Source organism: Grampus griseus (assembly GCF_964374135.1).
Source record: "Grampus griseus genome assembly, chromosome: 2".
In the NCBI taxonomy this organism is placed as follows: Eukaryota; Metazoa; Chordata; class Mammalia; order Artiodactyla; family Delphinidae; genus Grampus; species Grampus griseus.
Genome location: NC_139018.1, coordinates 87869702 through 87941790, shown reverse-complemented (window position 1 = coordinate 87941790; position 72089 = coordinate 87869702). Strand labels below are relative to the sequence as shown.

General features: G+C 42.8%; 1 protein-coding gene across 1 annotated transcript; it reads right to left on the bottom strand.

Annotated features, from left to right (window-relative positions):
* Positions 1-21218: 21218 nt before the first annotated feature.
* SORD (sorbitol dehydrogenase) lies at positions 21219-57787 on the bottom strand. The gene is made up of 9 exons (XM_082649603.1): positions 57596-57787; positions 47309-47342; positions 43286-43450; positions 35918-36077; positions 31320-31438; positions 28436-28501; positions 27283-27458; positions 23604-23725; positions 21219-22685 (listed from the first exon to the last, which is right to left on the bottom strand). The coding sequence occupies exons 1-9, from the start codon at positions 57656-57658 to the stop codon at positions 22520-22522; spliced, it is 1071 nt and encodes a 356-aa protein (XP_082505729.1). The 5' UTR covers positions 57659-57787; the 3' UTR covers positions 21219-22519.
* Positions 57788-72089: the final 14302 nt, after the last annotated feature.

The following is a 72089-nucleotide window of genomic DNA, read 5'->3' as shown; positions in this document are numbered from 1 at the left end:
TAGCCTAATGTGTACCTACCTCTTTCTTACTATAGGGAGCCCAAGATGTCCAAACACCCCACTGGCCTCTTCCTTTATTGCCTCTTCCAAATGCAGGAGAGCTTTTCCTCTAGTCAGGACAATGACAAGATGCATGTTGGATGGACAGAATACTCTTCCTCAGCCAACCACCTCAGAATGTCTGTCTTACCCCTGGAAGATTCACTCCCTTTGGAACCCTATTCTGGGAAAGGCAGTATGGGTTTAGGGACCAGTAAACAGAGCAATGGTGTTCCTCAGGTTCTAGTTTTTTTGGGTGTACAGCAAGATGTGGGAATTTTGTATGTGGTAGCAGGGGAAGCCAAGTCCAGGGTGCTCAGGAGAGCTCTGACTAGAGCCTGTCTGTCCCTGTGCTGTACTGAAAGCTCAGCTCTTTTTCCCCAGAACAAGCAGCCCCAGTCTACAAAGGTCACAGCTGAGTCACTTTCTTCACCCTGCCCTAGATTACTAGTTCCTTCTTCTCTGAGCTTTTTCCTCATTCACTCCCTCTAAGGTCATATGTTGTGCTTCATTCTGCTTACTGATAACAGTTTATCCAGAAGTCCCTTAGAATCATCAGTCCTTGCGACTATCAATGTTGGTAGTCCTATCTCATCCCATATAATGGGTAACAAGGGAGATGATTAACTTTCGTGTTCCTGAAAGCACATGGCACAAATATGCAAGCACAAGAGACCTTCAAGATGGTGGAGGAGTAAGACGTGGAGATCACCTTCCTCCCCACAAATAGATCAGAAATACATCTACATGTGGAACAACTCCTACAGAACACTTACTGAATGCTGGCAGAAGATCTCAGACTTCCCAAAAGGCAAGAAACTCTCCACGTACCTAGCCGTGTAGCTGACAGGGTCTTGGTGCTCTGACCAGGTGTCAGGCCTGTGCCTCTGAGGTGGGAGAGCTGAGTTCAGGACACTTGTACACAGAGACCTCCCAGCTCCACGTAATATCAAACGGTAAAAGCTCTCCCAGAGATCTCCATCTCAACACTAAGACCCAGCTCTACTCAACGACCAGCAAGCTACAGCGCTAGACACCCTATGCCAAACAACTAGCAAGACAGGAACACAACCCCACCCATTAGCAGAAAGGCTGCCTAAAATCATAAGGTCACAGACACCCCAAAACACACCACAAGACACTGTCCTGCCCACGAGGAAGACAAGATCCAGCCTCATCCAACAGAACACAGAAACCAGTTCCCTCCACCAGGAAGCCTACACAACCCACTGAACCAACCTTAGCCACTGGGGGCAGGCACCAAAAACAACCCGAACTACGAACCTGCAGCCTGCAAAAAGGAGACCCCAAACACAGTAAGTTAAGCAAAATGAGAAGACAGAGAAACACACAGCAGATGAAGGAGCAAGGGTAAAGACCCACCAGGCCAAACAAATGAAGAGGAACTAGGCCGTCTACCTGAAAAAGAATTCAGAGTAATGATAGTATAGATGGTCCAAAATCTTGGAAATAGAATGGAGAAGTACAAGAAACATTTAATAAGTACCTAGAAGAAATAAAGAGCAAACAAACAATGATGAAAAACACAATAAATGAAATTAAAAATTCTCTAGAAGGACTCAATAGAGAATAACTGAGGCAGAAGAATGGATAAGTGACCTGGAAGATAAAATAGTGCCAATAACTACCACAGAGCAGAATAAAGAAAAAAGAATGAAAAGAACTGAGGACAGTCTCAGAGACCTCTGGGACAACATTAAACAGACCAATATTTGAATTATAGGGGTTCCAGAAGAAGAAGAGAAAAAGAAAGGGACTGAGAAAATATTTGAAGAGATTATAGTTGAAAACTTCCCTAATATGGGAAAGGAAATAGTCAGTCAAGTCCAGGAAGCGCAGAGAGTCCCATACAGGATAAATCCAAGGAGAAACATGCCAAGACACATATTAATCAAACTGTCAAAAATTAGATACAAAGAAAACATATTAAAAGCAGCAAGGGAAAAACAACAAATAACATGCAAGGGAATCCCCGTAAGGTTAACAGCTGATCTTTCAGCAGAAACTCTGCAAGCCAGAAGGGAGTGGCAGGACATATTTAAGGTGATGAAAGGGAAAAACCTACAACCAAGATTACTCTACCCAGCAAGGATCTCATTCAGAATCGACAGAGAAATTAAAACCTTTACAGACAAGCAAAAGCTAAGAGAATTCAGCACCACCAAACCAGCTTTACAACAAATGCCAAAGGAACTTCTCTAGGCAGGAAACACAAGAGAAGGAAAAGACCTACAATAACAAACCCAAAACAATTAAGAAAATGGGAATAGGAACATACATATCAATAACTACCTTAAATGTAAATGGATTAAATGCTCTAACAAAAAGAAATAGACTGGCTGAATGGATACAAAAACAAGACCCGTATATATGCTGTCTACAAGAGACCCATTCAGACCTAGGGACACATACAGACTGAAAGTGAGGGGATGGGAAAAGATATTCCATGCAAATGGAAATGAAAAGAAAGCTGGACTAGCAATTGTCATACCAGACACAATAGACTTTAAATAAAGACTATTACAAGAGACAAAGAAGGACAGTACCTAATGATCAAGGGATCAGTCCAAGAAGAAGATATAACAATTGTAAATATTTATGCATCCAACATAGGAGCACCTCAATATATAAGGCAAATAAATGCTAACAGTCATAAAAGGGGAAATCAACAGCAGCACAATAATAGTATGGGACTTTAACACCCCACTTTCACCAATGGACAGATCATCCAAAATGAAAATAAATAAGGAAACACAAGCTTTAAATGATGCATGAAACAAGATGGACTTAATTAATATTTCTAGGACATTCCATCCAAAAATAACAGAATACATTTTCTTCTCAAGTGCTCATGGAACATTGCCCAGAATAGGTCATATCTTGGGTCACAAATCAAGCCTTGGTAAATTTAAGGAAACTGAAATTATATCAAGTAACTTTTCTGACCACAACGCTATGAGACTAGATATCAATTACAGGAAAAAAATCTGTAAAAAATACAAACACATGGAGGCTAAACAATACACTACTAAATAACCAAGAGATCACTGAAGAAATCAAAGAGGAAATCAAAAAATACCTAGAAACAGATGACAATGAAAACACGACAACCCAAAGCCTATGGGATGCAGCAAAATCAGTTCTAAGAGGGAAGTTTATAGCAATACAATCTTACCTCAAGAAACAAGAAACATCTCAAATAAACAACCTAACCTTATGCCTAAAGCAATTAGAGAAAGAAGAACAAACAAACAAACAAAACCCAGAGTTAGCAGAAGGAAAGAAATCATAAATATCAGATTAGAAATAATGAAAATGAAATGAAGGAAACAATACCAAAGATCAATAAGACTAAAACCTGGTTCTTTAAGAAGATAAACAAAATTGATAAACCATTATCCAGACTCATCAAGAAAAAAAGAGAGAAGACTCAAATCAATAGAATTAGAAATGAAAACGGAGAAGTAACAACTGACACTGTAGAAATATGAAGGATCATGAGAGATTACTACAAGCAACTCTATGCCAATAAAATGGACAACCTGGAAGAAATGGACAGATTCTTAGAAAAGCACAACCTTCCGAGACTAAACCAGGAAGAAATAGAAAATATAAACAGACCAATCACAAGCACTGAAATTGAGACTGTGATTAAAAATCTTCCAACAAACAAAAGCCCAGGACCAGATGGCTTCACAGGCTAATTCTATCAAACATTTAGAGAAGAGCTAACACCTATCCTTTTCAAACTCTTCCAAAATATAGCAGAGGGAGAAACACTCCCAAACTCATTCTATGAGGCCACCATCACCCTGATACCAAAACCAGACAAAGATGTCACAAAGAAAGAAAATTACAGGACAATATCACCGATGAATACAGATGCAAAAATCCTCAACAAAATAGTAGCAAACGCTATCAAACTACCACTGGCATTTTTCACAGAACTAGAACAAAAAATTTCACAATTTGCATGGAAACACAAAAGACCCCGAATAGCTAAAGCAATCTTGAGAAAAAAAAAATGGAGCTGGAGGAATAAGGCTCCCTGACTTCAGACTATACTACAAAGCTACAGTAATCAAGACAGTATGGTACTGGCACAAAAACAGAAATATAGATCAATGGAACAGGATAGAAAGCCCAGAGATACACCCACACACATATGGTCACCTTATCTTTGATAAAGGAGGCAGGAATGTACGGTGGAGAAAAGACAGCCTCTTCAATAAGTGGTGCTGGGAAAACTGGACAGCTACATGTAAAAGAATGAAATTAGAACACTCCCTAACACCATACACAAAAATAAACTCAAAATGGATTAAAGACCTAAATGTAAGGCCAGACACTATAAAACTGTTAGAGGAAAACATGGGCAGAACACTCTATGACATAAATCACAGCAAGATCCTTTTTGACCCACTTCCTAGAGAAATGGAAATAAAAACAAAAATAAACAAATGGGACCTAATGAAACTTAAAAGCTTTTGCACAGCAAAGGAAACCATAAACAAGGTGAAAAGACAACCCTCAGAATGGGAGAAAATATTTCCAAATGAAGCAACTGACAAAGGATTAATCTCCAAAATTTACAAGCACCTCATGTAGCTCAATATCAAAAAAACAAACAACCCAATCTAAAAATGGTCAGAAGACCTAAATAGACATTTCTCCAGAGAAGATATACAGATTGCAACAAACACATGAAAGGATGCTCAACATCACGAATCATTAGAGAAATGCAAATCAAAACTACAATGAGGTATCACCTCACAGCAGTCAGATGGCCATCATCAAAAAATCTAGAAACAATAAATGCTGGAGAGAGTGTGGAGAAAAGGGAACCCTCTTGCACTGTTGGTGGGAATGTAAATTGATATAGCCACTATGGAGAACAGTATGGAGGTTCCTTAAAAAAACTAAAAATGAAAGTACCATATGACCCAGCAATCCCACTACTGGCCATATACCCTGAGAAAACCATAATTCAAAAAGATACATGTACCACAATGTTCATTGCAGCACTATTTACAATAGCCAGGACATGGAAGCAACCTAAGTGTCCATTGACAGATGAATGGATAAAGAAGATGTGGTACATATATACAATGGAATATTACTCAGCCATAAAAAGAAACAAAATTGAGTTATTTGTGGTGAGGTGGATGGACCTAGAGTCTGTCATACAGAGTGAAGTAAGTCAGAAAGAGAAAAACAAATACCGTATGCTAACACATATATATGGAATCTAAAAAAAAGAAAAAAAGTGGTTCTGATGAACCTAGGAGCAGGACAGGAATAAAGACGCAGATGTAGAGAATGGACTTGAGGACATGGGGAGTGGGATGGGTAAGCTGGGACGAAGTGAGAGAGTGGCATGGACATATATACACAACCAAATGTGAAATATATAATGAGTGGGAAGCAGCCGCATAGCACAGGGAGATCACCTAGAGGGGTGGGATAGGGAGGGTGGGAGGGAGACGCAAGAGGGAGGAGATATGGGGATATATGTATATGTATAGCTGATTCACTTTGTTATAAAGGAGAAACTAACACACCATTGTAAAGCAATTATTCTTCAATAAAAATGTTAAAAAAATGCAAGCACACTTGAAAATCTACATTGTTAAGCTATATAAGCAGAGCATTAAATATATATGTGACAAGAGATTAAAATAGCAATATGACGATTGTATTTTAATCATTCGCTCAGAAATTCCTTAAGAGTATTACAAACTGTCCATCTCTAGGGTCTGAGAATCCAAGATTTGCATCTTATTAACTATTCCAATAAGATTTGCATCTTATTAACTATTCCAATTCTATACCACATTGATTTGAATATATAAGAGAAGCCAGAGGCAAAAAGGAACATTCTATATACACCACCCTCACTTCCTCCTAATGACTTCCAGTATAAGTTTTTTTATGGGGTCCACTGCTCCACAGTAATCCAGACACAGTTCCCCATGAATCCTATGCCAGCCCTTTACAGGGGCTGTTTGTTCTCATGTCCTACTAGAAGCAACCACTGAGTTTACTAATAAGAACACTAATGCCTGAAGAAATGGTGACCTGTCCAAGTTATAGATGGTGAGGCCGAAGCCTCCAGCTTTCCCAGGGTTGGCCTGAAGCCAGAGAGCCAGTGGCTTATGGCCCCATCTCTGAAAGCTCTCCCACTCCCCAGCGTCCTCCCACATTGAACATGGACCGGGGCACACCCAATCTCAGATTTTCGTAGATAGTCTCAATATTTTGTTTTCTTGTCTAACCAAGTCACCTTTAAAATGTGTATACTCTTCAATCCAGCTATTGTCATTATAAAACATAACTTCATGAAAGAATAAGTCAGAAGTACAAAAATGCATGTACAAGGATAGTCATTGCAACTTTATCTTAAGCCCCAAACCCTGTAGACTACCCAAATATCCAAACTACTGTGATTTGCTTTATAAATAATGGTATATCCATACAGTGGGATATGGTGATATAAAATGATGATGTGTGACGTAGTTATGGGAGTGGCCAAGACGGTGGAGTAGGAAGACCCTGAGCTTACCTTCTCCCACAGGCACACCAAAATTACAAGTATTTACAGAGCAACTATTAATGAGAAAGACCTGAAGACTAGCAGAAAAGATCTACAACTAAAGATATAAAGAAGGAATCACAGCAAGATGGGTAGGAGGAGCAGAGATGCAGTATAGTCAAGTCCCATACCTCCCAATGGATGACCCACAAATGGGAGGATAATTACAATTGCAGAGGCTCTCCCCAAGAAGCAGGGGGAACCCCACATCAGGCTCCCCATCCTGGGGGTTCTGCATGGAAAAGACAAGTCCCTAGAACATTTGGCTTTGAAGGCCAGCAGGGCTTACTTTCAGGAAAGCTGGAGGAAATAGAGACTCCACTCTGAAAGGGCACACAAAAATCTCACATGCTCCAAGACCCAGGGCAAAAGCAGTAATTTGAAAGAAGCCTGGGTCAGACCCAACTGCTGATTTTGGAAAGAGCCTCCTAGAAAGGCAGGAGGCAACGGGGAACATATTGGCGGCAGCAATTTTGGGGAGCTCATTCTACCATGAGGACACTGGTGCTGGCAAGCGCCATTTTTGAATCCTCCCTCTAGCTTATTAGTGCCAGCCCCACACACCAGAGGGACTAGAACCTGGACCCACCCTCCAGTGCACTAGCACTAGACCTGGGACCACTGGGACCCTGCAGGAAGCCATTGGGATCAGGCCCCATCCACCAGTGAGCCAACACCAACTCTGGGGCCTGCAGGGCTATGCAGTCAGGGACCGTGGGACCCAACTCTGCCCACCAGTGGACCCACACTAGCCCCAGGATAAACCTCACCCACCAGCAGGCTGACACCAGCTCTGAGACACCTTGGGCTACTCAGCCAGCCATTCCAGTATCCAGTCCCACTCACCAGTGGGCCAATATCAGCACTGGGACATCCCAGACCCTGCAGCTAGCCATGTCAGGAATTGGCCCTGCCCACCAGCAGGTTGACACTAGATCTGGGATACCTGGCCCTGCAACCAGCCACCACCTCAGGACCCGGCTCCTCCAATCAGTGGGCCAGCACTAGCCCTGGGACTCCCTGGGGCTCCACAGCCAGTTGATTCATGACCCAGATCCATTCACTAACAGTTGGCAGCCTCCGCACAAGGCAGGGCACAGTAGCCAACTGGACTAAAGGCCAGCAACACCTATCAGACCACCCATATTAGTTAGCCTAAGGACCCACAGAGTACAGCTAGACAGTACAGCTCTGGTGACCAGAGGGGAGTGCACTGCTGGGACACCAAGGATGTCTCCTACAAAAGGCCACTTCTCCAAGATTGGGACACACAACCAACCTACCAAATACATAGAAATAAAAACAGTGAATTAGCCAAAATGAGGCAACAGAGGAATGTGTTCCAAATGAAGGAACAAGATAAAACCCCAGGATAAGAACTAAGTGAAGTGGAGATAAGCAACCTACCTGATAAAGAGTTCAAGGTCATAATTAAAAGATACTCCAAAGAAGTGAGGAGAAGAATGGATAAACACACTGAAAAGTTTAACAAAGAGTTAGAAAATATAAAGAAGAACCAGAGCTGAAGAATACAATAACTGAAATTTTAAAAATACAGTAGAAGAAATCAACAGTAGATTAGATGATATAGAGGGACAGATCAGCAAACTGGAAGACAAAGTAGTGGAAATCACTCAACCTGAACAGAAAAAGGAATCTTAAAGAGTAAGGACAGTTTTAAGAGACCTCTGGGACAACATAAAGCATACTAACATTCGCATTATAAGGGTCCAAGAAAGAGAAGAGTGAGAGAGGCAGAGAACATATTTGAAGATGTAATAGCTAAAAATTCCCCTAAACTAAAAAAGAAAACAGACAGCCAGGTCCAGGAATCACAGAGAGTCCCAAGTAGGATCAATGCAAAGAGGCCCAAGCCAAGACACATTATAACTAAAATGGCAACAATTAAATATAAAGAGAGAATCATAAAAGCAGCAAGGGAAAAACAATTAGTGACATACAAGGGAACTCTCATAGGATATCAGCTGACTTTTCAGCAGAAACTCTGTAGGCCAGAAGGGAGTGGCACCATATATTGAAAGTAATGAAAGGGAAAAACCTATAAGCAAGAATACTCTACACAGCAAAGCTATCATTCAGATTTGAAGGAGAGACCAAAAGTAAAGCTAAAAGAGTTCAGCACCATGGAACAAACTTTACAAGAAAAGTTAAAGGGACTTACCTAAGTGAAAAAGAAAAGGCCACAACTAGAAATATGAAAATTACAAAAGGAAAAAGCTCATTAGTAAAGGCAAATTTACAGTAAAGGTATTAGATCAATCACTTATAAAGTTAGTAGGATGGTTAAAAGACAAAAGTAGTAAAATTGTCTATATCCACAGAAGCAGTTAAGGGATACACAAAACAAAAAGATGTAAAATATGATGTCAAAAACAGTAAACATGAGGGGTGGAGATTAATAATGCAGGATTGTTAAAAATGTGTGTGAACTTCAACTTAACAGATCAGTAACTTAAAAAAAATAATCAGGGCTTCCCTGGTGGCGCAGTGGTTGAGAGTCCACCTGCCGATGCAGGGCACATGGGTTCGTGCCCCAGTCCGGGAAGATCCCACATGCCGTGGAGCAGCTGGGCTGCTGAGCTTGGCCGCTGAGCTTGCACGTCCGGAGTCTGTGCTCCACAATGGGAGAGGCCACGACAGTTAGAGGCCCGCGTACCGCAAAAAAAAAAAAAAAAAAAAAAAAAAAATCAGATAGACTGATAGATAGATGATAGATAGATAGATAGATAGAGATATATAGACTGTTAAATATAAATCCCTTGGTAACCATAAACCAAAAATCTACAATACATACACATACAAAAAAGAGAAAGGAATCCAAACATAATACTAAAGATAGTCATCAAATCAAAAGGGAAGAGAGCAAAAGAAGAAGAAAGGAACAAAAATGAATTACAAAAACAACCAGGAAACAATTAACAAAAGTGGCAACAAGTACATACCTATCAGTAATTACTTTAAATGTAAACGGACTAAACGATCCAATCAAAAGGCACAGAGTGGATGAATGGCTACAAAAGCATGACACATATATATATGCTTCATACAAAAGACTTAGTTCAGATCTAAAGACACACAGACTGAAAGTGAGGGGAAGGAAAAAGGTATTCCATGCAAATGGAAATGAAAAGAGCCAGGGTAGCAATACTTATATCAGAAAAAATAGACTTTAAAACAAAGACTGTACCAAACACAAAGAAGGATATTACATAATGATAAAGGATCAATCCATCAAGAAGATATAACAATTGTAAATACATATGCAACCAACATAGGAGTACCTAAATGCATAAAAGCAAATATTAAAAGATATAAAGGGAGAATTTGATAGTAACACCATCATAGGAGGGGACATTAACACCCCACTTACATAAATGGACAGATCATCCAGACAGAAAATCAACAAGGAAACCTTAAACAACACATTAGGCCAGATGAATGTAATAGATATACATAGAACATTCTATCCAAAAGCAGCACAACACACATCCTTTTCAAGTGCACATGGAACATTCTCCAGGAGGGATCACATGCTAGGTCACAAAACAAGTCTCAGTAAATTTTAGACTGAAATCTTATCAATCATCTTTTCTAACCAAAATGCTAAGAGACTACAACACAAAACAAATGAACAAACAAAAAACAACAACAAAAAACCCCACAAAACCTCTGGGGAAGGGTGGGAGGAGGGATAAACTAGGAGTTTGGGATTAACATATACACACTACTATATATAAAATAGATAACCAACAAGGACCTACTGTATAGCACAGGGAACTAACTATACTCAGTATTTTATAATACCCTATAAGGGAAAAGAATTTGAAATATATATATATATATAATTGAATCACTTTGCTGTACACATGAAACAAACACATTTTAAATCAACTATACTTCAATTAAAAAAACAACTGCAGAAATATAGACACATAGAGGCTAAACAAAACAACCAATGAGAAAAAAACAACCAACTGAAAAAATCAAAGAGGAAATAAAAAAACTACCTGTAGACAAATGAAAATGAAAAAACAGTAATCCAAAATCTATGGGATTCAGCAAAAATAGTTTTAAGAGGGAAGAAGACAAGAAAAATTTCAAATAAACAACCAAACATTACACCAAAAGGAAGTAGAAAAAGCAGAACAAATAAAACCCATAGTCAGTAGAAGGAAGGAAATCATAAAGCTCAGAGCAGAAATAAATGAAATAGAGAATTTTAAAAATACAAAAGACCAATAAAACTAAGAGCTGATTCTTTGAAAAGATAACCCAAATTGATAAACTTTTGGCCAGACTCATCAAGAAAAAAAGAGGGCTCAAATAAATCAGAAATGAAAGAGAAGTTACAGCTGACACCACGGATATACAAAGGATCACGAGAGACTACTTCAAACAATTATATGCCAATATAATTGAACTCCCTAGAAGAAATGGATACATTCCTAGAAATGTACAATTTTCCAAGACTGAATCAGGAAGAAATAGAAAACATGAGCAGACCAATTACCAGTAATGATATTGAATCAGTAATTTAAAAAAAAAAGAAAAGAAAACTCCCAACAAACAAAAGTCCAGGACCAGATGGCTTCATGGGTGAATTCTCCCAACATTTAGAAAATAGTTAACACCTATCCTCAAACTATTCTAAAAAATTGCAGAGGAAGGAATGGTTCTGAACTCAGGCCAGTATCACCTTGATACCAAAACCAGACAAAGATATCACAAAAAAGAAGATTATAGGCCAGTGTCACTGATGAACATAGATGCAAAAGTCCTCAACAAAATATTAGAAAACAAATTCAACAATACATTAAAAGGATCATACATCATGCCCAAGTGAGATTTATTCCAGGGATGCAAGGAGGATTCAACAACCACAAATCAATCAATGTGATACACCACATTAACATACTGAAGAATAAACATCATATAATCATCTCAACAGAGCAGAAAAAGCATTTGAAAAAAATTCAACATCATTTAATAAAACTCTCAAAAAAGTAGGTATAGAGGGAACATAACTCAACATAATAAAGGCCATATATGAGAAGCCCGCAGCTAATATCATACTCAACTGTGAAAAGTTGAAAAGTTTTCCTATAAATTAGGAAAAGATAAGGATGCCCATTTTTGCCACTTTTATTCAACATAGTATTGGAAGTCCTAGCCACAGCAATCAGACAAGAAAAAAATAAAAGGAATCCAAGTTGGAAAGGAAGAATTAAAACTGTCACTGTTTGCAGATGACATGATACTATACATAGAAAATCCTAAAGACACCACCAAAAAACTACTAGAACTCATCAATAAATTCGATAAAGTTGCAGGATACAAAATTAATATAAAGAAATCTGTTGTGTTTCTATATGCTAACAATGAACTATCATATACCCTGAGAAAACCAAAATTCAAAAAGAGTCATGTACCAAAATGTTCATTGCAGCTCTATTTACAATAGCCCAGAGATGGAAACAACCTAAATGCCCATCATTGGATGAATGGATAAAGAAGATGTGGCACATATATACAATGGAATATTACTCAGCCATAAAAAGAAACGAAATTGAGCTATTTGTAATGAGGTGGATAGACCTAGAGTCTGTCATACAGAGTGAAGTAAGTCAGAAAGAAAAAGACAAATACCGTATGTTAACACATATATATTGAATTTAAGAAAAAAAATGTCATGAAGAACCTAGGGGTAAGACAGGAATAAAGACACAGACCTACTGGAGAACGGACTTGAGGATATGGGGAGGGGGAAGGGTGAGCTGTGACAGGGCGAGAGAGAGGCATGGACATATATACACTAACAAACGTAAGGTAGATAGCTAGTGGGAAGCAGCCGCATGGCACAGGGATATCGGCTCGGTGCTTTGTGACCCCCTGGAGGGGTGGGATAGGGAGGGTGGGAGGGAGGGAGACGCAAGAGGGAAGAGATATGGGAACATTTGTATATGTATAACTGATTCACTTTGTTATAAAGAAGAAACTAACACACCATTGTAAAACAATTATACCCCAATAAAGATGTAAAAAAAAAAACACACACACAAAAAAAAATGAACTATCAGAAAGAGAAATTACGAAGACAGGGACTTCCCCGGTGGCGCAGTAGTTAAGAATCTGCCTGCCAATGCAGGGGACATGGGTTCGATCCCTGGTCCGTGAGGATCCAACATGCCACAGAGCAGCTAAGCCCATGCACCACAACTACTGAGCCTGCGCTCTAGAGCCCACGAGTCACAACTGCTGAGCCCATGTGCCACAACTACTGAAGCCTGCATGCCTAAAGCCTGTGTTCCGCAACAAGAGAAGCCACTGCAATGATAAACCTGTTCACTGCATCGAAGAGTAGCCCCTGCTTGCTGCAACTAGAGAAAGCCCTCATGCAGCAATGAAGACCCAACGTAGCCAAAAATTAAATAAATAAATACATTTATTTAAAAAAAGAATACAATCCCATTTATCATTGCATCAAAAATAATAAAATAACTAGGAATAAATCTAACCAAGGAAATAAAAGACCTGTACTCAGAAAACTGTAAGACAATGATGAAAGAAATTGAAGACAACACAGATGGAAAGATATACCATGCTCATGGATTGGAAGAAGTAATATTGTGAAAATGACCATACTACCCAAGGCAATCTACAGATTCAATGCAATCCCTATCAAAATACCAATGGCATTTTTCACAGAACTAGAACAAATTTAAAGTTTGTATGGAAACATGAGAGACCCTGAATAGCCAAAAGAATCTTGAGAAAGAAGAACAAATCTGGAGGTATTACACTCCCTGATTTCAAATTATACTGGAAAGCTATAGTCATCAAAACAGTATGGTGTCTTATGAAATATTTTCTGTTAATTTCTTTACTTGAGTCCTTATGCCTCAGTTTTTGTTGAATAATAAATTATCTGTCATTGTAAACAATTAAAAAATAAATAAAAAGTGATTTACTTCCTAGTGATAAAAAAAAGTTATATTGAAAACAAAATGTAAAAAAGTTCAACACTACTAACATTTAAAGAAACAGAAATTAAGTATTGGTCTGTTTAATTAGTGATATTTTTAAAGAATTATAATGCCTTCTGCTAAAAAAGAATAATGTTGTGAGTCTGATATACATTCTTACCTTGACACCAGTACTAACTGACAAAATGAATTTATCACAAGATTCCAAAAGCCATAAAAGTATTTATATCCTTTGATTAAATAATATAATTTCTATATATGTCAATTATATCTCAATTAAAAAAAATAATAAAAAAAATCTAAACAGTATGGTGGCACAAAAAAGGACACATAGATCAATGGAACAGTATAAAGAGCCCAGAAATGAACTTACTCTTATATGGGCAACTAATCTATGACAAAGGAGACAAGCATATAAAGTGGGGAAAAGGAAGCCTCTTCAATAAATGGTACTGGCAAAACTGGACAGCTGCATGCAAAATAATCATACTGGACTACTTTCTCACACTGTTCACAAAAATAAATTCAAAATGGATTAAAGACTTAAATGTAAAAATGAAACCATAAAACTTATAGAAGAAAATATAGGCAGTATGCTCTTTGACATCAATCTTAGTAATATTCTTTTTATGGATACAGCTCATCAGGCAAGGGAAGCAAAAGCAAAAATAAACAAATGGGGCTGCATCAAACTAAAAAGCTTTTGGACAGCAAAGGAAATCACCAACAAAATGAAAAAGCCACCTACTGAATGGGAGAAGATATTTGCAAACAATATATCTGATAAGGATCTAATATCCAAAATATATAAAGAACACATACAATTCATCATCAAAAAAAGAAACAACCTGATTTAAAATGGGCAGAGGATCTGAATAGACATTTTTCCCAAAGAAGACATATAGATGGCTAATAGACATATGAAAAAATACTCAACATCACTAATCATCAGAGAAATGCAAATGAAATCCACCATGAGATATTACCTCATATTTGTCAGAATGGGTATTAACAAAAAGGCAACAAATAACAAGTGCTGGGGAGGATGTGGAGAAAGGGGAACCTCTGTGAACTGTTGGTGGGAATGTAAATTGATACAGCAACTATGCAAAACAGTATGAAGATTCTCCCCAAAATTAAAAATAGAACTACCATGCAATCCAACAATTCCACTCCTGGGTACTTATTCCAAGAAAACAAACAAACAAAAACTAATTCGAAAAGATATATGCACCCTTATGTTCAATGCAGCATTGTTTTCAATATCCAAGATATGGAAGCAACCTAAGTGCCTATCCATAGTTAAATGGATAAAGAAGTTGTGGAATGTACATACAATGGAATATTACTTGGCCATAAAAAAGAATGAAATCTTGCCATTTGCAACAAAATGGATGGAACTAGAGGGTATTATGCTAAGTGAAATAAGTCAGACAGAGAAAGACAAATACTGTATGATTTCACTTATCTGTGGAATCTAAAAAAACAAATGAACAAACATAACAAAACAGAAACAGAGTCACAGATACAGAGAACAAACAGGTGGCTGCCAGAATGGAGGGTGGTGGGGGATGAAGAGAAATAGTTGAGGGAGATTAAGAGGTATACACTTTCAGTTGAAAAAATAAATGTGTCACGGTACGAAATGTACAGCAACTATCAATATAGTCAATAATTACTTAATATCTTTGTATGGTGATAGATCATACCTAGAAATCATGGTGATTATTTTGAAATGTATAGAAATATCGAAACACTATGCTGTGTAACGGGAACTAAAATAGTGTTGTAGATCAATTATACTTCAAAAACAAACTCATAGAAAAAGAGATGAGATTTGTGGTTACCAGAGGCAGGTGTTTGGGGGAGAGGGAGTTGGATAAGATAAAGGCAGTCAAAAGGTACAAACTTCCAGTTATCAGATAAATAAGTACCTTGGGATGTAAGGTACAACATGATAAATATAATTAACACTGCTGTATATTATATATGAAAGTTGTTAAGAAAGTAAATTTTGAGTTCTCATCACAAGGACAAAATAATTTCTTCTACTCCAATAAAGATGTTAAAAAAAAAGTAAAAAGGAATAGAAAAAATTTTTTTCCATTCCTTTTTTATCTATATGCGATGATGGATGTTCACTAAACTTATTCTGGTAACCATTTTATGAGGTATGTAAGTCAAATCATTATGCTGTACACCTTAAACTTATACGGTGCTGTATGTCAATTATATCTCAATAAAACTGGAAGAAAAAAAGAAAAAAGAAAAAAAAGAAAATTATGATGTGTACAATTACTGACATAGAAGGAATTTAATAATTTATTAAGTGAAAAAAATTGATTAAATGAAAACAAATGCAAAACAGTATGGAGGACAAATGACCCACTTTTGTCAACATAATAATGGATGGTATTTAGGGAATTCCCTGGTGGTCCAGTGGTTAGGACTCGGTCCTCTCATTGCTTGGGCCCCAGGTTTGATCCCTGGTAGGGGAAATTAGGTCCTGCAAGCCACATGGTGTGGCCAAAAAAAGAAAAAACAATGGCATTTAAACAAAAATGGAGGGGGAACTATAAGAGATTAAGAGAGACTTACAAGACATATCTACAAAACAGAAATAGACTCAAAGACATGGAAAGCAAACTTATGGTTACCAGTGGGGATGGCAGGGTGTGGGGAGGTGAGATGAATTGCAAGCTTGAGACTGACATAAACACACCACTGTATATGGAGTAGATGGACAGCAGGGACGTACTGTATGGCACAGGGAACTATATTCAATATCTCTTTTTTTTTAGTAGTCTTTTTGGGACTTCCCTGGTGTCACAGTGGTTAAGAATCTGCCTGCCAATGCAGGGGATACGGGTTCGAGCCCTGGTCCGGGAAGACCCAACAAGCCACGGAGTAGCTAAGCCTGTGCGCCACAACTACTGAACCTGTGCTCTAGAGCCTGTAAGCCACAACTACTGAGCCCTTGTGCCACAACTACTGAAGCCCATGCGCCTAGACCCCGTGCTCTGCAACAAGAGAAGCCACTGCAATGAGAAGCCCACGCACCCAACGAAGAGTAGCCCCCGTTTGCTGCAACTAGAGAAAGCCCGCACGCAGCAACGAAGACCCAAAGCAGCCCAAAATAAATTAAAATAAATAAAAAATTTTAAACCTTTAAAAATAATTTTTAAAATATTTATTTAGTTTATTTATTTGGTTGTGCTGGGTCTTTGTTACGGCAGGCAGGCTCCTTAGTTGTGGTTCATGGGCTCCTTAGTGTGGAATGCTAACTCTTAGTTGCGGCATGCATGTGGGATCTAGTTCCCTGACCAGGGATCAAACCCGGGCCCCCTGCATTGGAAGCACAGAGTCTTAACCACTGCACCTCCAGGGAAGTCCCTCAATATCTTGTAATAACCTATAATGGAAAACAATCTGAAAAAGAATTTATATAAAACTGAATCACTTTGCTGTACACCTGGAACTAACACAACAATTGCAAATTAACTATACCTCAGTAAAAATAATGGTTGGACTTCCCTGGTGGTGCAGTGGTTAAGAATCCACCTGCCAATGCAGGGGACACGGGTTCAATCCCCCGTCCAGGAAGATCCCACGTGCCGCTGAGCGACTAAGCCCGTGCACCACAACTACTGAGCCTGCTCTCTAGATCCCACAAGCCACAACTACTGAGCCTGCGTGCCACAACTACTGAAGCCCGCGTGCCTAGAGCCTGTGCTCCACAACAAGAGAAGCCACCACAATGAGAAGCCCGCACACCGCAACGAAGAGTAGCCCCCACTCGCCGCAACTAGAGAAAGCCCGCACACAGCAACGAAGACCCAGTGCAGCCAGAAAATAAAAATAAATTAAAAAAAAAAGAGACCAACTCACTAAAAAAAAAACAAAAGTTAAAAAAAAAGACATATCAACCACGTGCAATGTGTCTGGATCCTGACTCAGGCAAACCAAGTGGAAAAGGCCTTTTTTTTTTTTTTTTAAATAACTAGGGAAAGTTGCACTTCGATTTATTGGGTGTTAGATGATTTGAAGAAATTGTTAATTTCATTAATGAGAATTGTGATGGTTAAAAAAGTCCTTGTCTGTTATGGGTGAAAATGGGGAAAAAAAGTAAGTAAAATATATTGCCATTTCTGATTATAAATACACGTACATGTTTTATATGTATAGAAATGCAGGGGGTGGGGAGTTGGAAGGAAGTACTCCAACTTATTAGCATCCTTGGAGAACACATATGGCTGGTTTTCTTTTTTTTTTACTTATCTGACTTTATTTTCTTATCAATGTACAACCTTGTGTGATAAGGGAAAGTTCAGTCACCGTCATCTCCTAGTGACTAGGGCACTGCAAACAGCTGACCCAAGGAGCCTCTTGGGATTCCTGCCAGGGAGGAGGAGCTGAGACAGGGCTGTGTGAGAGGTGCCCTGGACTGGAGAACCCAAGGGTGCCTGTAGCTGGCAGTCCAGTGCATACAGAGCTGTGAGGTCAGGGCAGGACCCATGGGACTTCAGCATCACCCACCTGAAGCCTGGAGCTGGCCCCAAGGGAGCTACTCCACCACTGTGCCTCAGTGGTGCTAGACCCAGAATAGGCCCACCTTTGGCCCAGGCCCACCTTCTTCCCACAGCTCCCTCCTCACTATGGATGAACTGCTGGGCTCCCCCACCCGCAGCCAGGCTGTGCCTCTGCCTGCGGTCCTACATGTACCACAGAAAGGCCAACTGGTGATCACACACAGGCAAGTCACTGATGGGGCCAGACCTCCCCAGGCCCAGCTCTGGGTGTGCAAACCCCCTGATGATCATACCTAAGAGCCCAGAGGACAGAGGCTTCTCTCCAACCCGTCACCCCCAAGAAGCTCCCACGGATGGTGAGATCCACTAAGAAACCTCTTGGCAGGAACACCTTGCATACATCCTGTACCACTTTCAGGTGCCCAAGGAAGGAACTCAGTATCTGACTCAGCCAAGGCTTTAAGAGAGGAAAGCCAGGAGTGAGAAGTGGAGGCCGTCGGAGTATTGATATGCTGCTTCACTACAGCAGTGGCTGCACCAGAGTACCTCTGGTGTCTTCGAGGCACTTCCCTTGGGTGATGAGCTCCTGGCCAAACCACTTCACTGCTGCCCTCCCTGAGCCCTCAAGGACCTCAGTGTGTGGAGGCAGACAGCGAAGTTGGAGACCTGCCTACTACCCAGGGATGTGGGTCCTATATTTTGGCTTCTGTACTCCAAACTCAGACTTAGATCATGTGCAGAGGACAGTTCTGGGAAAAGGCAAATATCCAATAAATCCTATCTGTCTCCCCCACTCCTAACCTCTGGCCCAACCAAGTTCCCATGGGCCTCCTTTGCTCTCCCAATGGGAGCAAAATAGAAACCAAGAAGGAAGAGGTAGGACTGTGCTACACAGAAATGAGACTGGGGTGGCCTGAGGACCAGGGACTGGGGATCCAGAAGTGACTTCATATCAACATCCACTGTAGCCAAATGTGAATGGCAAGAGGAAGTGGCTGGAGCTGTGTCCCCTCTCTCCTTTGACATCTGTGGGGCAGCCTCCCCTCTGCCTGCAGGATTCTTCTTCCCAGCTCTCCACCCAAGCTGGGAGTGCTGGCTGGGTGGGGTCCTCAGTACTGACTGCTGCCACACGTGAGTGACAGAGCACACAAAGACCGGCAAAGCCACCCAAGCTTGTAGAGCTCGTGGGGAATTCATATTCTTGTTTCTGGAACTGATTCACTGAATCAACACTTACTGAACACTCAGTGGAGGTAGCGAGAGAACTGAATTACTGGGCTTCCTGCAGCCCCTTCCAAACAGTGGAGGGAACATTTCAACAAGGATGCAGAGGTGGGGGAGCCGCAGGGCCGGCTCAGTGCCACAGACTTGGGCCCTCTCGCCACCTGGAGGACTTGCTGTCAGCTCACCCACACCACTCCCTCTTCCACCAACCATGCTCTCTGCCCGTGCTTGGGAAGCTGTGAAACATCACAGTAGGTTGAGAGCGTGGAGGGATTTGGAAATGGAGTGTTCCCTGAACTGCTGTTTTCAATCAGCCCATTCACTCTTTGTAATTGCCCTCATGGAGGTATCATGAAGCCCATTTAACAGGCCAGGGAGTGGAAGCTCCAAGACATTGACTTAGAAGATCCAATCACCATTGTGAAATGTGTCACATGTTTTTTGTCCTTGATAGCCCTACCTTTCCAGGAGTCCCCACTGCAACTCCTCTTTTTCAGGCTCAGTGGCTTCCTCGCTCCACCAAATCACAATCAGAGGGAGAGTGGCTACTTGTGAATTTAACATAGTGAGTCCACCTCCTTCAGGGGCATTTCTATTGGAAGACTTCCAATCTAGAAAGGGAAGAGTCTTTCTCATTCCACATTCAAGGAACTTTGGGCATCACTGAGCTGGAAAGAGTTTGAAGAAAAGGGAGCTGGCAAGTTTGGCCCTACCTAAACAGGACTCAGAGAAGGAAGCAGTGTGGCTCCTGAGTGTGTATTTGTGTTGTGTGTGGACTCAAGATCCCACCCTCCTCCAAAGATAACATGAGAAAAGAAAAGCAGTGTGTGACCTTGAGCAAGTTACTTGATTTCTCTATTTCCTTAGTGGTAAAATAATTATATTTGGCTTGCTGTGAGGATTAGAGATCATTAAAGTAAAATTTCAACAGTCAGTGAAAATTGTACTTGATGCAGAAAATGCATCACTCTCAAAAATCCCAGATGCTTCCTTTTGTGAAATGGGTAACCTAAGTGATTCCTCCCTAAACAGGGCCACAAATGGTGGCAGCAGTCGAGTACTACAAGCAGAATTTGTTACCCAAACCAATTTGAGGAATCCCAGGCACTGGTTACAGCCTTCCCTGGTCACAAGAAAACCAGAACCTCTTCAAACTCACCCTCCACCCCCGGCAGAAATGAGGGATTAGACTGTAGCCCAAGTCATGTCACAGCTACTATATCCTCATTCTTGACTAGTAATCTCAAAGTCACAAATGGCATGATGTGATTTGGATCCAAATCTTACCCAGGAAAACCCCATGATTAAAATAGACAAGGTTGGAACTATCATTCAAACGACAGAAAGGTACAAAGACCCTTAACTGGCTCTGAGAAGGGAAAAGGTTTTTCGCTCATAATGACCAGAACTAAACAGATTGTCTAATAATCATCAGTGAGCTTTGAGCCTAGGAGGGCATGCTAACCCTGTGGGGTGGGTAAGACAGATATACTGACCAAAACCTCCTGGGCTAGTCAGAAGCGTGATTTAAGGTCTCCCATGGGGATTCCCCGTGGCTGTCCTTACGTAGGCGCCTCCTGGTTGCCTAGTGACAAAGGAGCCTGCAGTGGCTGCCTCTGAATGTGCAGAAGAGTGGGGGTGTGGCGCGTTAGGAAGGCAATTCTTCACCTTGCAAAATAAGTCACATAGAATTCTCAAGAGTTGAAGAGGCAATTCTTCAAGCAGCGCTGAAAAGTTCCTTGTCTACTTCTACATTTGAGGGATGCAAGCTAGCTGTATCTCACATGGGATTTCAGTTTTATTTGCTTGGTTTTTAAATTATCCTAGAGTCCCTTATTCTTTTATCATCATACCAAATAGCACTTATGTCTAGAAGCACTGTATCCTAAAGTAAAACTGTTCACAACCTTTCATCCCCAACCCTGAGCTGCAGATTTTTGTGAAAATCAGGTTCTGGGCCAGTTAAGTCTTGATAAAGTTGCAAATGGTCTCTTCATAACTGAGCCCTCATCCCCCATCTGGCCACAGTCATAGTAGAACCAGGAACCCAATGGGCAGATTTCTCTCCTTACACAACTTCCAGGCACTCCAGGAAGAAGGGGAGTCCTGGCACCTACCTGCCAAGCTCTGCTCTACTTGCCGAACTTTGATCAGCACCAACAGGTCATTTTGGCTACAAGTTCTCCCAAATTCTCCCTACCTGTGTGTTTCTTTTTTAAAGTAATAATTTATTTATTTATTTATTTTGGCTGCACTGGGTCTCTGTTGCTGCACACGGGCTTTTCTCTAGTTGCGGTGAGTGGGGGCTACTCTTTGTTGCAGTGCATGGGCTTCTTATTGCAGTGGCTTCTCTTGTTGTGGAGCACGGGCTCTAGGCACATGGGCTTCAGTAGTTGCAGCACATGGGCTCAGTAGTTGTAGTTTGTGGGCTCTAGAGCACAGGCTCAGTAGTTGCGGTGCACGGGCTTAGTTGCTCTGCAGCATGTGGGATCTTCCCAGACCAGGGATTGAACCCATGTCCCCTACACTGGCAGGCGGATTCTTAACCACTGTGCTGCCAGGGAAGTCCCTCCCTACTTGTGGGTTTTTTGTTTTGTTTTGTTTTGTTTTTATTTATTTTTTGGCTGCATTGGGTCTTCGCTGCTGTGCGCAGGCTTTCTCTAGTTGTGGAGAGTGGGGGCTACTCTTCATTGTGGTGCGCGGGCTTCTCATTGCGGTGGCTTCTCTTGTTGTGGAGCACGGGCTCTAGGTGCGTGGGCTTCAGTAGTTGTGGCATGCGGGCTCAATAGTTGTGGCTCGTGGGCTCTAGAGCGCAGGCTCAGTAGTTGCGGTGCACGGGCTTAGTTGCTCTGCAGCATGTGGGATCTTCCCGGACCAGGGCTTGAACCCCTGTCCCCTGCATTGGCAGGCAGATTCTTAACTAGTGCGCCACCAGGGAAGTCCCCCTACTTGTGTTTTTAAGGCACACCAACTCCTCTGTGTAAGCCTCTCTTTTTATAATGAATTATTTTAATTATTCTTACTACTCAAAAGAAACTTCCACCACTGCCCAGCCAACCACTCAACCCCAAGATGCTGAGAGTGGGGACAAGGACAGAGCCCAATTCATATCATGGATTCTGGTCCTTGGGGTCGCACTTGATCATGACTTTCAACCCCAATCCCTTTTTGGATGTTTCAAAGGCCTCCAGAGCTTTCTCCAGAGGAAACCGATGGGTTACCAAGGGCTTTACATTCACAGACTTGGATGCAAGCATTGAAATCGCCATCGGCCACCTGGAAAAAATCACAAGCATCACACTCAACCTTCAGGAGGAAAGAAGGAGGTCCCCAAAACTACCCAGCACAAGATAAGTTTGGCCACATTTGTTTGTAGCTCTGTGGTTCTGCAAGGTCACTTCTACAGGCCAACAATGGAGAAAGGATCTTATGACTTATAATTCAGGAGTACAGAGTCTGTTCCCAAATGTCCCCTGTCCGTCTGCAATGTCTGCCATGAAGCCTAGAATTCCTTTGGCATGAAGGCATAAGGCATATGGAAGCCACTGTGAAAAGGCAGATAAGCCTCCAGTGGGGAAACCCAGGATGATCCAATCATACCCTTTAGCAGCTTGGCTTGGCAGAGTTTATTGGAAAACTAGCACTCTGCTGAGGGAATGGTTACAGACTCTGAAGATGGGAGAAAGGGCCACTGGTGGGGAAGGTGGTCCTGGACAGAGTGCCCCAGCAGGGGAGAGGATGGACCCACAGAACATGAGGTGGGATTTATTAAGACCCTCTCACTTCCCAGGGTGGGACCTGGGGATCTGGAGTGAGAACCAAGGAACTTGAGTTCTTGCGGTTGTCCTGTTTCTCTCCTTCTTCCCTTTAAAGGGGGAAAATGGAGATCTGGCCACTTAAAGAAATGGAAAAGAGAGGGCCTAGACAATGAGTGGCAGACACCCAAGAAGAGCATGTTTCAAAATCCCGCTCCCTCCCTCTTTCCCTACAGCCCTCTCAGCTCTGCCCTCCCATTCTTTAACCACAAGTGAGTGCTCTATCTTTGGATCCTTATCATAACACACGGATGTCAGTGTGGCCAGGGAGTGCCCCTCATGAATAAACAGGCAGAGACTCTTGGTCCCAGAGGCCACCTAGGGCCTTCCCTGGACTTGCTGGCCACTCGCCACCCTGGCTCACCCACAACATACTCACGTGTTGCAGTATCGAAACACACCCTTGATGTCCACCTCCCTGGTAGCTGCGTGCACTAGGGGCACACTGGTCATCTCAGAGCCCAGCCCCACAAGCACCAGCGTCCCACCAGATTGAGTGGCCTGAAGAAGAGGTAAGAACAAGAAAACCAAGAAGATGAGAAAATGCAGACCCCACTCACAGTAGCACTGTTGCCATACAAACAGGTAAGTATCCAAAAATTTCAGAGTATGACTCTTTCTATACTGCTGGACTCTTCAGCATGTTAACCAAACTCAACAGAGCAGTAGAGTAGACAATGTCTCCTTTAAAGATCCTGAAACAATACACTTACCAGTGGAGGCACAGTGGGAGCATCTTCTGCTGTCCACAACATCCCAGGAAACAGCAAAGGTTCTCCAGAGAGCAATGAGAATCTCCCCTACAACCATCGCTGACCCTTCAGCAGCCACTGAGCATCTTTCAAATGTTTACTAATTCAGGGGGCATCTCTGGTGGCGCAGTGGTTAAGAATCTGCCTGCCAATGCAGGGGACACGGGTTCGAGCCCTGGTCCGGGAAGATCCCACATGCCGCGGAGCAACTAAGCCCATGTGCCACAACTACTGAGCCTGTGATCTAGAGCCTGTGAGCCACAACTACTGAGCCCAAGTGCCACAACAACTGAAGCCCACGTGCCTAGAGCCCGTACTCCACAACAAGAGAAGCCACCGCAATGAGAAGCCCGCACACCGCAACGAAGAGTAGCCCCGTCTCGCCGCAACCAGAGAGAAGAGCGCATGAGACAACAAAGACGCAACGCAGCAAAAATAAAATAAATACTAATTAAGAAAAAAAAAAAAGCTTTACTAATTCAGTACCAGACGTTGGTGTCAGCCACTTCCTCCTCCAGAGTGCTCCCCACAAGACAGAGTGCCAAACCTCTAACGGACCACCTTCTTGGTTAAAAAAAAACAACTACCAAGCACTATACCAATGGGGAGGGCTATAGGACTTGTTTAAAAACTGCCTTATATGTGCACGCTGGCAATTAGAAATTTTTGTTCCAGAGACATTCTCCCAATGGTATCAGTCATAATGGATTCATCAGTTTCCTCTTTGAGTGGGCAGAGAGCAAAATTTTCCCCAACAATCTCCACATAACTTCACATGAGTGCTAGGCCTGCTCCAGAGATTTTGGGGGGTCATTGTGCTCGATGATGTGAGGGACAGAAAAATGGGCAATTCATTCATGCTAAGTTTTCATTACAGTTAACAGCAGAAAGCACTTACTGGGACCATTCTAAGTGCTGAGCAATGGAGCAGTAAGACAGCAAACATCACAGCTTCTACCTCCGAGGGGAAGGATACACCCTGGAGAGAGGGCTGTAGTGTGGAGGTGACTCCCAGCATTTGTACTTTTGAGCTCTGGGACCCTAGACGGTGCTCTGTCAGCCATGGGTTCCTCATGTGTGAGAACAGGATGATGCCTCCCCCTCAGCAGGGCTCTTAGGGGTGACAGTCACAGTGGCTGGCACTAGGATGGGCTCAACGTTTTTATTGAAGCACAGTCACTTACAAATCACCTGTGACATATAAACACTGTCAGTAAGGGGGAGGGTATCTCACAACTGAAAAACATTGCTGTCCTCATTGGAAAAGTGTTGGGGGAGGTGTTCAGAATCGTGAGGGAGCCACAGAATACACTAAGAAATTTTCCAGGAAAACTGTTGCCCATTCAGCACTTCCTCTCCACCTGGTAAGGAGGAAGAGGAACCTCTTCCAAACTGGTCATCCCAGGCTGCCAGGAGGCCAGTAGCTTATTGACCACAGGCAAAGGAAATCTCAGACCACTGTTTTGTTGCTGTGACTTCCACACCAAGGAGATGACATCAATTCTACCCTAAGCATTTGCTATGTCTCCTCACGAACATTATCTAGACATCACATGGCAGAAAGGTGACTCTCAGGTATGTCCATAAGGTGCCTCTGCCTAACCTGCCCCTTGGCAGAGTGAACTGTAGCATTCTACAGCACCTGTCATGCATGATGCTCCACTCCCCACTCAGGACAGGCACCGGCTTCAGGCTGGTGAAGGCCCTTGTGTCACATTTACCTCCACGCCCACCTCAGGTAGCCTGGCAACTGGGCCCCCACCATCAATAGTTGGAGATATCAACTTGTTCTCAGATGCCCTCCAGCCAGGGCACAAGAAGAAGGAAGAACTTGTACTAGGAAGCCATGTCTTTTACTGCCTCTCTCTTGAGTGGGGGTCACTGACCTGCTGACAACTTGAAAACAGTAGACACACCTTACTGGTCAAGCCCTCAAGGTGTCTGGCACAAAGCCAGGCACGAGGCAGGAACCCAAGACCTGCCATGGGTTGAACATAGCTCCACTGATCACACACACATCCATCGCCCTCTGGGTTTTGGTTTCTCTTTGCCCCTTCCCACGTGGTGACCACTGACTGTCTCGGACAGTGGAGCAGAGAGCTGGCTGATTCCAGCTGGAACAAGGTTAGGGCAAAAGTGGCACCTGCTCCTGCCTCTCCCGCTGCTTCCTTGGCCCCCGGTGCCATATGCATCTTGGTAGGAGGAGGGGAAGGCAGCTCTGCCTGGGTGTGCCAGGCTTGAGGGCCGTGCCACACAGCTCGAGGATTCAGGTTTTCCCAGAATGTCTTGCACGGTGGACAGTGCCCTTGTGTGTGACTGGCTGTGACTCAGAAGGAAGGAAGATGTGCTGCTTTGGGAGACAGGGCAGGAGTGCCCAGCAGTGGCAGCTACCGATGCTCTCCCCAGCCCAGCCCCTCCCACCCTAGCACTGGTTCCTTGTCCCCTCTATCCCTTCCTCTCCAGAGGAGCCAGATGGAGTAAGGAAAGCCCAGGCACTGGAGCAGTGCGCTCAAGGCGAGTCACTGGGCCGCTCTCCTTGTAAAATGTGGAAAACGAGAACTCATTTTCAGGGCTATTATACAGATTAGGCATCATGTTTATAAAGCACACAGCAGAGGACACGGCCCACGGTAGAGCTTGGAATCTAGTTCTTATTCTTTTCTTCCTTCTTTTCCTCATACTTTGATTTCTCAATTTTACTCCTCCCTGCCCCTCCCCCTTCAACATCCCATAAATTACTGGTGGGTTGCTGAGGGGTAACTCAGGTATTGGCAGCTTATCTGTTCCTAATTCTGGGAAAGGACAGTAGTAGACAACCGTGATACTGAAATATCACCTCACCTTTGTGACTAGCTGAATTAACGACTGTTAGTTTGTATCAATGACTCAAAGACTACTGTTTTCCTCAATAAAGCAAGATAGGGATTTCCCACTCAACTAAGGCATGCTTCCTTGTTCCTTCTGTTGATTTTTTTTTTTACCAGGAGCACTATTTTCATGATCACAGATGTGATCATAACAGAAATCCCATCCTAAAGATATGGGTCACTTAACATCTTTCAAGGCCCATGTATATCTGTTACCTAGTTCGAAGTTCACAATAACCCAATGAAGGTGTTAGGGAAATGTCACTACCTCCACAAGAGAGATAAGAGAGCAGTTATCAAGGAATTATCTGGTGGGGGGAGGGGTGGTCAACACAGCAAATCAGTGGAGAAGCTTGATCCTAGGAATCCTACTTGGTTCACTACCCTGGGCTGATTCCCTGAAGCTGCCTACCAGCTTAGCTACCCTTATTCCACTCACGTATATGCCCGCCTGGATGGAGGTCTCCACCCCTGTGCACTCGATGGTAACTTCAGGCTTGCACCCCAGCAGGCCTTCCACTTTATTGGCAATTTCCTGCGGGCTCTCGTTGGAGATCTGGAGGAGGAAATCAGCTCCAACTTCCTTGGCTTTAGACAACCGAGAGGCTGACAGATCTAAAGTTGAACAAAAGTTTCTTTCAAACTGAGAAACTGGATGGTGGATTAGGGAGAAAAAATGAAGGTGCAGATTCCAATGGCAAGGAAGCTCTGGTGTAGTGATGGTGTCGCTGAGCCCAACACACACACTCTCTAAACACACCCTCACACATAATCTCTTAGATAACTTCTCAAACATCCACATCCTTCTACATTCCCATACACCCCCATACATACCACACAGCTCTACACAGCTACACACATACTCTCTCACCTTCTCACACAAAACACGCAATGACACCCTTCTGCATCCCCACTCCCCTCATATATCCCCAACACCCCATACACCACACAACTCTACATGCTCACTCATACACTCTCACATATAACCTCTCCTCATACGTACAAACACTCTCAGATACATTATACACACACACATTCTCTCTCACAGATACCTTCTCCACACACACGCACCCTTCTATACCCCACACGCTTCCATCATACCATGCTGCTCCACACACACATACCCACATGTCCTGTCAGAGAACCTCTCCTCACACACACATGAGTGTCTCACTCATACCACATACCTCACACATAAACATCCTCTTATAAACACATCACATACCCCACTAACACCACATCACACACACACACGCACACACACCCTCTGAGCTTGGTCAAACAACCCAAGGGCTGAAACTCTTCTTAGGACCAGGTGGGCAGTATAAGCATCTGAGGTCCACACATAAAGAGCCAGGTCCTCTTCTCTGCAGCAGCCACCCTCTCCCAGGAGCTTCAAAAGAGTCTCCTCCTCAGCCCTGACTTGGTCATCTCCTGGGTGGGCTTTTCAACCCTGGAACCCAGAAGAAAAGAGCAGGAGCCTCGTTAGAAACCCACTACACCAGGAAGGGAACAGGTCTCATGCCCCTGCTCCAAAACTGTAGGCCCAGCTGCTTCTATCCCAAGGAGATTTAAAAAGAAGAAAACCTTACCAGTCACCACCACTTGAGATGCACCCATTGCTTTGGCCACGAGCAAACTGACCAGTCCAATTGGCCCTAAATAAAGCAAGAAATAGGAGACATTTGTGAAATATCAAACACCAGCTTTCCCCCTTGTCTAGGCCATGGACAGGAACTGTAACTTTTGAGTACCTCTAGCATCTATCCCAGTGCCTAACATATAGTGAGACCTTAACAACTGTTTGTTGAATGCATGAGTAAATGAGTGCATGAGGGATTGTCCTCTACCTGGAATCTGCTCCCAGTGCTGGGCTCCTGTTCTCTCTTTGACCCCCTACCTTCTTAGAACCCAACATGCCTCCCCAAGGTGAGACGTGTCCTTTCAGGTGCCCTCTGAGGACCACCTTGGAGGGTGTCCTTGGTTGACCCAGCTGCTCAGGCAGCTCCAGGATGTCCAGGTGCCTGAGAATCAGCCCAAAGACCACCTGCTTCCCCACTTTATAAGCACACTAGATGGTTTTAACACAAAAACCAGACCACAAATAAGGCTATGCAGAATATCTTTGAGGACTTGCTTTTCGGACACTCTCCTTGAGAATAATTTAGTGAGTTCACCCAGAAAGCAAAACACTGAGAAATACCTGAAATAACCAACAAAGGGCTGATTAGTTAAGTAAACTACAGAAGGATACCAAACAGCTATTAAAAATTATGTCTAACTCTTTTACCTAATGACATAGAAAAATGTTCACAGTATATTAATTTTTTGAAAGAGTAGGTAAAATGAAGCATATTCAGGATGATCTCATGAATTAAACAAACAAAAACAAAAACCAAACTGAAATATTCTACACCAAAATGTTAACAGTGGTTCTCTCAGGCTGATGGGTTGTGTGAGTGCACATGCGTGCAGGTGTGGTATGTATGTGGTATATATGATTTAACTTCTTTTTCTATGGCAAAAAAGTATTACTTATGCAGAGTTTTTTTTTAAAAAAATCTGTCACGTGAATCCTACAGCCTGCTGGCTCATTGAGGCAAATCTTCTATACCCATCACCCTGCTTAGAAAGCCCTGTAGTCACTTATTTGGCCCTGCCAAAGAAAATCGGTCACAAAGTGTATGAGGATTAACTCAAAATGGATTAATGACTTGAATATAAGACCTGAAACCATAAAACTCCTAGAAGAAAACATAGGCAGTAAGCTCCTTGACATCAGTCTTGAGTTTTTGGATTTGACACCAAAAGCAAAGGCAATAAAAGCAAAAATAAACAAGTGGGACTGTATCAAACTAAAAAGCTTCTGCACAGCAAAGGAAACATCAACAAAATGAAAAAGGCAACATGTTGAGTAGGAGAAAAATATTTGCAAATCATATATTTGATATGGGTTAATATCCAAAATACATATAAGAACTTGCACAACTCAATAGCAAAAAGCAATCTGATTGAAAATTGAGCAGAGGACATGACTAGACATTTTTCCAAAGAATATATACAGATTGCCAAAATAAACATGAAAGGATGCTTGACACCACTAATCAGAGAAATGTAAATCAATACCACAAAGAGATATCACTGTACACCTGTTAGCATGGCTATTATCAAAAAGACAACAAGTAACAATTATTGGTGAGGATGCAGAGAAAAGGAAACCCCTATGCACTGTTGGTGGGAATGTAAATTGGTACAGACACTACAGAAAACAGTGTGGAGATTCCTCAAAAATGATCCAGTAATTCTACTTCTATTCAGAAGTGGAATTTTATCCAAAGAAAATAAAAACTTACTCAAAATGTTATCTCCACCCCCATATTCACTGCAGCATTATTTACAATAGCCCAGACATGGAAGCCACCTAAGTGTTCACCAATGGATGAATAGGCAGAGAAAATGTGGTGTGTGTGTGTTTGTGTGTGTGTGTGTGTGTGTGTGTGTGTGTGTGTATAAAATATTCCATAGATATGAAGAATAGATATGGAGCTGAGCTCATAGATATGGAGAATAGATTGATTGCCAGAGGTGGTGGTGGCAGCAGTGAAATGGATGAAGAGGGTCAAAAGGTACAAACTTCCAGTTATAAAATAAATAAGTACAGCATGGTGACTATAGTTAATACTGTATTGCATATATGAAAGTTGCTAAGAGAATAGATCTTAAAAGTTCTTATCATAAGAAAAAAATTTTGTAACTGTGTGATGACATGTTAGCTAGATTTACTGTGGTGATCATTTTGCAATATATACAAATATCAAATCATTATGTTGTACACCCGAAACTAATATAATGTTATACGTCAGTTATACCTCCATAAAAAAATAAAAGTGTATGAGGAATACCAGATCACACCCACAAGGAGTAAAGCATGTTGTTTGGGTCACCAGAAGCAGTTAGAAGCCTAGATGATTCAGTCTGAGGCTGCTAGGCTTGTTCAAGCGACTGGAAGCAGGGGAGGAAGAAGGCAGCTTGCTGCAAGCCAATGTGGGCAGAGTGCTGACTCACAGTGGGCTGGACCCCACTCCTTCTGCTGGTCATAAGCATGGGCCGCCTCATTCTGGAAGGACCAGGAGACCAGTTCTCCAGGATGATTTGAAAGTCCAAAAGTTGCCCTTCCCTTTACTACCAAAAATATTTCCCTAGTTTCCTGTCAAGGGTTGAAAAATAATCCCAAATTGCATTCTTTAAGTGAACAAAAGGGTTATGTTGCCTAGGAAATAACATTGGTTACTACCATGCCTGCAGATATTTATCTAGCAAAGTGCGTGTCATTGAAGGAATGGGACACTGTGATCCTCCCTAACCCGGAAAGATTCTATGACCAATTTCAGCCCTTGGAGGGAGAATGAAATGGGCAGAGGGATCCCCACATTCCCCTTTAATGAACTCACAACCAGGGTGTCATCTGTTTCTTACCAGCTCCGCACACAAAGACCTTGTGCCCCAGGGTGACTCCAGCTCGCCGGCAGGCATGGATCCCCACAGACAGTGGCTCAATCAGGGCCCCTTCCTCAAAGGTGACATTGTCAGGAAGTCTGAGGAGTCATTCAACACACTTAGTTAGTCCCTCCGGGTTAACAGCAATAACAATAGCTAATATTTATTGAGCTTTAATTTATGTGCTGGGCAATGTGCTAAGCAATTTATATACATTCACTCATGTAAATCCTCAGAATAGTTCTGTGGTAGATATTATTATTCCCATTTTACAGACGAGGAAACCAAGCCTTGGAGGATTAAATGACTTGCTCCAAAAATTCAAAACCAGTGAGTACTGAGAGGCTTAAAGGGTTTGAACTGGAAGCCAGATATGTCTGATTCCAGAGCCCATATCATACTGCTCCCCCCTGAAAATGCTATCCAAGATAAAGTGTGGTGTGGCTGTCATTCATAAATGAAAAGTTCATTTCACAAGGGTTTAACTTAACACCATTCCAGCATTTCATCTGCTTCTCAAATTTATAACCTTTCTGGTTTCATTTAAGCAAACAATCCAGACTATCAGCAGCTTTGCGAAACAGTGATTAGAAGCTGACTTCACTCTGTACGTTGTCTCCCATAGTACACACTTCAGAAGAACCATATCTGATAGCAGCAGCTGCCTGGCTGTCCCTGGATTGGTTAAGCAGATTAAATGCTGTGTTACCTTTGCCACTGGGTTCTTGGTTTTCACTTCCCTGTCCACTGGCACCTTGACCCTCTTAACCATCCCACTGATGAAGGCAGCAAATATTTGCATAATGCTTTACAGATTTAGAGAGCTTTCTCCTCCATATCTCATTTAATCCTCACCATGAACTTGTCAGGCAGGAAGGGCAGGCTTTGTTGTTGGTGGTGGTTTTTTTTTTTTTTTTTTTTGGCCCCAAGGCTTGCAGAATCGTAGTTCCCAGACCAGGGATTGAACCCAGGCCCTTGGCAGTGAAAGTCCAGAGTCCTAACCACTGGACTACCAGGGAATTCCCGGACAGGCTTTGTTTTAACCTTTATTCTACAGAAGCAGAACTGAAGCTGAAGACATTGAGCGACCTGCCCAAGGTTACAAGGCTAGTGAGCAGAAGAGCAAGACTTAAACCCAGATCTCCTGATTCCATATCCTCTGCCTGTCCCGCATCAGCTGCCTCTCGGTACAAGCAGCTCCGTAGTTAATATCTAACTTCTGCTACCTCCCCACTGCCCAGTATTTATTCAGCACATCCACAACCTCCACGTGCAAGAACGTGAAAACCCTCAAGTTCCAAAAAGAGAAAAAAGTGGCAGCCAAACCATGTGCTGATCCCCATGATCCTTCTGTTCCTGATCCTCCACAGAATAAATAACAAGGCCTGCATTCGGCCTGACTGGTGCCCACCACCCCTTTTATCTCCCCTCCCCTCTGCTTCTCTCATATCATTTCCCACACGCCAATCCACTCTCTTGCTCTGACTGTTGTCGTCATCCCTTCTACCCACCAAACCTACCCCATCAATTCCAAATAAGGGGGAAGAGTTTGAAGTGAAATAATGAAGATTCCCAAACTCTCTCAAGGACCCCCAGTCACACACACTCTCTCCAACAGCCCTGCCTCTTCACATTTGGGCCTCCCCCAAAGCTGGTGCTGGGGCTAAACAGAGGGTGGCCTGTGGTCAGGAACTGTGTGCTCCTCTCATCTTCTGCTCTGACTTCCCTTTGGAATAAGAATACCAGGGAGAAATGGGATTGGGGATGGTGATGAGAGAGGATTGTTACGTGGGAGATTATTCCACTGATTAGGCAGATGCTGCCTTATCACACATGCAGCCGTTGCCAGAGTCCTGGGGTCCAGCCCTTTTGCCACTGACCTGGGGAGAGTTACTGGGTCCTCCTTCCCCAACCTTGTTCAGTGGAGGTTAAGGGAAAGGGGATGAGTTTCTTCCCGGCCCTAATTGTTCATGATTTTATAAACACCAGAAAATGACAAAGCAACTTGGTGGTTTTCACAATGGGATCCAGGAAATAGGAAAAAGGGTTAAAGAATGATCAAGGGCTTCCCTGGTGGCGCAGTGGTTGAGAGTCCACCTGCCGATGCAGGGGACATGGGTTCGTGCCCCGGTCCGGGAAGATCCCACATGTCATGGAGCGGCTGGGCCTGTGAGCCATGGCCGCTGAGCCTGTGCTCCGCAACGGGAGAGAGGCCCGCGTACCGCAAAAAAAAAAAAAAAAAAAAAAAAAAAGAATGATCAAGAAGCCAAGGGGGAAGCAGGAAGACAGAAAGAAAATAAGGTGGGTCGGAAAATAAAGAAGGTGTGGCAGTGTACAAATCTGCACAAAGAGAAACCAGAGAGAAGGGTGTAGATCCAGGGCGGGGCTGAGGACATAGATACAAAGTACCCCAGGAGAAGAGGAAAGGTAGGGGTCGCATGTCCCCTAGAGGCCCTCCACAGCCCTCCCCTTGCCATTGCCAACCAGAACACTTCCTCCCACACCATTCCCTGCAAACCACTTGCGCCCCTGCTCCCCGACCCCGATTCCCAGTGCAAGGCTCCTTTTCAGGCCTATCCCTGTAACATCCACCAGATACGAGGCCATAGCTATGACACATCATGGCACTGTTTACTGAGCTCCTCTTCAGTGCCAGGCCTCGTGCTGAGTACTCGATATGCTTTTCCCACTGAATTCCATCACTAATTCTATGCATTTCATCATGGCGATGCTATTATTTCCATTGCACAGGAGACGGAGGTTACAAAGTTTAAGTATCTTGCTCAAGGTCACACAGTTGGCAAATGGGAGAGACCAGTGGTTAGTCTCAAGTTTTACCACCATGCTCTTCTGCCTTCCACGAAACACTTGTTTGCCACTTTGACTTGGAAAGGACCCAGAAAAAGTGGGAAGATTCAAGAACCACTTGCCCAAAGGTGGACTCTGCGTAGGTAAACTGCTCTCTCCTAGAGTGCTGACTTAAACTCATCACGAGGTCCCTGGCCTGTGACTCCTCTCAAGGCTTCCAGTAGACACTAGAAAACTCAGATCTGTCAGACCGCCCCTGTGACTGGCACCTGGACTTCAAAAGACAAGCCCCATCCTAGCCAAAAGAGTCACTGCCGGGGCCAGGCTGGGGTAGGAGGAAAATGTGCCTGGTCGGTTCAGAAGGAAAGCAGCATCCCAGAGCTCCATGGGCTGGGGCCCATGCAGAAGGTATAGCCCTCTGCTTCTGCCAGACACAACTTCCCCAAATCACTTTGAGAGTTGAGGTAGGGTAGTGAGCACAGGGCAGGAGCTTGAGAATCACAGCCACCCCAGCTTGACTCCTGGTTCTGTTCTGTGTTCAAGCCAATTAGCCAGTTAGCCTTCTCCTGTCTCTGCTGACTCTCACACAATACTATAATACTGGTGCCCACCTCGCCATTACAGTTATGAAAGTTAAATAAGACATGCAAAGCACTTATTAGCACAAGGCCAGGCACGTAGTAACAATAATTGTGGGGACATCCCTGGTGGCACAGTGGTTAGGAATCCATCTGCCAATGCAGGGGACAAGGGTTCGAGTCCTGGTCCGGGAAGATCCCACATGCCGCAGAACAACTAAGCCCGTGCGCCACAACTACTGAGCCTGCGTGCCACAACTACTGACGCCCATGCGCCTAGAGCCAGTGCTCCACAACAAGAGAAGCCACCACAATGAGAAGCCCATGCACTGCAACGAAGAGTGGTTCCTGCTCGACACAACTAGAGAAAGCCCACGCACAGCAACGAAGACCCAACGCAACCAAAAATAAATAAAAAAACAAACAATAATTGTGACTTTATGTGCATTGCCTTATTTAATCTCCAAGTGATTAAAAGAGACTGAAGCAGGGCTTCCCTGGTGGCGCAGTGGTTGAGAGTCCACCTGCCGATGCAGGGGACACAGGTTCATGCCCCAGTCCGGGAAGATCCCACATGCTGCGGAGTGGCTGGGCCCGTGAGCCATGGCCGCTGAGCCTGTGCGTCCAGAGCCTGTGCTCTGCTACGGGAGAGGCCACAACATTGAGAGGGGCCCGCATACCGCAAAAAAAAAAAGAGACTGAAGCAGAAGAAGGTTAAGTCATTTCCTCAAAGTCACTCACTGGGAGGCAGTGGATCCAGGGTCCCAAAGCTCAAATTGCCCTGGCTCCACGCCACAGTAAATCCTAGTTGTTGCCGAGGTTTCTACTGTTACAAGATCTCTTTCTCGTCGCTGCAGTGGAAACCAATAATGGAGGACAACTACAATAAATTATCTCCAAGATGGCTGGAGAGGAGTGAGTGATTTCAGCAATGGTTTTCTATTATGGCTCTAGGTGAGGGAAAGTTAGAGTGAAAGACTAAAAAGCAAGCACTGTGAGTCAGTCTTAGCCCTAGTCGGGCTACCCTCCCTCAATGCCTCCAAGAAGGGCAGGCCTGCCAACGGATGCCTCATGTCTAGAATTATGAGCTAAAAAGAATGAAGAAACCACTATAGGAAACTAGAAGAAAGAGCACCAAACAAACATTGGAGAAGAGGTCCCAGGTGGCACAGCTGGGCCATGGGCACTAACTTGTAGCAGAAGTTAGCATTGTGCTTGTAGAACCGGCAGAGGTTCCCGTCATCAGGGGGCGTGGCACAGAAGAAGATGGTTGGTGACAGATTGTATCGGCCAATCTTGCAGAATTCATCAGCTTCTCGGGGAGCACCAGGCTCAATGGCAACACGATCACCTGGGGGAAAAAAAACACACAGGCAGGGGCAGAGATGCTGTGAAGAGACACGTGCTCATGGACAGATGCCAGCAGGGGAATCTGGCCGAATGAGCCTCCCTCCCCACTGGGGACCCAGGGTACGCCAGGCAAGCCCAGCCCATTAGTGCCTGCAAAGGGAATACCAAATGCAGCACATACACTCTGGAAGAAAATGACCAGTCCGCCTCTTCACAGGCTAGTTTGGCCTGCCTGCTCTTTTATTGGCTCATGGAACAAGCCAACTTGCCCCTCCAGCTCCACAGCCACCTCCCAGCTTGGGAAACACACAACCAGTCCCATCAAGCCAGGTTTAGTTCCCATTTCAAACTGCTGTGAAAGAGGTGGCTAGTGTGTGGAATTTGCAGGCATTTTTTCTTCACCTGTTTTGATAATATGCTGAAGGGAGTCATAATGATGGCATGTTTTATGTTCAGTCTCCTAGACAATAACTGATTCCTGGTTAGCAGAACCACTAAGGCAAATGACCCACAGAGGCCTCAGACGGGTACAGCAGAGCAACTTTCAGGCTTGTGAATGGCCAGCTCTATTGTACTTCTATTCTGTGTCTCACTACGCCCACTTGGAAACCCAGCTTTAGAATTGGCTCTTGCATCTTCTTAGTATGAAAATTTTCAAATGTACAGCAAAGTTGAAAGAACTGTATGGTGAGCACCCAGATGTTCTCAACTTGGTTTCTTCAATTAACATTTAGCTACAAATTAATCTGAAACTTAACCTTCAAGGTAACTGGGACAATATGCTTGTAGAAGTGTTTGCTCCCCTTTGCTTTTATCATCATTAGTGTACCTCCTTAATCCCTTCTAGCCTGATTCACTTATCTTGTTATGAGAATAATGTGTAACTTTGTGGCTGAAGACTTGCAAAGAATGAAGATAACGAGAAATTTTATTCTCAAAATAGTGACATATTACCTGCAACCACAGATTCAATATCAGCCCTGAGAATAAAGATCCTTGGTACTTAAAAAAAAAAAAAATTAGCTACATTCACTTTACCACATATCCATCCCATCTATCCATCTCTCTTCCATCCATCAATTCATCTTCTTTTCTAATGCATTTCAAAGTAGGTTGCACACATGGGTACACATCACTCAGCTTCCTATCATTATACTTCAGCTTGCATATCATTAGACTTCAAAACTTGTTTATGGTTCCTTATTAAGGTAAAGTTTAGATGCTGACAAAATGCACAAATATTAAGTAGATCATTAGACGAAGCTGATAAAGGCATTCACTTGTGTAATGTAAACTCCCATCAAGACAAAGAACATTAACACTACCTCAGAAATTTCATTCCTTCAAGTCCCTTCCCAGCCAATCCCCACCCCACCCCCAGAGGGCGTACTAACAGAGTTAGAGCCCACCTGTGCCTGAGGACTGTGTTAGGAGCCTGAGAAGAACCTGTGAGAGGTCTGCCCTTCACCAAGCAGAGACATGTTAAGCTATTTTTATAAGTCTTTTGTGTTCAAAGGACTTACTGGATAGTGTAGTCCTGGTATGTAGTAAGTACACATTAAAAGTACCAGTATTGATGGTGATTGTAGTAGTAGTAATATATAGTAGCATTAATAACAATCTTTATTGAATTTATCATTGTTATAATTATCTGAGCTGGTACTATCACAGAGGAAATTCAAATAATAAGATAAAAAGGCAGGAGGATGTGACCAAGATGGCAGAGTAAGAAGAACCTAAGCTCACCATCTCCCATAGGCACACCAAAATTACATTTACAGAGTAACTATCAATGAGAACTAGCAGAAAAGATTTTCCACAACTAAAGATATGAAGAAGGAACTACAACAGATGGGTAGGAGGGGCAGAGATACAGTATAGTCAAGACCCACACCTCTGGGTAGGCAACCCACAAACAGGAGAATAATTACAAATGCAGAGGTTCTCCTCCAAGAGAATCCAAGGTCAGAGCCCCACATCGGGCTCCCCAGCCCAGGGGTCATACACTGGGAAGACGAATCCCCAAAACATCTGCTTTGATGGCCAACAAGACTTTTGTACAAGAGAGCCAGAGGGGGCTGTAGGAAACAGAGACTTCACTATTAAAGGGCACTCACAAAATCTCACACACTGAGACCCAGCACAGAAGCAGTAATTTTTTTTTTTTTTTTTTTTTTTTGTGGTACGCGGGCCTCTCACTGTTGTGGCCTCTCCCGTTGCGGAGCACAGGCTCCGGACGTGCAGGCTCAGCGGCTATGGCTCACAGGCCCAGGTGCTCCGCGGCATGTGGGATCTTCCTGGACCGGGGCACGAACCCGTGTCCCCTGCATCGGCAGGCGGACTCTCAACCACTGCGCCACCAGGGAAGCCCAGAGGCAGTAATTTAAAAGGCAGCTGGGTCAGAACCCCTTGCTAATCTTGGAGAGCTTCCCAGAGAGGCAGGAGGTAAATGGGACTCCTTCTGGGAGCATAGATGGTGGCGGCAGCAATTTGGGGGAGTCTGTTCTACCACAAGAACACTGGTGCTAACAAGTGCCATTTTGGAGTTCTCCCTCTTGCCTATTAGTGCAAAGGGCTTACGTGCCCACCAACCAGTCAGAACCAGTCCCAGGACCCCACAGGCTGCACAGCCAGCCATGCCAGGACTCAGCCTCAGCTACCAGTGGCTGGCAGCCTTGGCACAAAGCAGGGCATGGCCGCCAACTAGGCCAGGAACCAGACCCACCAACCCACAGTAGTCAGCATGCCACAACAGAAGGCCCCATGCTGCCCACATAGGTGATACCCCTCTGGTGACCAGAGGGAGCGTGCTGCTGGCCCCACAGTATATCTCCTACATCAGTCTAATTCTCTAAGATTGGGAAATGAAACTGATCTAACTAATGTATAGGAATAAAAACAGAATTGGGCAAAATGAGGTGATAGAAGATTATGTTCTAAACAAAGGAACAAGATAAAACCTCAGAAGAACTAAGTGAAGTGGAGATAAGCATCTACCCAATAAAGAGTTAGCTCAAGGTAATGATCATAAAGTTGCTCAGTGAACTTGGGAGACGCATGGATGAACACAGTGAGAAGTTTAACAAAGAGTTAGAAAATATAAAGAAGAACCAAACAGAGCTGAAGAATACAATAACTGAAATTAAAAATAAATACACTAGAGACTCTGGTGGGGCTAATGGTGGACTCTGGGAGGGCTCATGCCAAGGAGTACTTTCCAGAACTTCTGCTGCCAGTGTCCTTGTCCCCGCGGTGAGCCACAGCCGCCTCCTGCCTCTGCAGGAGACTCTCCAACACTAGCAGGGTAATATGGAAAATCAAAAACTGTGCTGTACACCTACAATCTTCCCTTGAGCTCCCTCCCAAATTTCCTTATAATAGTTTTAGAAGATTTGCCTTTCTGAATAAAGTTATTTACTACTCCATCTGACTTTTATTTTCATGTAGGATACGAGGTGGAAGTATACATCACTGAGTTGGGACTTTTCTTATTTTTAATATAAGAATTGAATGCTATAAACTTCCCCCAGACACTACTTTAGTCACATCCCACAACTGTCATTGTTTTTTTATTACCTTTCATTTCAAAAAAACTTCTTTTAGTTTACTTAGTGACTTCTTCTTAGACATGTGGTTTATTTAGATGAGTGTCATTTAACTTCCACATATTTGGGAGTTTTCCAGATATCCTTCTGTTATTGATTTCTAGTTTAATTCCATTATGATCAGAAAATGTATTTTGTATGACTTAAATTCTTCTAAATTTGTTGAGGTTTTATTTCCCAAAACATGTTCTATCATGGTGAATGTTCTATGTGTACTTGAAAAAAAATGTGCATTCTGTTGCTTTTAGGTGGTATGTTCTAAAAATGGCAATTAGGTCAAGTTGACTTTAGTATTATTCAGGTGTTCCGTATCCTTTCTGATTTTTCCATCTTCCTGTTTTATCAGTTTTTTAGAGAGGAATACTGAAGTCTCCAACTATAAATATAGACGTGTCTATTTCTCCTTTCATTCTGTAGGTCTTTCCTTGGTATATTTTGAAGTTTTACTGTTAGGTACATCAATATAGAATTATTATGTCTTTCTGGTGAATTTTTCTAATACTTCTCTTTATCCCTTGTAATATTCTTTGCTCTGAATTACATGTTTTATGATATTAATATAGTCACTGGCTTTCTCTTGAGTAGTGTGTGCATGCTAACGTTTTATATATTTTTATTTGTAATCTATTTAAATATTTATATTTTAAAAGGGGTTCCCTATAGACAACATTTTTTAATATGATCTGACAATGTTGAAACAGAGCAGGACCCTACTATGGTCCTTCTCCCCATGTCCTCAGCCTACCTTTTGTCTGTGGAAAAACTTCAGCCAAAGAATAAGTTTAATGAGAGAAGTGAGAAAATGCAGAAACAAAGGAAAACAGTCAAAGGAGAACAAATAATAATAATTTAGTCATTAAGCATACTCAAGGAACTTTAGGTCCTTCTCAAGGGCTATAGGTAATATTCTGAGCCATATCCTGTGAGCTGTCTTATAGATACTGAAACCCCCTTCCAGGTGGAAAATATTAACTACATGATGACCAGACTGAAGCCATGACATAAGCTGCCACAACTCCGAGAACTGGCTTCAAGGAAATGGGAACAAACCGACCCTGGAACTGAAGCCTAAATGTACTTAAATCAAGATGACCCTGATCAGACCACCTCATGATTAGTTTCAAGATGACTGTCAGAGCCGACTGTGCTGTTTTTGCATGTAGCCCCCTCCCTCTGTCTATAAAAGCTGTAGCCAACTGATTGTCAGAGGGAGGAGTCGGCCTTTGGACAGGCGTCCGCCCTCCCCCCCCCCCCCCGCACCTTGGTTGCCCGCATCCAAAATAAAGCAAGCTTTCCTTTCCACCAAAAAGAAAACAAAACAAAACAAAAAAACACTAGAAGTAATCAACAAATTAGATGATACAGAGGAATGGATCAGTGAGCTGGAAGACAGAGTAGTAGAAGAAAAAGAAATTCTTTAAAACAAGGATAGTTTGGGACTTTCCAGGTGGCACAGTGGTTAAGAATCTGCCTTCCAATGCAGGGGACACAGGTTCGAGCCCTGGTCCGGGAAGATCCCACATGCTGTGGAGCAACTAAGCCCGTGTGCCACAGCTACTGGGCCTGCGCTCTAGAGCCCACGAGCCACAACTACTGAGCCTGCATGCCTAGAGGCTGTGCTCCGCAACAAGAGAAACCACTGCAATGAGAAGCCCATGCACCGCAACAAAGAGTAGCCCCCACTCGCCACAACTAGAGAAAGCCCCTGTGCATCAACGAAGACCCAATGCAGCCCAAAATAAATAAATTTATTTATTTATTTTAAAAAACAAGGATAGTTTAAGAGATCTCTGGAACATCAAGCATACTAACATTCACATTATAAAGGTCCTAGAAAAAGAAGAGAGAAAAAGGCAGAGAACTTATTTGAATAAATGATAGCTGAAAACTTCCTTAACATGGGAAAGGAAACAGATATGCAGGTCCAGAAAGTACAGACTCTCAAACAAGATCAACCCAAAGCAAAACTTAAAGAGAAAAGGAACTAGTGACATACAAGGGAACTCCTATGAAACTATCAGCTAGCTGACTTTTCAGCAGAAACTCTGCAGACCAGAGAGGAGTGACATGATATATTGAAAGTAATGAAAGGGAAAAATCTACAACCAGGAATAAGAATATTCTACCTGGCAAGACTATCATTCAGATTTGAAACAGAGATCAAGAGTCTTCCAAACAAGCAAAAGCTAAAAGAGTTCAGCACTCCTAAAATGGCTTTACAAGAAATGTTAAAGGGACTTCATTAAGTGGAAAATAAAACCACAACTAGAAATTTGAAAATTATGAAAGGAAAAATGTTATTGTTAAAGGCAAATATACAGTAAAGATAGTAGATCAATCACTCATAAAGATAAGAGGAAGGTTAAAAGACAAAAGTAGTAAAATCATCTATATCTATAATGAGAAATTAAGGGATACACAAAACAAAAATATGTAAAATATGATGTTGAAAACATTGAACATTGGATTGGGGGAGTAAAAATGAAGGATTGTTAAAATGCATTTAAACTTAAGAGATCAGCAACTTAAAATAATCACATGTATATATATATAGGTTTTTATGTATATAAGTATTTATGTATATCCTGATATCTGGTCTCCTCAACTAAACTGAAGCATCCAGGGATCATACCTTCTCAATTTTCTATATCCTCCAAAGCACTGGGCACAAGGCTGGACCCATTGTAGATGCTGATTAAGCGCTTGTTATAACTTAAATTTAGAGAAGCCCACTTCCTATTACGACTTATGTTTAGAGACCTTGTCCCACAGGTAAGAACCAATCAGTGGCTGTTGGAAGCTATGAACCTTCCATTTTGGGATAACCCTGCAAAACTTCAGGGGCTTTCTCGACTTCACTGATGACAAATGAAGGGCCTGACTTAACATTCCCAAATGAGACACATGTCTAGCTTCTTCAGAGCTAGTGGATCCCTCACCATGCAGCCAGGCTCAGAGAGCCTTATAACACAGGACGGCACCTCCTGAGAACTCCCTCCTTCCCCTAAATAATCCATCATCCCCAGGCTATTAAGTGGCCTCATCAGGAAAGGAAGGTTAAAGTCAACAGCTGGCTATTCTAAGACAGCTTGGATTTAATTCACTGAGTTGGGGAACATCACAATCTGCCACAGCTGAGAATTCCTCCCTGAATTAAGCAAATCTAGAAAAATATTGGTGGTTTCCCAGTCATCCAATAAGATCAATGCTGCATAGAAGGCCCTGGTTCTTAGCATGTAGAGGCATTCTGTCGTTCCTGTGGCTGGAACATTTTTCCCCTCCCCTTTACTTGGCTTATTTCTTACTTGCCTTCAGGTGTTGAACTAATTGTCCTTCCTCAGACAAGCCAGGGGTCTGGAGGGTAGTATACACTGATCGCACCCTGTATTCTCCTCTGCTGCCCTCAACACAATTTTGATTAATTTACTGTCTGTCCCAGCTGCCTTCTCCTGCGGAACATAAGATCCATGTGTGTAGGAACTGAGACTGTCTTGTTCACTGCTGTATCCCCAGTGTTTAACAGAGGGCCTGACTCTGAGAAATCACGTACAGATATTTGTGTTGAATGAATAAACAAATCCATTGGCTGAAGGGCTTTGCTGACCTGGTTTTAGGTGTTTGACCAATGATCCCACTTTTACGACTGTTCCTGAGGCTTCATGCCCCAGCACCATTGGCTTTTTCACAACAAAATCTCCAATTCGACCATGCTGCCAGTAGTGGACATCTGAGCCGCAGATTCCAACAGAATGCATCTTCAGCAGCACCTCTGATAAGATAAAGGAGAAGGAAAAAACAAGTGAGGGAGGGAAGGACCTCTCTGCCCCTCTGAGGCACCCTGGAGTTTTTCCTCTGGATGAAGGAGAGGGCTTGGTTTCAAAGGCCAGGTACAAGATTTAGATCACAGAGAAAAACAAGCTAAACAGCAAACTTGATTAAGTCTTGTAAGGCAAGAAAGCTTCCACAGAGCAAAATAATTGCATGTGAGGGCAAATTCTATGCATCAGCTTGGCTTGGATACGGTGCCCAGTTGTTTGGTCAAATGCTAGATGTTGCTGTGAAGGTGCTTTTTAGATGTGATTAACATTTAAGCACATCCATGTTCATTGCAGCTTTACAATAGTCAAGATATGGAAACAATCTAAGGGTCCACTGATGGATGAATGGACAAAGTAAATGTGGCATATATACACAATGGACTATTAGTCATAAGAAAAGGAAATCTTGGGACTTCCCTGGTGGTGCAGTGGTTAAGAATCCACCTGCCAATGCAGGGGACACAGGTTCGAGTGCTGGTCTGGGAAGATCCCACATGCTGCGGAGCAACTAAGCCTGTGTGCCACAACTACTGAGCCTGCACTCTACAGCCCGCGAGCCACAACTACTGAAGCCCACGCACCTAGAGCCCATGCTCCTCAACAAGAGAAGCCACCGCAATGAGAAGCCCGCGCACCGCAACGAAGAGTAGCCCCTGCTTGCTGCAACTAGAGAAAGCCCATGCACAGCAACTAAGACCCAATGCAGCCAAAAATAAATAAATAAATAAATAAATATTTTAAAAAAAAGCAACAACATGGATGGACCTTGAGAGCATTATGCTAAGTGAGTAAGTCAGAGAAAGACAAATACCTTATGATCTCACTTATATGCGGAATCTAAAACCAAAACCCAAACCAAAACAAAACAAAAACGTACCAAGCTCCATAGATACAGAAAACGGTGGTTGCCAGAGGCAGGGAGTGGAGGGTGGGTGAAATGGGTGAAGGAGGTCAAAGGGAACAAACTTCCAGTTATAAAATAAATCAGTCATAGGGAGGTAATATACAGCATAGTGACTATAGTTAATAATACTGTGTTGCATATTTGAAAGTTGCTAAGAGAATAGATCGTAAAAGTTCTCGTCGGGACTTCCCTGGCGGTCCAATGGTTAAGACTCTGCACTCCCAGTGCAGGGGGCACGGGTTCAACCCTGGTCGGGGAACTAAAATCCCACATGCCGCACAATGCAGCCAAACAAAAAAAGTCCTCATCACAGGTAAAGAAATTTGTAACTATTTGTGATGACAAATGTTAACTAGACATTGTGGTGATCACGTCACAATATATACAGATATCAAATCATTATGTTGTGCACCTGAAGCTAATATAACGTTATATGTCAATTATACCTCAATAAAACAAACATTTAGACCAGTAGATTTTGAGTAAAGCAGATTACTCTCCACACTGTGGATAAGCCTCCTCCAATCAGTTGAAGGGCTTAAAAGAATTCTGAGGTTTCCTGAAGGAGATGGAATTCTCCACAAGACTTACCTGAAGTTTCAACCTGCTGGTTATCTCTACAAATTTCAGACTAGGCAGCTTCCCCCACCCTGTCTCTCTCTATATCAAAGTAAATCTATATATAAATAAATAGAAATAACAACTTTTCTCTCAGTTCTGTTTCTCTGGAGAACTCTGATTAGTACCGAATGAAAGATATTATTAGTAGGAAGAAGTGTGTCAACTACCTAAGAGAAAAAAACTGTTTTCTAGGAGATAACTGTTTCCAGACAATTAATATGCTATGCTTGATTCTTAACCATTCATGAGAGGTTGGCACAATCTAGGCTTGCCAATACTTTGTGTGCTATCAGGCTGAGTTCTTCATGCCTGTTATTTTGTTCAAAAGTGCACCTTTAATTTAAACCATCCAAAGATTTCAACTGGCATTTCTCCTTCACAGCTTTGAATACAGTGAGATTTGGTGATATTGTTTTTGTCAGTTTTCCAAGTTTACAATAATGATGCTACTGAGCCCCTTTGCTGAATTAAATCCCAAAGGATTACTGGTCTAGTCTGACTGAGTTTACCACATTACAAAATATCTCCCTGAGAAAAAGTTCTGCCTTAGAAAGACAAAGATACCCAAAGCTCTGCTCTGCACTCAGATGTCTTACACACTGCCCTTGCCACAAACCATGGGAGATCCAACAGGTGTGGCTCTGTAGAACTTCCTTCATCCTTGGCTTTGGCGAACAGAGTAAGAAGTGGCAGGGTGGATCCTGAGTTCAAAGGTAGGGAAAAGTCATCCAAGTTAGGAAAATTACCTCAGAGTTTCCTTTTGTGAAGTTACCAATTTATAATAAGAGATTAAATTTGAGTTGCTAGAACTCTAGCTGAAATTTACCATCATTTCCCCTTCCAATTCAAGGACGGCAAGAAAGAGAGAAGAATGCTGCTCCAGAGAGAGAAACAGTAAAGGATCCTTTGGATCCAAAACAGCCACACACACCCCTTTTTTTTTGCCACCTCTGGAATCCACACCAACTTTTCAGAACACAATGAAGTGTCTCTTTCACTTCTCTGAATGTAATATCTCAGTAAAAACACTGAGCCTTAAATATACATTACTTGGTAAACACTGATAGAAACAGCTATTGTCTGTATTCTTATTGCTATAGATCAGTAACCCAACTGGTCTTTGAGTAGCAAAGCTCTAGAGGCTCTAAGAAAGCTGCCTTCAATCTGATGTTCACACAGAAGCCACAGTTCTGGGGTAAGGTGGGACAAGGTGGGGAAGCACACCCCCAACTCATCAAGGACAGAAAGAGAACCGAGTGGCTGGGTGTGGGATGAGCTATCTATAGACACTTTGCCCCTTACCACCAGCCTCACTTCCTGCTGTGGGACTCCAGAGATGGAAGGAATTAGAGAACTGTCAGTTGTGATCTGCCATAGCTAAGAGGGTGGCATGACCTCCAAAAGTACAGGAAACGTGCATGTCAGCTCAGCTCAGCAGGTTCGGCCAGAAGGAGTGGAGCAAAGGTGAAGGGAACCCTGCCCCAGTGTGCTCACCCGATTTCTGCTCCTGGTTGATTAGGGTAGTAGGGTAGGGCTGCATGGAGCCCCTCCCATCCCCACTGGACAGAAGGTCCTGGTCTTCCTGGACCTTCCTGGGTGTTCCCTTTTGTAATTAAAAGATTAAGATCTATAGACTCACTCCATTTCAAAGTTTGGATTAGGGTTAGGACATGATTCAGCCACCCAAATATAAGCCAACCTCTGGCTTAAAGAGGACAGAGTAACTCTGTCATTAGTTCAAAACAGGAACAATTCTGCCTTTGGTCCATAAATTGAAGAATTTTATGTCAAAAACTCTTTGGGAGAAGTCAGCAGTTTGATACGGTAACTCTCTTGGTTCTACCACTGTTTCTTTTATTTCATGTAGCAGCCAGATTGAATCTATCCAGTCACGCTGGGGACAATGGACTACGTTGAAAGCCTAACAAAAGCATAGTTTTTTTTTGTTTTTGTTTTTTGCAGTATCCGGGCCTCTCACTGTTGTGGCCTCTCCTGTTGCGGAGCACAGGTTCCAGACGTGCAGGCTCAGCAGCCATGACTCACGGGCCCAGCCGCTCCGCGGCATGTGGGATCTTCCCGGACCGGGGCACGAACCTGTGTCCCCTGCATCGGCAGACGGACTCTCAACCACTGCGTCACCAGGGAAGCCCAAAAGCATAGTTTTTAATGGAGGCTTTTAAGTAATAAACAGTAGAAAAAGAGGGCTAAATGAGCAATGCACATGTGTCTCCAGGGTAAACAGTAAGGAACAATAAAATATAAGGCAAGTATTCCCAGGACCTACCATTTGGGCCTGGTTCAGGGATAGGATAGTTCTCCTAAAGGAAACAAAATAGAAAAACCATTTAGTATGCACAACAACTTTACCTTATGAACATTTTCATTCTTTTTTTATATTAAAGTTTCATTCAAATAATTCTTCTTATAATTAACACAGACTCAGACCATACTGCTGCTGGGTGGATGCCTGAGGGGCTACCCTGAATACTGCTGACTCTAACTTCTGACCTCATCCCACCCACTGGTGCAATTTGCCGTGGACCAAGAAAAAGTATACTACTTGCACACCCTGGGAGAAAGGATGCTTCTGGGTCTCTAATATGGAATGTGGAAAATACATCCTTAAATACAGATCTGTTTGGTCTGGCAAACTCATACAGGGCAAGGATGAGGTGTTTCTGGCAGTTGCACAGGAGGGTTTTTGTCTCTAGACAGGTTGGAGAAAGTGTGTGTGCTCCGCTCATTCACATCAGTGCACAGACCAATAGTTGTTACTTACTCTCTTCCAAAACCTCCCATGTGGTGTTTTAGAGGCCCCTTGGGAACACATAGGACCTGCATTTTGCCCACTCTCACCGAGTTAAAAAGCAATCTAGTGTTCACAGCTATTTATGATGAGGATGATGATAATTTACCAAGCTTTTTTCCCACTGCCAACTGGCTAGGAAATTCCTGGTGACAGGGAGGAAGGGCAGTGAGTAGCCAAATCCAAGTGTTCATTTTATTAATTCTTTGAAGGCAGCCAAGCAAGAAGAGGGAGAAGGGATGTAAAAAAGTGTTCACTGTACATACTGTGCCAGACAGTCTACTGGGCTTTACATACATCATGGCACATGGCCACCATTTGTAGATGAGAAACCTGAGGCTAGGAAGTTAAATAACTTGGTCAAGGTCATATGGCCAGAGTGGATAAACCAGGTCTAATCCCAGGTGTGTCTGACTCCCAAGTCTGCCTCACTGCATCCCACTGCACCCCCAAGGTAGAATCTGCCTTTTCTCCTTCAGTGGTGATGTAAGGAAAGTCAATCAGGGGATGAGTATTTTGGAACTGGGCCTAATGCACAGTGCTCTGGGAGGAAGCACTGCTCAAACCTTGCCTCCTTCAGAAGGCCTCCCCCAGATACTTTTATGGGTAGCAATAAATAATCCTAGGGCTGGGAAGGGATAGTTAGGGAGTTTGAGATCAACATGTACACTAAAATGGTTAACCAACAAGGACCTACTGTATAGCACAGGGAACTCTGCTCAGTGTTATGTGGCAGCCTGGATGGGATGGGAGTTTGGGGGAGAATGGATACATCTGTAGGTATGGCTGAGTCGCTCTGCTGTGCACCTGAATCTATCACAACATGTCAATCGGCTATACTCCAATATAAAAAAATAATAATAATCCTAGGGCTATTTTGCTAGCAAGATAAGTACCTAGTTGCCAAAGACTATGCCTTCCATCTCTGGCACCAGGTACAGTGCCCTGCTCCAAACCTGGGGGGCTTGCACTGGTTAAATAATCACCCTCCATAACAGTATTTCCACAGGAAGTCTGAGGTTCTTGCTCATTGGAGATTACCAGCCCTTTCTGTTGTAACAGCTCAATGCTTATCTGAACTCCCTGTCTCCAGTGAAACAAAGGTCAAAGGGATAACGCTAATGCTGATTAGCTAACACTGACCAACTTCCTTTTGTCAGGTCCTGTGCTAAGTGCTGTGTATGCATCACCTCAGCTCATCCGTAGGACAATCCTATGTAGTGCCTTTATTATTACCCCATTTTTCGTATGATGAGGCTGAGGAATGGGGAGATTTAGCAATTTGTCTATAGTAACACTAAGGTAGTAAATGATGGAGCTGCATCCAAAGCAGCATCACGTGGGGTCAAGAGGCAGCTTTTTCATCTCTTAATAAATTTGGAAGGCAGAGAGGAAAGAAGGAAGGAAGGAAAGGAGGGAGGGAAGGAGGGAATCCATCTAGGACCGGCAACTCCGGATAGCTGGCTGTCACCAAAACCTTTCTCAAAATTGCTGGTTCCACATCTGGCATTACACAGTATCAGGGACTGCTGTGTAAAGTTCTGCTTCTGTTACACAGAGTAAAATTTTAAATTGCAGGTTAAATTGAAACTAAAGAGTAAGTAAGGCCTTTTGTTTCAAACATGGAACTGTACTCTCCCCCACCCTCATAGCCCCCTAAAGACACTAGTAGGCAGCTTCCCGGGCACTGGGAATTCCACAGCATACTCTTCACATCCTTGGCTACAACCAGGCCAGGCCCAAACACCCCATTTGGGGTGGAAAGGTGGTAAGATCCAAACTCAAAGCCACAGTTGGGGACACCAAGTTGCCCTTGGGTCACTAGAGATTACTACTGTAAATGTCTGTTGGAATTAACGGAGCTGACCAACTTTGCCCTTACCACCTGGGCAAAGCTGCAGCGTCTCTCCTGGACACCAGAGGGTGCTGTGCCGATAACCTGGTTTTTCCTTAGTAGCAGAACACACATTATGGAGAACTTAAATACCTCTCCCTGAAAACCAACTTTTTTTTCTCTTTCTTGTTGATTCTAATCACCCTTACAGCTCAGCTTGGCTCCTGTCTCCCTTCTCTGCAGGAGACATGCCACCTAAGCACTAGACCATGTTAAGACCAGTTTCTAAGTTTGTAAATATTATCCTAAGCGTGGCTGCAGGGCTCACAAGGTCTTCAAAAGTTATTACAGCATGGTTACTAAAAAAACCCTGCTTTTCATTTATGGTTCCTTGGTATGATGTTGGCTAAATCCTGTTTACTTAATCTCCTTTTCTGTCTCAGATTACGGTGGTGATATTCTTTCATTTATCCTATTTTTCATGTATCAAAATTTCTTAGCTCCTCTGAGATCGGGAACTTTCACTTTTAACCCCCTGCCCCCTTTCTTCATTCCCAAAGGTTTTGTAATCAGGCATATTCATAGTTTCCTGAACAGGATTTCTTATCTTTCTGTGAGTGATAGTGACAAGGGGATAAAGAGGAGTTGAGTAACCGTTCCTTACTGAGTTATGTAAGTTTTACAGCATTTTTCACTGAAATACTTAACTTACATATTCTCCTTTCCATGACCTTCAGGTCTCCCCACCACTGGCACCACCACCACAAATAAATCACGGAAATACTTCAGGAAGAACTCTCTGTGGGAACACAGAATCATCTCAAGTGCCTCTCACATCCTAAATGTTATCTTGCCTTTCCTAAATACATTTTCTCCAATTAGCTTAAATATATATTTCCTGAATATACACTATTGGCCCCCTTTCCTCAACTTCCAGCTGCACATCTGAGTTCACACCCTCAGTACATCTCGCCTGGATTGCAGCAATGGCCTCAACATGAGGAGAAATTAGAAGATGCCCTTTCCCTCCTCCAGACAACATAGCTGGTACAGTGGTGAAGAACTCAGACTCTGGAATCGCTGTCTGTGCTGAAACCCAGGCTCCCCTCCAGGAGCTGTGTGACCTCGGGGCAGTTACATAACCTCTTTGTGCCTTCAATTTCCTCCCCTGTATAATGAAGATAATCATAAAATAGAGTGCCCTTGGGAATTCCCCACCAGTCCACTGGTTAGGATTCCTCGCGCTCACTGCCAAGGGCCAGGGTTCAATACCTGGTCAGGGAACTAAGATCCCACAATCCATGCAGCACGGCCAAAACAAAATAAAAACAGTGCCCGACTCACAGTAAATAAATTAGCTCTTATTATAAAAGAAATAAAATCAAAATCCTTTCTGTATAATCAGCTCACAATACGGTTGAACCAGCTCTGGACAACCCTGTCCGTTTCCTCTTGAAAAGGGTAGTTTTTAAAAATTGTTTTGGGGAAAAGCTGTATTTCTCTTGCTTTCACGTCTATATTAAGAGAACTTGACTGCTCCTTAAAAGGCTGGAATTCAGAAGAAAGTCAAGTAGGATTCCAGCAGTGTTTTTAGGCTTGATTCTATCAGTTGAGTGTAAAAGCCGTACTCCCTGCCTTAGAGTAAGGGACAACAGGCAGGGCTAGGAGAAAGCGGCCAGTTTTGTCCTAGGTCCTTGCAGCCCACCTTTGCCACCTGCTCTGCCTGCCAGGTCTCCTGTCAACCTGTTGGCTGGCTGCCCTACACCCTTAAGGAGAGCGGAGCAGACAATCTTACTTTTGCTTCCCTCCCTCCTCAACTTTCCCCCTCCCTTCAGGGCTTGAAGGGTGTTTTGAGGGTGGGAGGAAAATCCAAAGATTTCCCATTTGGCCACTTTATCCTAAAAGGCTTTGTTCTAGCCGCATTGGTCCTGTCCTGGCAAACTCGGGGTCAAAGTAGAAGGGTCAGACACTCTCCCAAAGTTCACTGAGCCAGTCTCCAGCCTCCAGCCCAGGCTCTCTGGGCTCCAACCAGCCTCCTGCTGATAACAATCTTTCTAAAACGCAAATTCATTTAAAGTGCCCAGTGGCCCTGCAAAATCCTAAACCCCTCATTTTGCGGGCTACCTGCCTCCTTGCAAACCTCCTGCAATTCCCAAACCACCGCACACTCACTCCCTCACCTCAAGGGGGACATTTCTCCACTGGCCAATTCCCCTCCTTCTTCACTGAGATCGCACAGGAGGTGGGAAGTGAGGGGAAGGGAGACATCTAGAATGACTTTCTAATTCCTGTGGGAACTCAGGGAGATTTTAGGTTTGGGTGTGTTGGGATTGTGGTGTCGGGGGACATCCAGGTGGGGTTGTCCAATAGGTCGCTGTACTCCTGGGACTGGGGCTCAGGCATGGGTCAGGGACAGAGACTCATGAACATGAATCATGAACATGGAGAGAAACAATGACTTCCTGAAAAAAGTCTTCCCTATCCTCACCATCCTTCCTCTCCTGAGTTTCCCCAGCACCTACAATTGAATCCATATGGGATGGTTAAAGGATTATTTCTCAGCTGTGATAAATAAACTATAAAAAAATTCCTCCTAATTCAAAATGTATGAACATAACTATACATGAACCTATTAGATGCTTCTTTATTTAAAGCGAAAATATGAAGACTCTGAGCTTGGTTGGATGCTCTAGCCTATTAGTATCACTGATTAAGTGCTCATTGTGTTCAGGTCTATGTAACTGAACATTTACATTTCTAAAACATTATTGAGCTGAATATCACTTCACAAAATCCAACCATATTTTCTCCAACAATTAATGTTCTTCTTGTAAATCTGGTTTGGGGAAAACTGCCAGCTTTAACAGCCACACTAAAAGACTTAACAAGTGGACGCCAATACGGTATACATGAGTACGTATTTTTCCTCCGTAATTTCTCTATCAGGCAATTTTAAAAGAAATTTTCCCCACATCCATCCATAATTCTAGTTTTCCCCACAGAACAGGGTTACTTTTACCAGGTCTCTTAGTAGTGCTGGGACTTATTACATAAAATGTTAAAATCCTATTTGTGGTATTGTTTACTGTTCCTCCTGCTTTTAGGGGAAAATGTTAGCTTTCTACTTCTTGGCCTTTTGCAGACAAAGGCACTGCCCTTCCATAGGAGTTGGCAGAGATGGCAGTATTTGCTGGATTTAACTGCCTATTGTTTATCTGGTTGGGTTTTGTTTTATTGTTGAAACATAATTAAGATGAAAGTGAAAGGAGGCATTTCTTTAGGCTATTTGCTACTACCTAGTTTTCTCTTTTTCTGAAGGAGTTTTAGATTCTGTTTTCAGCCTCAACTGCCTCTGACTTATAAGTCTAGCTCAGGTATTAAAGGGTTAAGTGGCCTGCATTTCCTCACTCACAGTAATCTCCCAGTTTAACCCAGCTTTTCCTTGAAGACTTTCAGGGCCCTTTAATTTGATTCTATAGAAGCAAGCAGCTCTGTCTACTAGTAGCAAAACCAGGGAGAGACCTGACATTTAGGACCATTCCTCTTTCTACAATCCCCTCCTCCTCACCCAAAATCTTAACAGCAATGTGTATATGCAAGGAGGGGATGCCTTGAATGTGCTGTATTACAGATACAGAATTATCTTACTTTTTGAAATATCATTACAGATTCAAAGCAATTCTTTTGACACCTGGCATAATACATTTCCTCACAGAGCAAAACCTCTAAGAAATATCTTCATGGTACTCTGATTAATGTTTAAACTTGATGCTGACACACTATTTTCTCTGCCCTTTTTAATTAAAAAACATTAACCCATCACTCTGAAATGATTCTTTTCCCTTTAACTTGTTCTCTTCTCATGCAGCTAATCATAAAACAAAAATGTGACTACATCCCCTGCATGGTGTCCACCTCGCTGCTCCTGTTCTCCCTGTCCAGATGCCTGGAATCGGATAGAGCTGGCCATCAAGAATAAGGGAGATAATGTGTACTCAGTATGCTCCATGGACTGGCCCTGATAGGTGACGCAATATGCACAGAAATTGATAGGAGCATTTAGAAATGTTTACAGCATTCTGACATTGCTGCAGCATCCAAATGTTGGTACAAACATATTGGTCCATGGCCAACAGGAAATAAAAATAAAATTGGTCCTTCATCTCTGATACTTTGTGAAGCACAAACTATCCCATCAAACAGCTTCTTCAAAGAAAAACTAATTTGACTATTTGATATCCCAACTCTATGAACTAGTAATTCAGAGAGAGAATTCTGTAGGGGAGCAGAATTTGCCATCCCAAAATATGTCTCTAGGGCATATTAATTATTTTAAGCTGGCTATTTTTTTTAAGAAACAGCAGATTTGGGAAAAGCTCGGAAAACCCAAGTGACACATTTGTAAGGGAAATCTCCACTTATAAGGGTGTCTCCCTCAAAGTACCAAAAAGAGGAGTATGACCTAATCTCTAGAAACTCATCAGTGGAGAAGGCAATGACTTAAAACTGTATAACAACCTTACCCTTGTTTTCTGTGCTTTTCCTGGCAACCTCCCATAAGTGACTCTCCCCGCCCTCAACATCTTCTTTTCTCTTTAGCTGAGGATGGTATTTAGGGTGAGGGCTTTGGCCATTTTGGCAACTTTCTCAGTTTTCCTGGGCCTCTCCCATGTATACATGTTAATAAATTTTTGTTTTTCCCCTGTCTCATGTCAATTTAATTCTTAGACCTGCCAGAAGAACCTAGAAGGGTAGAGGAAAATTTCTTACTCCCCGATACTATCTAATCCTCACACAACCCAGAGGTGAGTACTACTATCATCCCCATCATACAGACAGAAAACTGAAGCAGAAAGTAATTTGGCAAGTCATACAACCAGAAGCAGTAGAGCTGGGGCTAAACTCCACTCTGGCCCCAACCTGGCTTGTGACCTCGTTACTGTTTCCATTTGAAGAGATCTCAGCCAGCTGACACTGTTTGCTGATAGGCTGTTCGTCTCTATGCATCAGCTTGGTCGCCTCTTCCACTGCTCCTTAAAAGTCCACACGTTCTCTATTTAAAATGGTGTGTGTGTGGGGAAGAGGGGATATAGGAGTCCTAAGTCCTCATGATAAGGAATGATATAAAGAAACGGACAGTCTCTCAGTATATACATGTGTATATACACTCCCACCCTCTCTGATTTACCACCCAACTTATAAATGCCCCAAGGCCCAAACCACTGTGCAGGCCCAAGTCCCCAAGGCCCAAGGCCTCCGCCCTTGCTGGGACTGTGGTGATCACTAGCTACCTAGTAGTGAAGGAGTTTAATTTTTCCTTCCCTGCAGCCACAGCTTGGAGAAAGAAAAGGGAATCCTGCCTTCTCCACAGGCAGGTAGGAGGAAGGCTGGGTGTCAGGTTTCCTTCCTGGTAGGTAGGGGACAAGTTTCAAGTGGCCCAGGTCTAACCCCATTTCAACCCCAAACCACTTAGCCTATTTGCTTTAAGGAAGGGGGTGCAAGGGCAGAGATACCCTACCAGGGAGTTCCCTATGGAGGCGCTGGGGGACGACCATGCTCAGGAAGGAGTGGTGAGGGCCAGAAGGGTCTGTGTTGGGTTGCAAGTGTCTCCAGATCCCTAGAACCAAGGTAATTTCTCAGAGACCCCAAAATGTCCTGTCCCAGAGACATCTTAAATTCAAGCCTGATCTCATCATTTTAATCTACTCTCCTTTGTCTAGTAAATGAACCCCATCACCTCCAACAGAGCTGGGGTCCTCCTGAATCCACCCTGAATGAACCCTTTCACCCAGTTAGCGTACACATCCCACAACCATAAGCTACATTCTCCAGCCTATCACATTCTCATCTCTTTAGGATACACTCACCCCAACCCAGCCCCTAATTCAGTCAGGAGGGGATTCTAAGGCACAGCTGATAAGACCAACTGTAGGTGAGCCTCCCCACCCTCCCTCTTCTTTATTCAAGGCTTTGTTCTACTGAGCCACATAAACAGTGGCTGAGCAGTGGGAGAGCCTGAGTTTAGGAATTAAGGTAAAGCAGATACTGGGGTTGTAATTACAGTTCTGCTCATTATTAGGTACATGACTTTCAGGCAGGCCCTGAGCAGATGGAGAGGCAGGGCCTATCTACCTCTCCAGCTTCACCACCGGTGCATTCAGTGCATCACACTATTTACAGGACCGGTAAACAAGACTTGCGATTTTGTACTTCACTTAGTTTGCACTTGCTCTTCCACTTACATGAATGACCCCCAGTTTCCGTCCAAGAAACAGCTAAGTAGCATCCATCTCTTCCAGAGCCTCTACCCTGGGCCAAGGGCACCCTGTGAGGCCTTTACTCTCTATGCTCCATCAAAGCCCTCACACCGTTTCATTGTTTACAGCATCTGTCTGACTCCCTAGAGCAGCTTGGGGGTAGGGGCTGTGTTCTCCTCCTCCTCTCTGGACCCCCAGCCCAGTGCTTGGCACATGGCAGGCATCCTCTCATCTAGTAAATGTTTGTAGAATGCAGGACTGAGCTTGAAATCACTCTGTAAGCTGTGTAGAGCTGTACCACTTTCCTTTCTTCATAATACCATCTGGCATTTGCAGCAATAAAAACTAATAGTGTCACTTTAATTCAGGACCTTGGGTGGAAGCTCCAAGGGGAGTAGAAAGAACACTGGAATGGGAGTCTGAACTTCTGGGTTCTTTTCTGGGCTCTGTTAACTAATGAAGCCTGTCAGCTTGGAGATGGCACTTTCCCAGCTGAGGAAATGATGAGTTGGCTCTGGGCAGGAGTTCTTAGTCTGGGGTTCAGAGACCTCTAGAGGGTCTATGAAGGAGAGGCTTAAAGGAAGTCCATGAACTCTCTGAAACTGCTGCCAAACTCCATCTGTTTGCATTCTGTGGGGAGAGAGACCACAGATTCTCAAACAGTCAAGAACTGCTAATCTGGATACTTTTCTGAGTCTCTCCAATCTAGACCCTGGCGCATGTTCTCTGTGAGGGGGAAGGAAGTGCTAGGGAACAGCAGAGATGGCCGGCACTGGTCCCACATACCCACTGCCCAGGCCCGCCTGCGAAGGGCTCTGTCAAGGGAGCCCTGGCACAACCACAGGGCTGACTCTGCAGCTCCCAGAACTTTGGCCCCATGAGCCACTGAGCAGAGGCAGGATCTGGAGTGGAGAAGACACACACATAATGCTCTTAAAGGGACAGGGGAGCAGCATCAGGAAGGAAAATGGCTGGAACATGAACCAGATGTGGACTACGGGAGGTAAGGAGGAAAGGAGCTTTAGAACATGAAGACTATCAAGATCCAGAAATCTGGAACAGGCATGGCGAACACCAAGAGTCTTGGAGATGGAGGCCTGTGCTGGCAGGAAAGTGGAAGGAGCTCGCACTTTCTGAGTATCTATTAAGTGCTAGGTACTCCGCTGATCATAATAATCCTGCAAAGGAGGTTTTATCAGCCCCAAGCATTAAAGATTAAATACGAGTTCCACAGCTTTTAAATGTCCCTATGGCCCCCCTTTCTGCCCTGCACTGTCTACTCAGAGAAGTTCAGTACGTGTCCTCTAAACCAGGCAGCCTCTCTGGTATCTCTTCTGCAAAGTGCAATGACAAGAGGCTGGACTATGAATCTGCAGCTGGCAAAGGAGGGAGAAGGCTTCAATCATTTTGCAACCTTCCTGGGTTCTGGCCACGTGCCGGCCACTGGGCTCGGTTCCAGAAGGCCACGCGACAAGAACCCTGCTCTTAGCACCTTAAAACTAACCGCCTACCGTGCCCCTCCCCCCAACATGGTAACCAGATCCTATCTGGGCGGCCTGGGCGCGCAGTGTGGGGCCCGCACCGCGCTGGAATTGGCCAGCTCAGACCGCGGCTGCGCTTGGAAGTGAATAGGGCAGGAACGGGCAAGACTTCCCACTCCCATTCCAGTTTTACCAAGCGCAGGTCTCCGGGTCCGTGTACCACCAGGGAGAGGTTCTCGGGCTTGGCCGCCGCCATGTCGCTCTCTACCTCTTGGGTCCGCCGAGGCTGCAATCCGCAGCTCTTGAGGTGGTTCGGTTGGCGACCCCGTGCAGAGCTGGGGATAAGGGGCGGTAGGCTGGGCTTTGCCTGGGAGCGCGCGCCCGGCCCGGGGCGGGGTTTCCTAGTCCCTGACAGCCGGGGCGGGGCTTGCGTGGAGGGGAGGGGCGGGGCGGGGCGGGACTGCCCTGCTCCCTCCCCATGGCAAGCCAGGGAAGGGCGTGGGGTGGGGGATTGGGGGTAGGGGATTGGGAGAGGGGGGCCGGGGGCTGGGGAGGAGGGGGTAAGGAGGGGTAGAGAGTGTAGGGAGGGAGTAGGGAGTGGGTGGGGAGGGGTAGGGAGGGGTCGCAAAGGCCAACCCAGATCCACCTGCACTGTTTGTCTGTCTCACATCCAAGGGGTCCAATCTGCCCTGAAAGTAGTCTGCAGAGGCAACCACCCCAGACCAGAGTTCTGAAACTTTAGCTGCAGAATAAGGGGGATGGGCAATGTGGGGCAGTTTCTCAGGACCAGCACCGAGATTTTGATGCAGTAAAGTCTAGTCGCAGCTGAGGCCTGAGGGTCAGTATTATTAGCATTGATAATGCTGAGGCTGCAGGTGGGGCACGGTCTACAAGTGGGAAATAGGCCCTGCATTGATGCAGTGTCCATGTTGGCCCCATGTCCCCAGCATCCACAAAGTGCCTGGCACCAGAAGTGAATGAACGAGTTGGTGCGTCATCCCACAGGCCTGACACATCAGTGTAAAGGAGCTGTGAAATGAAATCTGTGAGCCACTTTCTCTTAACCAGCTCTGCTTCTTATATTAGAAGCAGGATTTCTGCCCAGATTTTTTCTTGAAGCCTCTCTCCCCTTCAACAAATAGTGAAGTTTTACTCTAAGGGGAGTGAGCTGCCCTCTAGAAAGGCCTAAGTCTGCAAAGGCCCCACCCTCCTTTTCAGACTTTGAAGACAGTGTAGGGATTTCATTCCCTACAGCCTTTCCTCCTCCTCCAGACACTCTACCAGATCCTCTGACCTCCTCCTGGACACTTTCCCCAGCACCTCATTCCTTGAAGATGTCTCAGTGCGGCACCTACTGCAGGCCTCACATATGGGACACAGCCTGTATTTTCACCAGTACTCATCCCTTCCGAAGATGCACTGGAAGACCACTGAGGCTAAGGCCTCATATCTTTCTTTCTTTTCTTTTTTTTTAATATTTTATTTATTTATTTACTTATTTGGCTGCCCCGGGTCTTAGTTTCAGCATGTGGGATCTTTAGTCACGGTATGTGAACTCTTAGTTGCAGCATATGGGATCTAGTTTCCTGACCAGGTATCGAAACCGGGATCCCTGCACTGGAAGCACAGAGTCTTAGCCACTGGACCACCAGGGAAGTCCCAGGCCTCATTTCTTAAACAGAACCTGGTAAAGTGTTCTGTACAGTGTAGGATCTCAAAAACAAAATTGTTTTTTGGATGATGAACATGGATCAAGCTCTGGAATGCCAATAACGACAAAAAGGGAAGTGGCGGGGGGAGCGGGGGCGTATTACAAGGTATAACAGGCAGTGGGATGGATTTTGCAGGGGACTTGCAGAGTTAGTCCTGTTTTTGCTTTGAGACACCTCCCACAAGGTGTGGCTGTGCTTGGCTTGTTCCCCAGGTTGTTCCTGCACTCAGCTCCTGAGCAGGCCTCGGAGAGATGACTGACTAGGAGTTGCCTGCCTTCGCTCATGCACCTGAATTTAAAATTCAGCCTCCCCTCCTTGTCTTGAGGAGTTTCATCACAGTCTCCCAGAATGTGTTTCCAATGAAAGCTGAAGATGGAGAAAGCCCCAGGAATGGCTTAAGAGCTGAGGGCTACTTGAAGTAGACACTTCTTGAGTTTTAAATTAAGAAAACAGAACACCAGAACCAAAGCAAGAGTCACTAAAATAATGACACAACTGCCACACTTGGAGTGGTATTTGTTTTCTCCTGAGCAATAGGACTTTGAAACTCTCTTGAAGGTTGTTGGCTGAGGACCAAGAGATTTGGAAGGGCAGGAGATACCTTCAAAAATATATTCTATGACTAGGGCCCTTTATAGAAAAATTAACATGGTGAGTTGATAAGGATTCTTAAGAAACTGACATTTTTAACACAAAAAAGCAAGTTGTTATTATAGTATTTAAACTTGTGATATTTCTACATAATTTCCTAACAGAGACCAGCATCCACAGTGGTGAGCAACAGGTTTTTTAGGCATTTTACTGAATAAGGGATAAAATGCTGGCTTTGCCTTTGCTGGTGGCCTGCTTAGCACAGCTTCTCCGGGCTTCTGCCTAACTTTCCCAAACAGTACGGCACTTTTAGGCACTCTCTCCACTGAATATAACTTCAACAACTTGTCAGTAAAATTCTGCTGTGAAAACGTATTTGGAATTTAAAAATTAAATCACAGGATGCATATCTTCTGGGGGCACATATCCAGAAAAAGGGACACATTAGCCCACGGAACATCCTATCACTGATACAGGGTTACTTCAGATCTGGAATTTTACACAGTATACCAACAAGAAAAATCAGTGTGCTAAGGCGCCTTAGTGTTCCAAAGATCAGAACAGTTATAAAACTCTGATTTCTGGACTTCTCCATTTGGTCATCAACTATTCAATTACTCAAACCTGGCTATTTATAACAAAAGAAAGAAAGAAACAACAACAACAACAAAAAACCAAAAAGAAACCATGAGGTTTCCTGCAGACCTTGGAAATAAGGTTACCAATGAGAGTTAAACTAGTAAAATCCATATGTAATGGATGAGATTAATGGGCTTCCCCAAGGAACTAGTAATATACCTGCCATTAGCAGATCTCAAGAAAGGATTAAGAAGGGTTAGAAAAAGGAACTAAGAGGGCAGGAATTTTAATCTAGAACTATCCAGGGGAGAGAGGCGCTTGGTGGTAGTGGTGGCCGTGCTGCTGGCACAGAAGAGTGCAAGCAAGCGGACGTGGAGTTAAAGGTTACTCCCACATGTCAGCTGAGGATGATAACTTGGACTTAGACAAATGGTAGAAGTAGAGATGGAGTGAAGAGGATAGATTTATTTTTGAGGTAGGTTCCATGGGACTTGGTAGGGGATTGGCTTATAGAAGTTGAGGAGAATGTAGTGGAAAGGTCTACTCTCAGATTTCTGACATGATTAACTGGAGGGATGAGATATAATTATCTGATATAGACAGCACTGAGGGAGGAGAAGGTTTGGGAGAAAGATCAGGCAGGTAATTTTGGATAGGCCAAGTCTGAGATGCCTATGAGACATCCAGGTGAAATGACCACGTGATATAAGGGCATGTTTAATATAAGGGTCTGGGAAAGTCTAGGCTTGAAAAGTCTAGACTAAATTTGGAATCACTGATATATAGACTATATTTAAAGCAATAAGAGAAACGAGATAACATAGTGAGAGGGTGTAGCATGAAAAAAGAGACAGCTCAGGTCTAAGTTTTGAGCATCCAACACTGAGGGATGAGGAAAAGAAAGAGGGACCAGCAAAGGATCCTGAGAATTAGTGAAGCCCTAATAGGAAAAGGCAGTGTTTTAAGAAGGAAGTGGCCAACTGTTGAATACTTACGAGAAGTCAAGGTAGAAACCAAAAAGTATCTCGTGGATTTAGCAACAAGGAAGTTATTGGTGATCATGGAAAATGGTTTTAGTGCAAAGATGGGAATAGGAGCCATAATAGGTTGGGATCATTCATCCATTCATTCAGTAAATATGTAATAAATATCTACGACATGCCAGGTACAAGGTGTTCAGGAGACAATGAACAAGACAAACACAATCCCCACTTCAGGGAGGGGAAGCTATTAAATAGATAATCACAAAAGTAATGACTCATCCATAATAATGGTAAAAGCTATGAAGAAAAAGGTAAGCATACCACAAAAGTATGTAACAGGGAAACTCAGTCTAGCTTGAAAGCAAGGAAAGTTTGCTCCAAGACAGTGATGTATAAGCTGTACTTGAAAGAATTAGGTAGTCACAGCAGTGAGACAAAGGAGAGAGTGTATATTCCCTGCTGAAGGAACCACACACATGGAATCCTCAAGGGGGAGGAGACCATCATTAAATGTCAGCAGTGGGGGAGGGCCACATTGAGCAAGGGGACCCAACCCAGGGGTATATATAGGTCTTCCAGTGTTTCACATTGTTAAAAATGCAGAAGTGCAAGAAGAAATGTGAGAATGTCTGTGGCTGAAGACCTCAGGGAAAAAGCTGGAAAATTATACTTCTCTAAGGTGAGGAGTTCACTTTAAGGTACAAAGTCCATTTTGCAGCAAGAACAGGGAGCATAGCTTAGTGGTGGAAGCTCCAGAACTGGTTTGGTTCTGAGAATCAGAGAAGATGGGTTAAATAAGGAATCCTGTTGACAAGGAGGCAATGGGAAAGAACTGGTAGGTTCTGTTATAAACATCTCAACAGCTGCCTATCTTTGTGGCTGGGAGAAGTAGGAGCTAGAAGAGCTCTTATAGACAATCTGGGTCATAGGGGAAATTCCTGTTAGCCTAGAACTTAGCCTTGTCCTCTTCCTTCATGTCATGTCTACAAATAGCTGGTCAGGAATAATTTACTTCATTCAGAAATTACTTATCCATAAAGGATTGTAATAGGAACTATACAAACATCATACAGGAAAAAAGGAAAGGGAAAAAATGAAAAGAACATTCACCAGAAAAATATTGTTGGGGGGCAAATGAAACTTGTGATAGAAGAGTTTGTCATAAAACTGAGGGCATCTAATGTGGACATACTACACACTGGAGGTAAGGAGGGGGTAAATGAGGGGGTGGCAGCTTGAGTGGGATGAGAAGGGCATCCTCACAGGGGAGTGGTAGTAACATGGAATGTCAAAGCCCTAGAAAGGTGAGGAGGAGTCCATCTGGGGGGAGCACAGCTCAGGGTGAGGTGAGGGAGACTGAGTATGATGAAGAGGATGACCATGAGGAGGAACCAGTGTGGGGTGTGGGAGCCTGGGTAAGTTGGGGACAGCATGTGCTTTGGTGAGGGGGCAAATAAGTAAATATATCAAGGATGATGGGAGCAAGGTTTCACTGTTAGAGAAGGAAGTTACAAGTATGGAAAGAGAGGGAATTCCCTGGAGGTCCAGTGGTTAGGACTCTGGGCTTTCACTGCTGAGGGCACAGGTTCAGTCCCTGGTTGGGGAGCTAAGATCCCGCAAGCCGTGTGGCGTGGCCAAAAAAACAACAACAAAAACAAATACAGAAAGAGAGAAAAACAGAATGAACCCTGTGTGGTGTTGGATAAAATTGAAGAGATCAGTGTGAACTTATGGTTTTCAATACAGACAGACAAATAAATATAAATATCTGTATGTGTACACACACACTCCATAGTTCTGTCTACTGAAAGAGCTTGGGAACAGTGATACTCAACAGCAAAAAGCACATGTAACACCAAATCTTGGCTTCTAAATACCATTCTCCACTAACAGAAACTAGGTCTCCTTGAAGAAATGACTTAATCTAGGGCTGAGAAAGGAAAAGTATGCTGAGAAAGGAACATACAGGATGAACCTGTGAACTTGTTGTGGCAGAAAGTAAGGAAGTATTCCAAGAATGATGAAATATATTAAAGGTCACAGAAGCCAGACTGAAGACACTTCTACTGGTCAAATTAGAGAAAAATTGAGCATAAAAATAAATAATAATAGTAACAGATCATAACCCATTGAATAAAATAGGAAACCACAACTCCATAATGATAAAAATTAACACTTTGAAAGTTTGACAAAGAATGGGTAGTTACATAATCCAAAGCACTTACCCACAAAGTGTTAATTAATTATACAGGGAAAAGAGTAACTTTATAATGGAGAAGACTGGCATATATCACCTTAATCAAGTGATCAAAGTTGGTACCATAAGGAATGGGGCAAATTGCAATTCTGTAACACTTGATAGGACACATTGAGAAGAAAACATTAGTAGTAGCATTACTACTGAGATATTCATGCCCAAAATGCATGAAATGAATCTAATAATGAGAAAGCATTAGACAAGACCAAACTAAGCAACATCCTACAATAACTGGTCTTTAATCTTTAAACATGTCAATGTCATGGAAGTCAAAGAAAGCCTGAGGAAATATTTCAGACTGAGGGAAACTAAAAAGATATGCCACTTAAATGCAACACAGGATTCTGAATTGGATCCTTTTGCTATAAAGGACATTATTGGGACAACTGGCAAAATCTGAATGAGGTCTGAGGGTTAGCTGATAGTAATACTATATATCAATGTTAATATCCTAATTTTGAGGGGGCATCATGTTGGCAATTTATACTCCATGGGTTAGGAAATAAAGTACTTTGTATTGTACTTGTAACTTTTCCAGAAATAAAAATTTAAAAATAAAGATGAAGGGAAATTTAATAATGCACTTGCCTTTATAAGAAAACAGCATAAAGCAGAGATGAAAAGCTCAGGGAAGCAATCCTGAAATATTAGAAAGAAATGAAATGTGAGCTGGAAGACCTCAGGAAGGAAAGTAGAATAAAACAAGAACATAAATTAAAAAAAAAAGAAAGAAAGCAAAATTGGAAGTATCACAAAGGAGAAAGACCCTGCCAAAAACACAGCAAAGGACATAGAGGACAGGATTGAGGACAGTAAGCAAAATGAAATGGAAATGAGAAGTTTAAAGGGATTAAAGCTTAAATGATAGATATGAAAGATAGGCAAAAGAGATCCAATAGTTGCATAATGGATTTCCTGATAAAGAAAACCAAAATAACAGAACAGAAAATCATTTCAATGTATAATTCAAGAATATGTTCCAAAAATAAAAGAACATTTGAATCTACAAAGATCACACCATATCCAAGTTAAAGTTAACATGGAAAGGTCAACTCTGAGAAGCAGTTACTTGGTCTCACAGATAAATAAAGAATCCTTTTGCACCTAGGCAAATAATCAAGTCATTTAAAAGGCGGGAAAAATTCAGGCTTAGCTTAGACATTTCCATAGAAATATTCATTGCTAGAAGCAATGCCTAGGAAGTCCTCAAGGAAAGTAAGTGTCGCCCATATATTTTATACCCAGCCAACTGTGGTTTACCCAAAAAGGCATAGTGAGACACTTTTGAACATGCAAGAACTCAAGAAATATTGTTTCCATGAGCCTTTCTTGAAGTAACTACTAGAAGATGAACTTAAGCCAACCGAGTGATGAATGAGAAAACTATGGCAAAAAGAAAAGGGCGATAGAGGGCAGGAGAAGGAGAAGAAAAGAAAATATATTAATTTCAGGGACTTCCCTGGTGGTCCAGTGGTTAAGAATCTGCCTTCTAATGCAGGGGACATGGGTTTGATCCCTGGTCAGGGAACTAAGATCCCACATGCCACGGGGCAACTAAGCCCACACGCCACAAATAGAGAGTCTGCACGCCACAACTATTGAGCCTGTGCTCTTTGGACCCCACATGCCACAACAAGAGAGAAGCCCACGTGCCACAACAAACAGCCTACACACCACAACAAAAAAAGATCCTGCATGCTGCACTGAAGATCACATGTGCTGCAACTAAGACCTGATGCAGCCAAATAAATAATAAAATAAATTAATTAAAAAAAAAGAAAATATACTAATTTTATTATTTGTTCAAATTAGGGAATTGATAAAATAATGACTAAGAAATGAAGATTAGGTGTATAAGTTATAAAGACACCCACTGAAACAAAAATATAAGCTTTCCAAATTTTCAGAAAAATAAAAACACATACCACATTTTCAGAGTTTTTAAAGAATCTATGAATAGAAGGCGTCATATCAAATAATGTGACAGAACTAAGACTAACTATATGTCAATTTGATAAATATAAATGGACCAAAATAATTTACTAAAATAAAAGAAATTTACTGAATCAAAGCAAAATCCAATTTTATTCCATATACAAGGGATCCAAAACAAAATAATTTAGAAATCTTTGCAATTGCAAACAAGAAGAAAGCAGAGGTTGTAATTTTAACATCAGGCAAGGTTAACATCAGGACAAACAGGTGTTAAAGGTGACAAATAATAGTCATTTATAATGATAAAGAATGCAATTCACATTAAGTTTACAAAGTTATGAATATATGTACCAAAAAATATAGCATCAACATGAATATTAATTAAATCATAAAACCACAGGATATACAAGGAAAAACAGAAACACAGTAGTAGGAGCCTTAAAGACTTTGGTCTAAAATGCATAATTAATAACATAGATAACATTTTCTAAAAGAAAATACACTTTCCTTTAAGTATCTATGAATAATTCACAAAAACTGACCATATATTAGACCAAAAAGAAAATCTGTGTAAAGTACAAATGGTACAAATAGTATAGATAACATTTTCCAAACACAGGCAATAAAAAAAGAGGGAACCCTTTCTAATTTGTTTTATGAGGCCAGCATAACCTTAATACCCAAATCAGACAAGGACATTACAAGAAAGGAAAATTACAGGCCAATCTCTCTCATAAATATAGATGAAAAAATACTGAACAAAATATTAGCAAATTTAATTTCAATAATACATTAAAAGCATGTGTGGTTCTTAAAAGCTCAACATGAGTTGATATGCAGTCAGGTTTGAACCACTGTTTACGTGGTATAAGATGTTGTCACCAGGCAACATAATAGTAAATTTCCAATTGAAATGTCAGTTTGGAAGCTTGACTTTTCACAGTCATTTTTCATAGTTACTTCATATTATGTAGGAAGAGGCTGAACTTTGAAATCAGACTTATCTGCAATGGAGTCACAATTCTATAATTTACCAGTTATGTTATTTTGGACACGTTTGGACAAGTCCTAGAGTCAGTTTTTTCAGCTCTAAAATGAGAATAACACTACTCCATAATGATCATTTGTGGAATCAATGAGACAGTATTTATATGGACAGTATGTTGGGTTGACATCCCAGTGTATCCTCGAATTTAGGATAAAATCAATAAGATCCAGATAAAAGAGATGAGATCAGACACCAGGAGAAACGACACAGACAAAGGGATTATTTGTGAATGTGTAATAGATGAGTCTTACCCAGATCAAATTAAAGTGACATGGGTATACTGTCATTTCAGAAAAATAGGATGGGACTGGATTAGGTTAAATTTAAATCTAAATCAGTTGCGTAGTAATGTGAGAAGAAAAAAAAATGTGCCAGCAGAAGGGGTACTTTGTTTCCAAAAACACCCTAGAAAGATAGTTTCCTGACCTGAAAGTATGAGGAGCCAGTCTCTATAGATGGGACAGCCCCATGACAGATGTAGAGGCATCAGGCCACAAAGCAGGCTGGCATCAGCCACTGGAACCATCCCCTCCCCCACTCCCTGGTTTCATGCTTCTGAAACCATCTTCTGGTGACGTTTTGACTTCCACACAGATTTGCCCACAGGAAGGGGAGGTACTGGTGAGCCAACAGTGTATCCAATCAACTCCCTTAGAGCTGTATGGGTGGAAATCTAAACATCCTAGACCAGGACCTTGTCCACCTCACTTCCCCTAGTGCCTTGGAGTTGCTGGTGAGGATACTTGGTTACTGTTTGTAGTTTCCATCTTTTCCTCCCACCCCAATCTACTCAAGTTACATGAAAATAAGGAGGGAAGAGGAGGCTTTGGTGATCCAGGTTTCTGGGGTGGCTGCTACATGATTCATCAAAGACAAGGTTGTGATGATGATTTTTCAGAGTTACCAAATACTAACCAGCCCTTACCCCTTCTGAAGGAAAACAGAATTATTAATTTTTATATGGTCACTGCTGGTTCCTTCTCTAATGTTTTAGATAAAAATCTTGTATTAACCAAGCTCTTTCTCCTTCTCATTGCCTAGTTCTAAGCCTCTCTTTTCTTCTCTTTCTTCATGTTTCATTATCTCCTGAGAATGCAGTTCCAACATCACATACTTCCATTACCTTTCTTCTCCTTCACACAGTGCTTTTCCCCACTGTCACTCAGAATACTTATCACGTTGATCTTGTGGATACCTCTTTCTTCATAGTTCATTTCCTGGTTTGACCGTCTTCTGTTGAACGATGTCCATCTCCTACCCAGCCCCATGCTATACTGAGTTAACCACAGTCCCAACATGCCAGAGAGACCAGAACATGCTGCATTAACAAAACACCATGTAGGACTTCCCTGGTGGTATAGTGGTTAAGAATCTGCCTGCCAATGAAGGGGACACGGGTTCGGGCCCTGGTCCGGGAAGATCCCACATGCCACAGAACAACTAAGCCCATGCGCCACAACTACTGAAGCCCACGTGCCTAGAGCCCATGCTCTGCAACGAGAAGCCACTGCAATGAGAAGCCCGCACACCACAACGAAGAGTAGCCCCTGCTCACTGCAAGTACAGAAAGCCTGCCGCAACAATGAAGACCCAACGCAGCCAAAAATAAATAAATTTATTTTTTACAAAACCACTATGTATTCTTCATAGAACAAAATGAGAAGATGTTTTCCTGAAGAGTGGTTGTTCTAATTTCTACATGTCCTAGACACCAATATACCTGCTGACTTTTAGAAGATGAAAATAAACTTCTCAGTTTCAACTCCCTCCATCACTATGTCAGCTTCTAAGGGTGGCACAATAAGGATGTAGATTTTGTTCTGTTTGATCAGTATTGTTTGCACTTAATTATCTTCATGGTCTCCAGCTTTAGCAGTTACATCAGCATTGATTTGTTTTCAGTACATGCAGAGCACCAGCCACAAGACAAGGTGCATGACAGACTCCCTTGTCCTGAAAAAGATGACAGTCCATGGGGAAGGATCTCCCTTCCCCAAGAAAATATGCATCAACTCAAATGACTAAAATAGAAAAGTAGGCTGGAGCGTCACTGTTATTGCAAGAGGAGTAATAGAAATGCTCCTCAAAGCCAGCCTGTGATAGAAGCCAAGAGCATGGGCTCTGGAGTTAGTCTCTTGCATTGGAATTCCACTTACCATTTGATTTTAGGAACTATATAAGCTCTCAAACCTCTTCTCTGTAAGATAGGGATAAATATAGTTTCTACCTCATAGGGTTGTACTGAGGATTAAATGAGGTAATACATTATGAAGTGCTTAGCACAGTAATAATAATAGCTAATGTTTCTTAAGCATTTACTTTATGCCAATGTGGCAGGCTGAATAATGGCCCCCAAATATATCCAGGTGCTAATCCCTGGAACCTGTGGATGTTACTTCATATGGCAAACAGACTTTGCAGATGTGATTAAACTGAGGATTTTGAGATGGGGGAAATTATCCTGGATTAAATTGGTAGACAGTAAATGTAATTGTAGGTGTCCTTAAGAGAGGGAAGTCGAGGGAGATTTTACCATCAGTGTGAGGACTGAAGCAATATGTTACACTGCTGGCTTTCAGAATGGAGGAATGTGCCACCAAAGATACAGCTCTAGATCCTGGAAAAGATGAGGGCATAGATTCTTCCATAGAGCCTCGGGAGGAAGTGTGGCATTGCAGACACCTTGATTTTGGCCCAGAGAAACTGATTTCATACTACTGACCTTCAGAACTGTAAGAGAATAAATGTGTGTTGGTGTTTTTTTCCAGCTTTATTGAGATGTAATTGGCATATAACACTGTGTAAGTTTAAGGTGTACAATGTGATGATTTGATACATGTTTATATTATGAGATGTTTACCACAATAGGGTTAATTCAGCTTTAGCTCATCCTTTAGCTCATATAATTACCATTTTGTTGTTGTTATAGTGAGAACATTAAAGCTCTACTCTCATAGCAACTTTCAAGTATACTTCAAGTTACTTGCTGTAGTCACCAAGCTGTATATTAAGATCTCCAAAACTTATTCATTTTGATTTGCATTATGTTTAATATGCTGTTGAATTTGGTTTGCTAGTATCTTGTTGAGAAGTTTTGCATCTATATTCATCTGGTCTGTAGGGATATTGGTCTATAGGTTTCATATCCTGTAATGTCTTTTTTTTTTTTTTCTTAATTTGTCCGTGCGGCTTGCGGGATCTTAGTTCCCCAACCAGGGATCGAACCTGGGCCCCGGGAGTGAAAGCCCAGAGTCCTAACCACTGGACCGCCAGGGAATTCCCTCCTGTAATGTCTTTATCTGGTTTTGACATCATAGTAATGTAAGCCTTGTAAAATGAGTTTGGAAGTGTACCCCCTTCTTCAAGTTTTTGGAAGATTTTGAGAAGGTTATTAATTCTTTTTTGAATGTTTGGAAGAATTCACCTGTGAAGCCATCTGGTCCTAGGCTTTTCTTTGTTGGGAGGTTTCGACTACTGATTCAGTTCCCTTACTTGTTATTGGTCTATTCAGATTTTCTATTTCTTCATGATTCAGACTTGGTAGATTGCATATTCCTAAGAATTTATCCATTTCTCCTAAGTTATCCAATTTGTTGGTGTATAATTTTTCATAGTAGTCTCTTATGATCCTTTGTATTTCTGTGGTATCAGTTGCAGTGTCTCATTTTCCTTTTATAGTTCAATTTATTTGAGTCCTCTCTCTTTTTTTCTCGGTAAATATAGCTAAAGGTTTCTCAGTTTTGTTTATCCTTTTTTTTTTTTTTTTTTTTGCTGCACTGCACAGCTTGTGGGATCTTAATTCCCTGACCAGGGGTTAAACCTGTGCCCTCAGCAGTGAAAGTGCATAGTCCTAACCAGTTGACCGCCAGGGAATTCCCAGTTATGTTTATCTTTTAAAATAAAAAACAACTCATTTTTGTTGATCTTTTCTATTGTTTTTCTATTCTCTATTTCACTTATTTCTGCTCTGATCTTTGTTATCTCCTTCCTTTTGCTAACTGTGGGTTTAGTTTGTTTTTCTTTTTCTAGTTCCTTGAGGTATAAAGTTAGATTGTTTATTTGAGATCTTTCTTTTTTCTTAATGTAGGTATTTATGCCTATAAACTTTCCTCTTTGCACTGCTTTTGCTGCATCTCATAAGTTTTGGCATTCTGTGTTTGTTTCAATTTATCTTTTGATTTCCCTTTTGATTTTATCTTTGACCCACTGGTTGTTCAGGACTCTTATTTAATTTCCATGTATTTGTGAATTTTCCAGTTTCCTCCTATTATTTCTAGTTTCATACCATTGCGGTTGGAAAAGATAGTTGGTATAGTTTCAGTCTTTTTTAGTTTGATGAGACTTGTTCTGTGACCTAATGTATGATCTTGGAGAATGTTCCAAGTGTGCTTGAAATGAATGTGCATTCTGTTGCTACTGGATGGATTGTTCTATACATGTCCTCTATGTTCACTTGGTCTAAAATATAGTTCAAGTCCAATGTTTCCTTATTGATTTTCTGTCTGAATGATCTATTTAAAAAATTTTTTTAATGTATTTTTGGCTGTGTTGGGTCTTCGTTGCTGTGCATGGGCTTTCTCTAGTTGCGGCAAGTGGCGGCTACTCTTTGTTGCGGTGCGCAGGCTTCTAATTGCGGTGGCTTCTCTTGTTGTGGAGCACGGGCTCTAGGTGCATGTGCTTCAGTAGTTGCAGAACACAGTCTCAGTAGCTGCGGCACGCAGGCCCCAGAGTGCACGGGCTTCAGTAGTTGCAGCATGTGGGCTCAGTATTTGTGGCTCATGGGCTCTAGAGCGCAGGCTCAGTAGTTGTGGCGCACAGGCTTAGTTGCTCTGCGGCATGTGGGATCTTCCTGGACCAGGGAGCGAACCCGTGTCCCCTGCATTGGCAGGCGGATTCTTAACCACTGTGCCACCAGGGAAGCCCCTGAATGATCTATTCATTGTTGAAAGTGAGGTATATAAGTCCTTTACTGTTACTGTATTGTTGTCCATTCTTCCCTGCAGATGTGTTAGTATTTGCTTAATATATTTAGGTGCTCCAATATTGGGCATGTATATATTTACAACTGTTATATCCTCTTGATGAATTGACCTCTTTATCATTATATAATGACCTTGTCACTTGTTATAGTTTTTGACTTAAATTCTCTTTTGTCTGATATAAGTATAGCTACCCCTGTTCTCCTCATTTCCACTTGCATGGAATATCTTTTTCCATCCCTTCACTTTGAGCCTATGTGTGTCCTTGAAGCTGAAGCAAGTCTCTTATAGGGAGCATATAGGTAGATCTTGTTTTTTCATCCATTCACTCTATGCCTTTTTATTGCAGCACTTAATCCATTTAAAGTAATTATTGATAAGAAAGGACTTACTATTGCCATGTTATTCATTGTTTTCTGGCTGTTATGAAGTTTCTTTCTTCCTCTCTTGCTGTCTTCCTTTATGAATTGATGATTTTCCATAGTGGTATACTTGGTTCCCTTCTCCTTATCTTGTGTGTAACTATTATAGGTTTTTGTTTTGTGGTTACCCTGAGGCTTCCTTGAAACATAAATATTACAGTCCATTTTAAGCTGATGATAA

Excerpts from the sequence above, each read along its gene's own strand:
- SORD (XM_082649603.1), bottom strand. The coding sequence starts at position 57,658 with ATGGCGGCGGCCAAGCCCGAGAACCTCTCCCTGGTGGTACACGGACCC. Across the intron at positions 31,439-35,917 it reads AATGCTAACTTCTGCTACAA|ACTTCCTGACAATGTCACCT; the intron begins GTTAGTGCCCAT and ends ATGACTCCTCAG. Across the intron at positions 23,726-27,282 it reads CCATCCAGGCGGGCATATAC|GCCACTCAATCTGGTGGGAC; the intron begins GTGAGTGGAATA and ends CCTCTTCTTCAG.